This window comes from Salmo trutta, chromosome 8 (assembly GCF_901001165.1).
Source record: "Salmo trutta chromosome 8, fSalTru1.1, whole genome shotgun sequence".
Classification (NCBI taxonomy): domain Eukaryota; kingdom Metazoa; phylum Chordata; class Actinopteri; order Salmoniformes; family Salmonidae; genus Salmo; species Salmo trutta.
Window position 1 is genome coordinate 18,640,861 of NC_042964.1, and position 71,730 is coordinate 18,712,590.

Below are 71,730 nucleotides of genomic sequence, written 5' to 3' on the forward strand. Positions count from 1 at the left end.
GTTTGGGATTCACAGAAATGCGCTTATATGAAAATGAGACTACCCTTCGTGCTACAGGGGTAGAATCCCAAATGAAATGTGTAAAATGATAAAAACAAAATTTAGCTGGAGGTGCAAGACATTTTATGGATAAAAGGATAAGTAGTGTATCGTTAAAGACTTTTTTCCAATGGAGACTCTCCCAAGGAGCTATGACCTCTGCCATATTGGATTTTCATTCATTTTGGAAGTTTGAACCATAAAAATCTTCTTCTCATGAACCACGTCCGAGTCAGTCGAAACTCAGAAGTTAAGTACCCCCGTCTCTGAGTTTATGAAAAGCGAAGAATTAAGTGTCAATTTTGTAAAAACAAAACTACATGTTCACACCAAACCCAGCTTAACCCAAACAACTCAACTTCTCTTTGATCCATCCAACAACTTAGTACTGATTGAGTCCCATAGGGCGGCGCAGAGTTGGCCCAGAGTCGTCCAGGTTAAGGGAGGGTTTGGCCGGGATAAGCCGTCATTGTAAATAAGAATTTGTTCTTAACTGACTTGCCTCGTTAAATAAAGGTTAAATAAAAATACAAGAAAATTGAGGGGCTTAAGGACACTACAAGGAAGGTCTACTACAAAGCACAAGTCAGTATCTCCAAAAACAGAATGCAATTCAGTTGTTTACGTCAAACTGTTAACAAATCTTCTCAACTGCGAGTACGTTTCAGTAACAAAATTTGTAGTGGGGGGAAAAAAGTTATTGGTTAAAAAGCCTTTATTTTTGCGGCATTGTCACTCATTTATTTAACTGGGCAAGTCAGTTAATTAAGAACAAATTCTTATTTTCAATGACGGCTTAGGAACAGTGGGTTAACTGCCTTGTTCAGGGGCAGAATGGCAGATTTGTACCTTGGGGATTCAAACTTGCAACCTTTCGGTTACTAGTCCAACGCTCTAACCACTAGGCTACACTGCCGCACCTTATCCCGGCGGTATCAAAAACAAGTGGCAAAATGTCTTGCTCAAAAGGTTCACTAACAGAATGCTCTAATTAAAATTCAAGAAATATTGTGGCCAGGAGCTTTCGTGGCTGCTTGCAGCTATATTTTTCCTCCCGGTTTCTTCCTTTGAGGACATTATTAACATGCTTCAGCAGATGAGCCTTAACGAATGTTCTATCACAGACTGAGCAGTCATGTTGTTTAGCTCCTGGGTGAGTCTGAATATGTTCAGTTAGGTGTCTTTTCTGATAGAAGCTTTTTCCACAGTCCCCACGGCTACAATGATTTCACTCCTGTGTGAGTCAATAAATGCTTCTTTAGGGCCCCATTCTGACTGAATCTTTTCCCACAGTCTCCACAGTGAAATGGCTTCTCTCCGGTGTGAGTCAGTGTGTGCGTCTTTAGGGCCGACTTCTGCCTGAAGCTTTTCCCGCAGTCTCCACAGCTAAATGGTTTCTCACCTGTGTGAGTCAGTATATGCTTACCTAGGTCTCCCTTCAGATAGAAGCCTTTCCCGCAGTCTCCACATATAAATGGTTTCACACCTGTGTGAGTCTGTGTATGCATCTTTAGGGACCCCTTCAGAATGAAGCTCTTCCCACAGTCTCCACAGATAAATGATTTCACTCCTGTGTGAGTCAGTTTATGCGTATTTAAGGTCCCCTTCTGCCTGAAGCTTTTCCCACAGTCTCCACAGCTAAACGGTTTCTCTCCTGTGTGAGTCAGTGTATGGTTCCCCAGGTGTTCCTTCTGACTGAAGCTTTTCCCACAGTCACCACAGATAAATGGTTTCTCTCCTGTGTGAGTCTGTATGTGTCTGTTTAGAGTAATCTTGTGATAAAACCTTTTCCCACAGTCACCACAGATAAATGGTTTCTCTCCTGTGTGAGTCTGAATGTGTCGGTTTAGAGTAATCTTGTGATAAAACCTTTTCCCACAGTCACCACAGCTAAACGATTTCTCCCCAGTGTGAGTCCGTATATGCGCAGTTAGTTCCTGGCTCTGATAGAAGCTTTTTCCGCAGTCACCACAACTAAATGGTTTCTTTCCAGTGTGAGCCAGTTTGTGCACAGTTAGGTTCCCCTTGACAGTGAAGCTTTTCCCGCAGTCACCACAGCTAAACGGTTTCTCTCCTGTGTGAATGCGTATATGGTTCCCTAGGTGTTCCTTTTGACTGAAGCTTTTCCCACAGTCGCCACAGCTAAACGGTTTCTCTCCTGTGTGAGCCAGTTTGTGCACAATTAGATCCAATGGTGGGCTGCTGTTAAGTCCGACTTGGTCACTGCTTGTAGCTGAGCTGTGGCTGGAGGCATTGTTTTGACTATCTGGAGGGTCAAAGGGAAGGTCGAGACCCTTTAGGTGGGTCACAGTCCCGAAAGGTTTGAGATCCACTGGTTTGGAGTCACTCTCTCTGTTCTCCATAGTCTGTTCAGTCATGGACTGAAGTGGGTCCTCCTGATCACATTCATTTTTCACACAGGTAGGAGGGAATTTGAACTCTGTGATATCAGCCTCCAGCCCTTGAAGCCGCTCTTCCTCCTGACTGATCCGGAGTTCCTCCTGTTCCTCTTTGATCTGTGTGGGCTCTGGGTCCTCCTGCCCCAGACTGGAGCTCCACTCCTGCTGCTCAGGGGGAACCTCCTCTTCAGAGACAGCAAGAGAGAGCTGCAGGGAGTCTGGAGGGAAAGAGAGGAGGAGCAGAGGTTACATGTATAGTCTTTAGATATGCCTGAGTGCACAATGCCATTTCAAAATGCTTGTTGTGATACAGACAATTATTTAATCACATATATCAATTGTTTATAAGTTCTATTCATTTTGTAGGCTATACATTCGCAGTGGAAATTAGCTTTTGACTAAACCCGGCACATTTACATGGATGTTGTAATACTGATGTTGATTAATGTGCATTGTCCCCTATAAATAAATAAATCAGACCAGTGAATCTTGTTTCTCATGGTCTGAGAGTCTTTAGGTGCCTTTTGGCAAACTCTAAGTGGGCTGTTATGTGCCTTTTACTGAGGAGTGGCTTCCGTCTGGCCACTCTACCATAAAGGCCTGATTGGTGGAGTGCTACAGAGATGGTTGTCCTTCTGGAAGGTTCTCCCATCTCCACAGAGGACCTCTGGAGCTCTGTCAGAGTGACCATCGGTTTCTTGGTCACCTCCCTGACCAAGGCCCTTCTCCCCCGATTGCTCAGTTTGGCCGGGCGGCCAGTTCTAGGAAGAGTCTTGGTGGTTCCAAACTTCTTCCATTTAAGAATGAAGGAGGCCACTGTGTTCTTGGGGACCTTCAATGCTGCAGACATTTTTTGGTACCCTTCTCCAGATCTGTGCCTTGACACAATCCTGTCTCGGAGCTCTATGGACAATTCCTTGGTTTTTGCTCTGACATGCACTGTCAACTGTGGGACCTTATATACACAGGTGTGTACCTTTCCAAATCATTTCCAATCAATTTAAATGACCACAGTTGTAGGAACCTCTCAAGGGTGAGCAATGGAAACACGATGCACCTGAGCTCAATTTCCAGTCTCAAAGCAAAGGGCCTGAATATTTACGTAAATAAGGTATCTTTTTTTTTTTTTTTTAGGTAGTGTGTGTAGATTGAGGGAAAACATTTATTTAATCCATTTGTGGATTATGTCGAAAAAGGAAAGGGGTCTGAATACTTTCCGAATGGACCCCCGGGCCTGGGTCCTGCGGATGAAGCCCGAGCTGGAATGTGAATCTAACTGAAGCTGGTTAGCTTTAGAAAACCCTGAGTAGATCTAGCTTGCTTCGTATGATACCCCTCAGAGATACCTAGTAGGGCTGATGCGGTGACCTTATTACCACCACACCAGCAGTCATGATCCTAGTAAAATACCCACATGACCATTGAGTGACAATCTCCTTTAATACACTCTAGCAGCCTGGTCTCATAGACTAGACATAACATAGTAAATGTAAATCCAGAAACTAAAATTAGTTTGGTATGGTTACATAAGACAGATGGTTACGCAAACTTCTAGCAAGCAAATGGTTGCAAGTTCAAATCTCATCACGGAGAACTTTAGCATTTTACCTAATAAGCAACTTTTCAACTACTTACTACTTTTTAGGTACTTTGCATGTTACCTAACCCTTTTAGCTAACCTTAACCCTTTAACCTCACTCCTGACCCTAGCCTAGCTAACGTTAGCCAGCTAGCTAATATTATTAGCCACCTTTTATTTCAAAATCATTACATTTTGCAAATTCGGAACATAGCATACGAATTGTAATTTGTAACATATACTAAATGGAGTGTCTCAGATTTACATACAGAATAATATAAAATGCTCTGAGACCTGGTTGCAGCAACTCTGGACATGTGTTGGTAGTACCCAACTTGCTAACAACCATCAGGTCACTAATAGCCTATTACTCAGGGCTCTATTGTCCCTCTAACTGCTCTGACATCAATGCAGGGGTGCAACTTTCACTGGGAATATGACCCCCCCACATTCTAAAATTGCATTTTTGTCCCCCCCAGTTTTATAATCGCACTCTGATTTTTTTTAAAAACACAGCACCGGTGTGCTTTAGGACCATGTGGATGCCTCAGAGCGGTTGGGTAGGCTGTTTCCCAGTTTTAGTCAGCTGGATTTAGGACCGCATGGGACACCACAGAGCATGCGGACAGGCTGTGTGAAGGCAAAGCTTCTGAAAGGCTGGCGTATAGGACCAGCGCGGGAGAGATGATCAGGGGCAGCTGCTGTCTGTGTTGCGCTTTTTTTCTGAGTTGTAAAAGCAAACAGAGCAGAAACTGGCTACTCTTTAGTTGACTGATCTAGCTGGCAAGGTAACTGCTGCTTGACGGGAAAAAAATTGTATTTATTCCCAGTGCTGAGCTAGTAGTTTAACTGACATGTTACGTTAGCCAGTGTTTCATCCCTTCTCGAATGAACTAACGTTACTAGCAGCCAGTTCGGCTCTAGCTATCTGACAGGTAGCAGTATCTCAAAGCTGTGGTGAGTATTGAAATGTTTTGTAGCCTTTGTTTTGTCCTGTTTCAATAGAAGTACATTTTATGATGTACCATTAGCTAGAGCTAGCCAGAAGTTTGCTAACGTTAGCTAGCTAGCTTACCAACTTTAGCTATTATTTTTCCTCAAATCACTAGACCTGAATCAAACGATTTAAGCGGTCAAACGATTGAAGACCGATTGAAGACCGTTTCTTCAACGTAATGTGAGTTTTTATTAGTCAGTATAGCAGCGTAACGTTATTGATCTGTCAGGTTTCCCTAGCTAATTTCCTACTTTTCACACCGACACATTATAAACAGCTCTACAGGCTTCACTGTCATGGTGCACAGTCAGTACACAACACTATGCTCATCATGTCTTAGCAGGATCAGATGGTGACAGGTGTCCCAGCAGGGTCAGACAGCCAGGGAAGACCAGTCTACGGAGCTCAGGTGAATTCTGCATTATAACAATCAGTGAATGGATACAATGTCCCATCTTGTGTTGATGGGTAGGCAACATGCCTCCGATGAGGCATGACAAAGAATTACCTTGGTGTACATTTATACATTGTATTGTTTAAGAATAGAATCAATGGTTCATTAATTGAAATGACCATTATTCATCTGGGAATAATGGTCATTTCAATTATTGAACCACTGATTCTATTCTTAAACAATAGAATGTATAAATGTACACCAAGGTAATACTTTGTCATGCCTCACCGGAGAAGGAGCAGATGGTGACAGGGTTCTCATCAGGGTCAGGCAGCCGGGGAAGACCAGTCTGTGACAGGGTTCTCATCAGGGTCAGGCAGCCGGGGAAGACCAGTCTGTGACAGGGGTCTCATCAGGGTAAGGCAGCCGGGGAAGACCAGTCTGTGACAGGGTTCTCAGCAGGGTCAGGCAGCCGGGGAAGACCAGTCTGTGACAGGGGTCTCAGCAGGGTCAGGCAGCCGGGGAAGACCCGTCTGTGACAGGGTTCTCAGCAGGGTCAGGCAGCCGGGGAAGACCAGTCTGTGACAGGGGTCTCATCAGGGTCAGGCAGCCGGGGAAGACCAGTCTGTGACAGGGGTCTCATCAGGGTAAGGCAGCCGGGGAAGACCAGTCTGTGACAGGGTTCTCAGCAGGGTCAGGCAGCCGGGGAAGACCAGTCTGTGACAGGGGTCTCAGCAGGGTCAGGCAGCCGGGGAAGACCAGTCTGTGACAGGGTTCTCAGCAGGGTCAGGCAGCCGGGGAAGACCCGTCTGTGACAGGGTTCTCAGCAGGGTCAGGCAGCCGGGGAAGACCAGTCTGTGACAGGGTTCTCATCAGGGTCAGGCAGCCGGGGAAGACCAGTCTGTGACAGGGTTCTCAGCAGGGTCAGGCAGCCGGGGAAGACCCGTCTGTGACAGGGGTCTCAGCAGGGTCAGGCAGCCGGGGAAGACCAGTCTGTGACAGGGTTCTCATCAGGGTCAGGCAGCCGGGGAAGACCAGTCTGTGACAGGGTTCTCAGCAGAGTAAGGCAGCCGGGGAAGACCAGTCTGTGACAGGGGTCTCATCAGGGTCAGGCAGCCGGGGAAGACCAGTCTGTGACAGGGGTCTCAGCAGGGTCAGGCAGCCGGGGAAGACCAGTCTGTGACAGGGTTCTCATCAGGGTCAGGCAGCCGGGGAAGACCCGTCTGTGACAGGGTTCTCAGCAGGGTCAGGCAGCCGGGGAAGACCCGTCTGTGACAGGGGTCTCAGCAGGGTCAGGCAGCCGGGGAAGACCCGTCTGTGACGGCGCTGAGGTGAATTCTTGCAGATACAACACTTTATTCTCTCAGTGCAGCAAACACCGGACAAGCAAGACGCTTCAAAAGATGTAAACTATTTTAAGGCAGTCTGACAAACCTCTAAAGTTGATTTCCAAACTGTATCAAGGGTTGATAATGGCTTTCGCCGATGACACAAAACATGTAAAACAAAAAAAAATGTGACACACCTGAAACCAATAATGAATGTTTAACTAAGATCGTAAAGCTGAGTGGGGTGTGTTGGATTGTGAAAAGAGCTCTACAGTACTATTAGGCCTATGATGTGAATTATATGGAGGATGTACTGTTTCCGTGTGCTAATGTGTAGGAGGTGAATGTGTGTTTTTATTAAACTTTTGATTTCCAAACCTTTCCCTTGAGACCAAAAAAGGAAGTTGTGTTGGGGAGAGTGGAGTTATTGACTAGACTGCAGGGGCTTTGGCTGGCTGGGTGGTCTGGCTGAAATTTGATATAGAGGATGTCATAATAAATACAATCAAAAATTAAGTCTTTGTACTTTATAAGACTTGTTCATTTGTTAGGCTATTGGTTCAAGGTGCACACAATACTGATTATTTAATTATCATTAATCTAGTTAAGTATTATCAATCACTTAAACATATTTAATAACGGTCTCTTACATAGCTTGACGACTGTCGGCATTTTTGCTTACTACTTTTTGTTGTTCTACATAGAGACAGCTAGAAAGGCCATGGGTCATATTAGATTGTGTAGAAATTCAGGAAATGAGCTTTAGATACCCCAAAAAGTGGGATGACCCTCAGAACCCCCGCCAAGTTATGTCCCCACCACTTCTAAAACCAAAAGGTGCCCCCTGCATGCTGTATCAATGCAAATGCAATAGAGAATCACATCAAACACTTGTCCTCAAAACAGTATCGTAATTTTAAAACTCACCTCACTGTGATTATTCAAATTGAAGAAAGAGCTTTAACAACAGGTTGAAACGAAGTGGAAAACATGGTCGTTGTAGATGCTGTTTGATAGCCTAACACGAAATGCATAGCGCGTCCAATCTAAGCATCATATTGAAGGATTTTCATGATCTATCTTGCCTTTAACCCCGCGGTTATCGACTGTGCCACAAAAGCATGCACCAATGGCAGAGTCGACATCCGTGCTTATAAACCAGGATCGCTACAATAATACAAATTATTGTTTACAAAACAAACAAAACAAAAAACATACGAACCTATTCTACATAGTTGTATCTCTGGTGTGAACCGCAGCAGTCTCCGTAGCCGATCATTCTCCTCCTGGTACTCCGCTACCGCTTTCTCAACTGCTTCGAAAATCTCCACAGCAGCAGACTCCGTTAAACGCTCATTTAAAAATAAACGCAACAACTGTAGTTTAGACATTTTTCACTGGATCAGTTTGGGTAGCCTATTCCGTATGTAAATGATCTTTGGTTCAGTCAGTGTGTCTTTCTTTTGTCCACACAGGGAATGCGAAACAGTAAAAAAAGAAAAGTCACCTCGTAGTTCCGAGGAAGGGCTGTGTTCAGCGGGAAGTCTCGCGATAGTTCCGGTGACCGTAACATGGCGGTGTCTTGTGTTTACAAATTCGCAGCATTACTTCGTGACTGCTGCTAGCCCAGTCCAGTGTGCTGCTAGCCCAGTCCAGTGTGCTGCTACGTTGTTGTCATTCGAATACTCCATTTCGGTAAAGAAGAGTTTCGCCTTTGCCGTAGAGGCTGTGAAACCTAATAGAAAAACCGTAAGGCCGACCTAAGAGGTAGCTAACTAACATTGGTTAGCATCGCTAGTTGTCCATCTGTAACTAATGTTTTCTAGTAGCTAGTTAGCTAATTGCTAAACTAGCCGTAATTTAACCAACCCTCGAATTTAGTATCATTCTAACAACACTGATGGCGTAATTGTGTCGATATTGTGGTGTATGCTGAATGATTGGTGATATGTTTGTTAGCTAGCTAGATGGGTATTATTTGACGTGTATCAATGATGTAGTGTGTTCGCATTCAATTTCTCCCTGCCGACCCCTCTACCCCTCCAGTGTCCCGTGCAGTGGGTGCTGTGATGACCACAACCTCCCCCAGACATCCACAGTGCAGGAAGAAGCACCCAAGTAGCACCTACCACACTAACGTCTGACACAGGCAGACCACCAGGGAGCCAGGATATACAATTCAGCACTGTGACGCCGGGGGAAAGAAGATTTGAGAGGAAGCACCGAAGGATAGGACGAAAGAGTGAAGGATAGGACGAAAGAGTGATCGAGAGAGATGTCTGGTCCAGTAGAGGGGGGTGAAAGTGGGGATGTGGCAGAAGTTGGGCGGGAGGCAGAGGCGGAAAGCGAGCCTCCTCAATCAGCTCCACCTCTATCCCAGGGTGAGTGCTTGGAACTGGGGGAGAATAAAGAAGAGGCCCCTCCAGTGGCTAAGCAGCCCAGGCTCAGTGGAGAGGGGTTGGAGCTGAGTCTCAGCCTGGACCCCCCTGATACACATGGAGGACCCATAGAACAGGCAGGATTGGGGCAGGAAGACTTGGCTGTACTGACCCATAATGGAGGTAAAGTTGTTAAGTTGTATTTCAGGAAAAGCTTCCTTCAATGGTGTGCATCTCTCTAAATATTTTAAGTCAATGCTTATCATATGTGTGATTCACATTCCTTGTAAAAAAAAAAGTTTAAGGGACAGAAGATGGGGAACATAGCCTCTCGCCTCTTGACTTAATGGAATAATAGTATTTAACTCATAATGTTTAACCATATCTCTTACAGAGGCCAACCAGCCAAGTGTGATGGAAGGAGGAGAAGACGACATTGGAGCCAAAGAAGTAGAATGGCATGAGAATGGAGGTCCTTGTGAGGATCATGGCACAGGAGAGGAGAAGGTGGAAGAGGGGGAACAGGAAAGCTCAGCTGAAAGCACTAGCGAAGGACAAAAGTATGTGAAGAATTTTAGCATTATTCTAGGTAAATACTTTAGAAGCTAAAATATTAAGCACACAGAGATTTGGGGTTTGAAGAGCCATTTCAGCTGTGGAAATTGGGTGTCCAAACCTTGACATTATCCATCCACTGTTTTGCTTGTCCTCATCTATGTATTTCTCATGTACTGCGGCCTACTCTGATCCCCTCGCTCCTATCTGCAGCCTGGGTCTCGATTTCAGCCAGAACCCCCAGATGCTGACTGGTTCCTGGGCTGAGTACTCCAGCCTCCCTGAGAACTACCTCAAGGGCTGCAAATGGTAAGTCCCTCTTAAAATATTGTTCCTTGGTTGATTACGTGGCTTTAGGCTCCATTTTGCTTTACAGGCTATCTGAAGAAGTAACTGTTAATTCTCCAGGGCCCCAGATGGCTTGTGCATCCTGACCAACAGTGCAGACAATGTGCTGCGTGTCTACAACCTCCCCCCTGAGATCTACAGCTACAACTGGGACCTGCTCACTGAGATGGTGAGGCTCCAGAGATTTAATTCACTAGAAAGCCAACAAAACGGGGAGGGATCAACCTGAATTTGTCCAATAGAAACGCTTGTTTTCGTTGCAAATTGTTTTCTGTTGCAAAACTTATTGCTTAATGAATACGCCACAGGGTAACTGACTAAAACGGCTAGGTTCCCCTTGGAGATCAACACAGAATTTATCTCATGTCTCCCCTTCCCTGCAGAGTCCAGTGCTGAAGATGGCAGAGGGGGACACCATCTATGACTACTGCTGGTACCCCAAGATGAGCTCCCTGGACCCTGACTCTTGCTTGTGAGTTCAATCAATCGAAAGTTATTTCTAAAGCCATTTGTTTATGTCAACAGTTGTCACAAAGTACTTTAAAAATGGAATCCGCAGTAGGGGTAGCAGTTCCACTGTCTGTCCCACTTCTGTTTTGTTTTTTGCTGACGAAGCAGAGCTGGGGAACGTCACGCATCGCAGTCCCAAAACAAATCGGTCCCCAAAAAATCGGTACATATTCAGCTGTTCTATCACGCCTGCAATGATGTCAAAGGGGGGGTAAAAACATTGTTCTTTGTTTGAAATAACGTCTTTGTTCTAATATCGATAACGGACGTGACAGTTTCACTGCTATGGATTCCAGCTTTAATGATTCCAGTTTTAACCTCTCTTGGGGAGGTGGGACGCTATTCAATAGCCAGTGAAAAATCAGAGCGCCAAATTCAAAACCACAAAATGTCATAATTCAAAGTTCTCAAACATGCGACTATTTTACACCATTTTAAAGATGCACGTCTCCTTAATGTAACCACATTGTCCGATTTCAAAAAGGCTTTACGGCGAAAGCATAAAGTTAGATTATGTTAGGACAGTTCCAACACAAGAAAAACCACATCCATTTTCCTAGAAAGGACAGGCGTCACAAAAACCAGAAAACCAGCTAAAATTATGCACTAACCTTTGACGATCTTCATCAGATGACACTCCAAGGACATCATGTTACACAATACATGCATTTTTTGTTCGATCAAGTTGATATTTATATCCAAAAACAGCCTTTTACATTGGCGCATGATGTTCAGAAAATATTTTGCCTCCAATACTTCCGGTGAATCACCACAACAATTTACAAAAATACTAATTAACGTTGATAAAATATTAAACTGTTATTCAAAGAATTATAGATGAACATCTCCTTTATGCAACCGCTGTGACAGATTTCAAAAAAGCTTCACGGGGAAAGCACACTTTGCAATAATCTGAGAACTGCGCTCAGAAAAAGACATCAAGCAATACAGATACCCGCCATTTTGGAGTCATCTAAAATCATAAATGGCATTAGAAATATTCACTTACCTTTGATCTTCATCAGAAGGCACTTCCAGGAATCCCAGGTCCACAATAAATGTTTTGTTCGATAAAGTCCATAATTTATGTCCAAATACCTCCTTTTTGTTTGCGCGTTCAGTAAGCTACTCCAAGTGTAGGAAGCGCGGCCAAAATGTCACGACGAAAAGTCAAAAAAAGTTATATTTACGTTCGTTCAAACATGTCAAACGTTATATAGCATCAATCTTTAGGGCCTTTTTAATTTAGAACTTCAATAATATTCCAACCGGACGATTCCAATGTCTTGAAAAACGTTTTGGAACACAGCTACCCCTCACGTGAATATGCGCCAATGAACTCATGTGCTTTCCTGAGTCAACAACTTCCAACTTACTTTGTCCTCTCTCTGTTCACCATAGACGCCTCAAACAACTTTCTAAAGACTGTTGACATCTAGTGGAAGCCTTAGGAAGTGCAAAATGAACCCTAACTCTCCGTGTGTTCGATTGGCAATGACTTGAAAGGACTACAAGCACCAGAATTCTCACTTCCTGCTTAGATTTTTCTCAGGTTTTTGCCTGCCATATAAGTTCTGTTATACTCAGACATCATTCAAACAGTTTTCGAAACTTCAGAGTGTTTTCTATCCAAATCTACTAATAATACGCATATTCTAGTTCCTGGGCCCGAGTAGTAGGCCGTTTAATTTGGGTACGTTTTTCGTCCGGCCGTGAAAATACTGCCCCCTACCCAAGAGGGGTTAAAGGGAGACTTCAAAATTGTTAAACTTTGTATTAATCATCTCCAGCGCCACCTCTACATAAGTGAAAATGGTGCATTTCAATGTTTTATTGTTAACCTCTCTAGGGGAGGTAGGACGAAATCGTCCCACACTATTCAACAGCCAGTGAAAAATCAGAGGGACAGATTTAAAACCACAAAATGTCATAATTCAAATTTCTCAAACATAGGACTATTTTACACCATTTTATAGATGCACTTCTCCTGAATCGAACCACGTTGTCCGATTTCCAAAAGGCTTTACAGCGAAAGCAAAACATTAGATTGTTAGGAGAGTACATCGACACAATAACCACACAGCCATTTTCTAAGCAACTAGCATGCATCACAAATACCCAAAACACAGCTAAATGCAGCACTAACCTTTGACGATCTTCATCAGATGACACTCCTAGGACATTATGTTATACAATACATGCATTTTTTTGTTCGATGAAGTTCATATTTATATATAAAAACAGCATTTTACATTGGCGCGTGACGTTCAGATAATATTTTGCCTCCAATACTGCCGGTGAATCAGCACCACAATCTACAAGAATACTCGTCAAAAACATTGATGAAATATTAAACTGTCATTCAAAGAATTATAGATTAACATCTCCTGAATGCAACCGCATTGCCAGATTTCAAAATAACTTTACTGGGAAATCACACTTTGCAATAATCTGAGTACTGTGCTCAGAAAAAACACTGGGCGATACAGATAGCCGCCATGTTGGAGTCATCTAAATTAATAAATAGTATTAGAAATATTCACTTACCTTTGATGATCTTCATCAGAAGGCACTTCCAGGAATCCCAGGTACTCAACAAATGTTGTTTTGTTCGATAAAATCCATAATTTATGTGCAAATAGCTTATTGTTGTTTGCGCGTTCAGTTCAGCTACTCCAAATGTGCGCGCGGAAAATGTTACAACGAAAAGTAATAAAATGGTATTTACGTTCGTTCAAACATGTCAAACGTTGTAAAACGACAATCTTTAGGGCCTTTAGAACGTGAAGATTCAGTAATATTTCAACCGGACGGTTCCTGTGTCTTGAAAAAGGTTTTGGAACGGAGGATCCTCCCTCGTGAACGCGCCCCCAATGAAGTGATGTCATTCTCTGGCTGACCAAGTTCCCAGCCTTCTCATTCGGTCTCTGTTCATCGTAGACGCTTCAAACAACTTCCTAAAGACTGTTGACATCTAGTGGAAGCCTTAGGAAGCACCAGAATTCTCACTTCCTGCTTAGATTTTTCTCAGGTTTTTGCCTGCCATATGAGTTCTGTTATACTCAGACATCATTCAAACAGTTTTAGAAACTTCAGAGTGTTTTCTATCCAAATCTACTAATAATATGCATATTCTAATTCCTGGGCCTGAGTAGTAGGCCGTTTAATTTGGGTACGTTTTTCATCCGGCCGTGAAAATACTGCCCCCTACCCTAGAGAGGTTTTAATGATGTCATTGGAAACACTTGATCGTTCTTTTTTTACTACAAACATAGAAACGCGCCATTTTCACACATGTTGATGTTGGGGTGGTGCTGGAGAGTATGTATTTTTATTTCCCTTTAAGCTACAGTGCCTTCAGAAAGTATTCGTACCCATTGACTTATTCCACATTTTGTTGTTACAGCCTGAATTCAAAATGGATGAAGTAGATTTCTCACCCATCTACAAACAATACCCCAACATGTTTTTAGAAATGTATTGAAAATGAAATGCACAAGTATTCACACCCCTGAGTCAATACATGTTAGAATCAACTTTAGCAGCGATTACAGCAGTGAGTCTTTCTGGGTAAGTCTTTAAGAGGTTTGCACAACTGGATAGTACAATAATTGCACATTATTCTATAAAAAAGTCTTCAAGCTCTGTCAAGTTGGTTGTTGATCATTGCTAGACAGCTGTTTTCAAGTCTTGCCATAGATTTTCAAGCCAAAACTGTAACTAGGCCACTCAGGAACATTCAATGTCGTCTTGGTAAGCAACTCCAGTGTGCATTTGTCCTTGTGTTTTAGGTTATTGTCCTGCTATACGGTGAATTTGTCTCCCAATGTCTGTTGGAAAGCAGACTGAAACAGGTTTTCCTCTAGGATTTTGCCTGTGCTTAGCTCTATTCTGTTTATTTTTATCCTAAAAACCTCCCTAGTCCTTGCCGAGGAAAAGCATGCCCATAACATGATGCGGCTACCACTCGGGCTGTGGTGGTCATGAAATTTTGTCAACCGGTTATTGTCATGCAAAAGACTGCCGGTCTCACGGTAATTTAGCGTTAATTAACATAAACGCGTTTATCTCCAGGCCTCCACACATGCAAGCCGCTGATGCCGCTTTTGGAACATCTACATTTTTAAAGAAATTATAATAAATCAATTTAATATATGCCATCAAAATAAATCCATTATTTATTTTAGCCTTGTCTAAAGAAACATTATGATATGAAGAAAAAGTATTTGAGAAGAACACAGTAGGCCAACTCATATTCTCTTATCTGGCTATGCGCCAAACCGTAGGGCTTTTCATTTAGCAGACAAGATATGCTTATAAGTCGCCTGCCATTTATTTTACATTATATAATTTTATAGTAAGAAGAATATAATTGTACTTAGCTGAGTAAAATAGAAAGGATATTTTTCCCATTCCAGAGCGAGAGTACGCAAATGAAGTAGCTATGTTCAGCGTTAAAGTGATAATTTGAAATGGGTCCTATACACTAGATTTAGAGTTATTTGGCAACTTTAGTTGTGAATCATACAAACCTTGGAATGTCTTAGAAATCAAAAGATACATTGGCTACATTGTGCGACTACAGGCTATTGATGATTTGAGGAAGTTACAAAAAAAGCTTGCGCTCTGTTCTTTGCCTCAGGCTGCAGACGCTGTTATCATCAAGTGATCATATTTTCACCCATCAGACTGTCAATTTAATCTTGTAAATATGTAATGAAAAATAATAATTAGTTGCGAATTAGAAAGGCTCATTATCAAATGGGCAGGAACAGAGGCAAAATAAATGTAATTCACTTATGGCTACTCCAGTTATTTCGCCCCGTGACAGGTGATATTCCGCTCAAGCGCCGTATGCCATGGGCTTTCCAACCCTCTTCCTGCTGCTACCCAGTGCCTCATTTGGGGAAACCAAGTAAAATCTGTTCGGGGACATCGATAGTAACATGTTTTCCCAATAAAAAATATTTCATTAAACTTTTGACAGCCCCCCATCTCTGCATACTGGAGATAGGAATGAAGAAGAGAGGGGAGGAGATGGACACACACGGTGGCACCTCTAGCGCCAGGGTCAGCGCACTTTAATGTTTTTTTTTTCCTCCATCATTGTCAGCCTGCCACACACACTGTACAATACATTTATTAAACATAAGAATACAAAGTAAACCATTTTCACTGTAGTGTCCAAAACGTCTTTCAAGCAGGCGTTCCCTTGGCAGCATGAGCCTCTCAGGGAATGCTGCAGTGTACCCAAGTGGCATCGGGAGCAACTGCATAGCCCCGTTGGAAAATCTTTATGGGCTCTTTTGAAAATGTGAATCACATTTTTTTATTTGTCGTACCCCTGATGGCATTGCGCGAGTCCCATAGGGCAGCGCACAATTGTCCCAGCGTCGTCCGGGTTTGGCCAGGGTAGGTCGTCATTGTAAATAAGAATTTGTTCTTAACTGACTTGCCTAGTTAAGTAAAATAAATTCTGACCCTTTACTCAAATCAAATTGTATTTGTCACGTGCCGAATACAACAGTGAAATGCTAATTTACAAGCCCTTAACCAACAATGCAGTTTTAAGAAAATACCCCCCAAAAAGTAAGAAAAACAAATAATTAAAGAGCAGCAGTAAATAACAATAGCGGGCTATATACAGGGGGCACCGGTACAGAGTCAATGTGCGGGGGCACCGGTGTTGAGGTAATTGAAGTAATATGTACATGTAGGTAGAGTTATTGAAGTGACTATGCATAGATAACTCAGTACTTTGTTGAAGCACCTTTGGCAGCGATTACAGCCTTGAGTCTTCTTGGGTATGACGCTACAAGCTTGGCACATCTGTATTTGGGGAGTTTCTCCCATTCTTCTCTGCAGATCCTCTCAAGCTCTGTCAGGTTGGATGGGGAGCATCGCTGCACAGCTATTTTCAGGTCTCTCCAGAGATGTTCAAGTCCGGGCTCTGGCTGGGCCACTCAAGGACATTCAGAGACTTGTCCCGAAGCCATTCCTGCGTTGTCTTGGCTGTGGGCTTAGGGTTGTTGTCCTGTTGGATGGAGAACCTTCGCCCAAGTCTGAGGTCTTGAGACCTGTGGAGCAGGTTTTCGTCAAGTATCTCTCTGTACTTTGTTCCGTTCATCTTTCCCTCAATCCTGACTAGTCTCCCAGTCCCTGCCTCTGAAAACATCCCCACAGCATGATGCTGCAAACACCATGCTTTACCGTAGGGATGGTGCCAGGTTTCCTCCAGACGTGACGCTTCAAGCAAGTTCAATCTTGGTTTTCATAAGACCAGAGAATCTTGTTTCTCATTGTCTGAGAGTCCTTTAGGTGCCTTTTGGCAAACGCCAAGCGGGCTGTCATGTGCCTTTTATGGAGGAGCGGCTTCCGTCTGGCCACTCTACCATAAAGGCCTGATTGGTGGAATGCTGCAGAGATGGTTGTCCTTCTGGAAGGTTCTCCCATCTCCACAGAGGAACTCTGGAGCTCTGACCAAGGCCCTTCTCCCCCGATTGCTCAGGCGGCTAGCTCTAGGATGAGTCTTGGTGGTTCCAAACTTACACTTACATTTGACATTTTAGTCATTTAGCAGACGCTCTTATCCAGAGCGACTTACAGTAGTGAATACATACATTTCATGCATTTTTTTTTTTTTTTTTTTTTTTTTTTGTACTGGCCCCCCATGGGAATCAAACCCACAACCCTGGCGTTGAACACACTATGCTGGCATTGCAAACACCATGCTCTACCAACTGAGCCACAGGGAACTTCTTCCATTTAAGAATGATGGAGGCCACTGTGTTCTTGGGGACCTTTAAAGCTGCATACATTTTCTTGGTACCCTTCCCCAGATCTGTGCCTCGACGCAATCTAGCACTGAGATGCTGTGCCTTAGACCGCTGCGCCACTCAGGAGCCCGAGTGACTCATGACTGCCAGTGTGGTGGTAATAGTCACTACAACAGCCCTAGCCACCACCATCCTTCAATATATGAAGAGGGGTACTCAGTGTTGTTGGATTTGCTCCAAACATAATGCTTTGTATTCATGACATAAAGTTAATTTCTTTACCACATTTTTTTGCCATTTTAGTTTAGTGTGTCATTGCAAACAGGATGCATTCTGTATAGGCTTCCTTCTTTTCACTCTGTCATTTAGGTTAATTTTTTGGAAAAACTACAACGTTGTTGATCCATCCTTACTTTTTTTTCTTATAACTCTTAAAGTCACCATTGGCCTCATGGGGAAATCCCAGAAAAGTTTCCTTCCTCTTCAGCAACTGAGTTAGGAAAGATGCCTGTATCTTTGTAGTGACTGGGTGTATTGATACACCATCCAAAGTGTAATAAATAACTTCACCATGCTCAAAGGGATATTCAATGTATGCTTTTATTTTCACCCATCTACCAATACTGTAGGTGCCCCCCTTTACGAGGCATGGTTGAATAGTGTTTGAATACTTATTGGCTATTTGTTTGGAATCCCCAAAAAGTTACATATTGCAGCTTTAACAGAACTGTTTTTAAATGGCCTTTTTAAAGCACTGTAATTATTATGACTCCGTCTGTGCTGTGGCAAGCTGAGATCAATGTTGCCCAGCCGTTACCGTGGAGAATGCCATTGTCACGGATTGGTAAGGAGGCCGCTAACGAGGCCTCCTTACCAACAGTGCGCACCGCTTAACCCCCCCCCCCCCACCACCACCACTGCCTCCGATGGTTCCTCTCTGATCAGTGCCCAGCGTGGGTTTCCTCACCCCATGAAGTGAGGAAAGCAACATATCCTCTAGACTAGAAGCAGGGGGAATGAGGAAAAAGTACGAAGAAATGGAGGGAATGAGAAAAAAGGAAAGGGAGTTGAAGAGAGGGGGGGAGTGGATGATGAGAGCATGAATGACCCAAGGAGATGATTATCTGAGGGATGAACCCCCTGAGAGCAGGACCCTGAGAGGAGCCAGGGTAACAGGGACGAGGATGCTAGTCGGAGCTGACACACCATGTGAACTCCATCTGTGTGTGTATGTTCAGACAGCATGATGTTTTGTCTGGTGTTGTTGAGGGTTACGGAGTGGAGTCAGTCAGCTGGGATGACGTGGCCCTAACGTTTCCTAAACATTTGTTCGGGGAGTCAAATGAACCATGGAAATGTATGTTTAGAAGACATCATTGCGTCATGCTCACAGGTGGACAAGGCGTACTCATGTTTGGGTGTCTGGGGAATGTACTAACATCTGATTGGTAGATATAGTAAAAACATGACATCATTTACAAGCATGCGGTGAGGGTCTGTGAGGGGCAGTGGGATTCTTGGCTGTTTTTGTCATATTGGGAGTGCTACTGTTTAAATTATCCCTCCCTTTTCCCCACCCCATCTTTCTCCCTCTCTTTTTGTATCTTTCTCTCCAGCTTTCCCTCCCTCCTCCCTCTTTCCCGCTCTCTTTCCCTCCCTCTCTGCCAAAAGCCATGCGCTGTACCCTCCTGTAGAGTGTAGAATGGTCACTGGTGTTCCTCCTTTGAATTGCTTTCTGGGCCGGCGTCCAGGCTAGCTGTGGTGTACCATTATAATGAGGAGCTTCCCAACAGACAGAACAAAGACACAGTGCCATTAGAGCACTGTGCCGCCCAGGCTCATTTCCTCTTGGCTAATTGAGCCTCAGTTCAGACAGCGATATTTAAGCGTTTGTTGGGCTGTTAGGTTCCCCCTGCAGTTACGTTAGTTGAAAAGCCATACAGTATGTCTGTCTGATGGCTTGTTTTTTTTTATCCATTATAAAGCAACAAACTGTTACTGAATAGATAAGAGGGGCTGAATGAAATTCAAAGTGAAATAGTGACTGGGGAGTGAAGTACTGAAATGTCCTCTCTGATGGATCTGGCACAAAGCAGTGTCTGTTTTACAAGTGAGATGAAAAAATGACTCTTCCTTTGTCCTGTTGTGACCCACACTTGTTTCTTTTCTTCCTCCATCATTTCCCTCAACCTCTTCTCTCTCTCTCTCCACCCCTTTTTTTCTTCATCTCTCCATCCATCCTTAACTTCCCTCCATGTCCAATCTTTTCCTCTCCAACCATCCTTCTCCATCCCTTTTCCCTCTCTCCATCCATCCTTTCCTCCATCGCTCTCGCTTTCTCTCGCTTTCTCTCTCTCTCTCTCTCGCTTTCTCTCTCTCTATCTCGCTTTCTCTCTCTCTCTCGCTTTCTCTCTCTCTATCTCGCTTTCTCGCTTTCTCTCGCTTTCTCTTTCTCGCTTTCTCTCGCTTTCTCTTTCTCGCTTTCTCTCTCTCTCTCTCGCTTTCTCTCTCTCGCTTTCTCTCTCTCTCTCCTCTCTCTCTCTCGCTTCTCTCTCTCTCTCTCGCTTTCTCTCTCTCTCTCTCTCTCGCTTTCTCTCTCTCTCTCTCGCTCTCTCTCTCTCTCTCTCTCTCTCTCTCTCTCTCTCTCTCGCTTTCTCTCTCTCTCGCTTTCTCTCTCTCTCTCTCTCTCTCTCTCTCTCGCTTCTCTCTCGCTTTCTCTCTCTCTCGCTTTCTCTCTCTCTCTCTCTCTCTCTCGCTTTCTCTCTCTCGCTTTTCTCTCTCTCGCTTTCTCTCTCTCTCGCTTTCTCTCTCTCTCTCTCTCGCTTTCTCTCTCTCTCTCTCTCTCTCGCTTTCTCTCTCTCTCGCTTTCTCTCTCTCTCGCTTTCTCTCTCTCTCTCTCGCTTTCTCTCTCTCTCTCTCGCTTTCTCTCTCTCTCTCTCGCTTTCTCTCTCTCTCTCTCGCTTTCTCTCTCTCTCGCTTTCTCTCTCGCTTTCGCTTTCTCTCTCGCTTTCGCTTTCTCTCTCTCTCGCTTTCTCTCGCTTTCTCTCTCTCTCGCTTTCTCGCTTTCTCGCTTTCTCTCGCTTTCTCGCTTTCTCTCTCTCTCTCGCTTTCTCTCTCTCTCTCGCTTTCTCTCTCTCTCTCTCTCGCTTTCTCTCTCTCTCTCTCTCTCTCTCTCTCTCTCTGCATGCTGGGAATTTTTGGGAGTTTGAGTGTTTGGTGAGGACTCTGTCCTAACTAACTTTCTAGACTCTTGTCTTGATCTTTTCCTTACATTTTATTTTCTATGGTATACGGTTAATGCAATATTTGTTTTAGCGGTATCCACAGTTTTTTTCAGAGTTAGGGTGGAAGAGGACAGAGTAAGTTTTCTGGGGTTTGCAAGGCGTGGTATGCGCGATGGCTTCTCAGCCTAGCGCGGAGGAGATGCTGTCGATACGGCATGGATTCAGGTGTGTTCCTGAGAATGGAGTTAAGGTGGAGGAGGTTCTGCTCGCGGTCGGCGAACAGGTAGGAGCTGAATTTATACATTCTGCTTCTAGAATGAACAAAGCTGTGGTTGTGTTCATGAAAGAGAAAATTTGGTTGGTAGGCTAATTGCTAGCGGAATATTTGTAAGGGATGTGTTGGTGCCAGTTTTACCTCTTTCTACCCCTTCGACAAGAGTAGTCGTTGCAAATTTACCTCCGTTTATTACGGACGATCAGATCAGGAAAGAGCTGAGTCGTTTTGGTAAGTTTGCTAGCGGGTTTCGTGTACTGTCGGCAGGCTTTCAGGCAGCTGCTGTTAAGCACGTTGTTTCGTTCCGGAGGCAAGTGTTTATGTTTCTGAACAACAATGAGCAACAGCTAAATGTGCATTTTAAAGTGAGGCATGGGGAGGGGCTCTATGCAGGGTTTGCCAGCACAGACAGTCTACGGTGTTTTGAGTGTGGGGATTTGGGGCATAAGAGCTTTGCATGCCCACATAAAGGCCGTAGACAAAGTGAGGGTACAAGCGCTGGTGGGGGAAATCGAGATCAAAGTGCAGGGGGTAATGAGATGCAGACAGCAGAGGCTGGGCCTAGTCATACCAGGGATGGTGGGGTAGCTGAGGCTGGGTCTAGTCAGACTAGAGATGGTGGGGTAGTGGAGGCTGGGTCTAGTCAGACTAGAGATGGTGGTGTAGCGGAGGCTGGGTCTAGTCAGGCTAGAGATGGTGGGGTAGTGGAGGCTGGGCCTAGTCAGGCTAGAGATGGTGGGGTAGTGGAGGCTGAGCCTTGTCAGGCTAGAGATGGTGGGGTAGCTGAGGCTGGGTTTAGCTATGATATGGAGGGTGGTGTAGAGGATGCTAAGTCTAGTCAGGTTATGACAGTGGATGAAGAGAGTACAGTGGGGAAGTGTAAGAGACTAGGGGGGGAGGAGGAGGGTGCCAAGCGGAAAAGGAAAAAGGGTGTGGTTAAAGGCACAATGGAAACTTTGCCTGTTGCTGTGGGAGATGCCCTGACCAGAGAGGAAGGGCAGGTGGTCAGGGTGGGAGATAGAGATGAGGAGGAAAGTGAGTCTGAGGAAGAGGATGAGGAGTTATTTTTTTCAGACTCCTCTTCAATAGGCCCGGAGCTGACAGCCAGTCAAGCAGAGGGGTCTAAGTACACGGTGAGGGAACTGACAAGGTTCCTGAATGAGACCAAGGGGAAAAAAGTCAATCTTGAGGCTTTTTTCCCTGATTCAAGAAAGTTTGTACGATCAGTACAACATGCTGTGAGAAATGAGGGGCATGGTGTCCTCTCACCCAGGAAACGGTTTAGGTTGAGGAAGTGGGTCACAACAGTGCGTAAGGGTCTACCTTCGGACACTGTTTAGATGTATACTTTCTTTCTGACACTGGGGTTTTTGAGCTTTGCTATTGGTCTCTTTCTCTGCTGGCTTTTCTCCCACTTCTTATGGAGACTCTACGGGTAGGCTCGCTCAATATAAATGGCGCCAGAGATGCGGGAAAGAGGAGTGTGTTGGGTGAATATGTAAAACAAAAAAAAGTACAAGTGTTGTTTCTGCAGGAGACACATAGTGATGTATTGAATGAAGTCGATTGGGGGCTCTGGTGGAAAGGGGCAAGTGTGTTGAGCCATGGGACAAATCTTAGTGCAGGAGTGGCAGTCCTTTTTGCACCGGGTCTGTCTGTAAAAATTTGCTCCTCAAAGGAGGTGTGTAGGGGTAGGCTCCTTGTTGTTAAAGCAGAAATTAACAATATGGGGTTTGTCTTTATAAATGTGTATGCGCCTAACACAGGGAGAGAAAGAGGGGTTCTATTTGGGAGTCTTAGACAGGAACTCTCACAGGTAGCGCCTGAGGAGACACTGGTGGTTGGAGGGGACTGGAACTGCACAATAGATTTTACAAAAGACAGAAATGGGGAAGAGCCTCATTCAGTGTCAGTGGGAGTGTTAAGGGATATTATTAATCAGTTTGACCTAGTGGATGTTTGGAGAACTAAACATCCGAACACAAGACAGTATACATGGGTGAAGGTTTTTGGGGCTAGGGTGAGTGCAGCCCGACTTGATCGGTTTTATATGTCTAGGAATCGGAGCAATAGGCTGTTGGGCGCTACCATTCTCCCAGTGGGGTTTTCCGATCATCACATAACCATGGCTCGGCTGTCTATTTCACCAGGGCCCCGGCAGGCATCCTATTGGAAATTCAATGTAAAGCTCTTACAAGATGCCACTTTTTGCGCAGGTTTCCAGACCTTCTGGGAAAGGTGGAGGCAGCGAATAGAGGATTATGAGTCTCTGAGCCAATGGTGGGATGTGGGGAAAGTCCAAATTCGGCTTTTCTGTCAACAATACACAGCTCTCTCATCCTCAGAGGCTAGGAGAGTTTTGGGGGAACTAGAGAGGTGTATTAGTGAGATGGAGGTACAGATGGTGGGGCAAGGCAATGTAGGCCTCCAGGCTAATTTAGCTGAATTACGCAGGGACCTGGGCAGTTTTTTCCAGGTTAAAGCAAAGGGAGCACTTGTAAGAGCTAGATTCTCCATGCTCAAGGAGATGGATGCTCCCAGCTCCTTCTTCTTTGGTTTGGAAAGACAGAGCAGTGAAGCCAAGGGTATGCATTGTCTACGGCTGTCTGATGGGCGGGTGACCTCTGTGGTGGGTGAGATGCGGGAGCGGACTGTGGAGTTTTATACTGAATTGTATAGGGCAGAAGAGTGTGATCCTGTGTGTGCTCAGGTCTTGTTCACAGGACTCCCTAAACTCTCTCTGGCACAGAGGGATGATTTGGACGTTCCTCTGTTGTCCCATGAACTGGCAGAGGCCGTAACCCAGATGTCCACCGGTCGTGCACCGGGGGTTGATGGACTCCCAGTGGAGTTTTATAAAAAATTCTGGGGAATAGTTGGACGGGACTTCTTTTGCGTGTTGCGTGAATGCGTCGGGGTAGGGGAGTTGCCGATGAGCTGCCGTCGGGCGGCTCTGACTCTCCTGCCCAAAAAAGGAGACTTGTGTGAACTTAAGAACTGGAGGCCTGTGGCATTGCTCTGTGCGGACTACAAGATATTTGCCAAGGTCCTCTCTAACAGACTGAAGTCCCACTTGGACTCGATAGTACATAAGGACCAAACATATTGTGTACCGGGACGCTCAATCACGGACAACTTGTTCTTAATTAGGGACATGTTGGACTTGTCGAGAGGGTCTAATGTGAACTTCGGACTGGTCTCTTTAGATCAAGAGAAGGCTTTTGATAGAGTGGACCATGAGTATCTGTTTAATGTGATGTCTGTGTTTGGGTTTGGGAGGAGTTTTTTGACCTGTGTGAAGCTGTTGTATGCTGGGGCGTCATGCATGGTCAAGGTGGGAGGGGGGCTCAGTAGGCCAGTCTGGGTGAGACGGGGCATTAGACAAGGATGCCCTCTATCTGGGCAGTTATACACACTAGCCATTGAGCCTTTTTTAGGACTGCTACGCAGGAGACTGCAGGGAGTGTGCTGGACAGGCATGGATGTGTTGACAGGAATAGCAGTGTCAGCATATGCAGATGATGTTTCTGTGATGGTCAGGGATGGCCAAGATATGCAGGCACTGGAGACCAGTCTGAAGGTGTACGAGGGAGCTTCTTCAGCTAAGGTAAACTGGGGCAAGAGCAAAGCTCTGTTATGCGGGGCATGGGGGGATAGGGCTCCTCCTCTGCTTCCAGGGGGTTTGCAGTGGGGTTGTGAAGGGCTTAAAGTGTTGGGGGTGTACCTGGGCTCGGAGAGGTGGGTCAGGAAGAACTGGGAGGGGCTGTCACAGGCAGTGGTGTCAAGACTGGCCAGGTGGAGGTGGCTCCTGTCCCAAGTGTCATATAGAGGGAGGGTGCTGATAATTAACAACCTGGTGGCATCTTCCCTGTGGCATAAACTGGCTGTCCTCAACCCCCCCGCCGGTCTGCTCGCAGACCTGCAACGCAAGCTGGTGGACTTCTTCTGGTCGGGCCATCACTGGCTGAGGGCAGCAGTGTTGTATATGACCGTCCATGAAGGAGGACAGGGCCTGGTGGAACTGGAGAGCAGGATGGCTGCGTTCCGGCTAAAGGCGGTGCAGAGACTGCTGTACCATACTGACGTTGGCTGGAGGGAACCAGCATGCGCGCTGCTGAGGAGAGCTGGCGGATTAGGTTTGGATCGGCAGCTGTTCCTCATGAGGCTGGAGAGGCTGAGTACAGCAGGTCTCTCAGACTTTTACTCTGGGGTGCTGAGGGCCTGGCAGCTGCTAAGGCCCACACGAGAAGGGGGTGTGGAGCCTGGGCTGTGGGTGTGGGAGGAGCCTATCTTCCACAACCCAGCCATCCCTTTAAGATCGGTCCAGTCGGCCACCCTGCAGAGACAACTGATGGCAGGGGGTGTAAAAAGGCTGGGTGACTTGAGACTGCTGGGAGAGGAGGGGTGGAAAAGCCCGGAAGTCTTGGCACAGCAAACAGGGATAATGTCTCTTAGGCTGCTGGAGAGATTCCTGGAGGAGGTCCAGGAGGCACTGTCTGAGCCGGTAAGAGGGATGTTTGAGCAGCCAAAGGGAGAGGGGCCACCAAGCTTTCCGCCACTGCAGGTGAAGGCAGAGACTGGAGACTGGCAAGGGGGTCTGGAGGACTTGTTAGATCTTAACACTCCGAGCCTGGGTGAGTTTGAAGGGGTGGGAGGTAAAGCCCTCTACAACCTCTGTGTTAAGGTGAGGAACATTAGGAGCCTAACAGGAGTAAAGGCACATCAGTGGCAGGGGGTATGTGGGGAGGAGAGTATGGTGGGTTTTAGATGGAGGGGGCTCTACAAACCCCCAGCACCAAAGAGGTCAGGGGACCTCCAGTGGAGGGTTCTACATGGAGCCCTGGCCACTAACAGCTGGCTGGCACGGGTTGAACCGGGAGTTGGGCAGGAGTGTCCTTTCTGTAAAATGAAAGAAACAGTGCACCATGTGTTTTCTGTGTGCACCAGGTTAATTCCATTAATGTCTCTGTTGGAATGTCTGTGTGAGAGGTTGGGGGTGGTCTTTACTGTTGGGGTGTTCATAATGGGATACAGGTATTCAAATAAGGAGAAGGCCAAATGTGTTTTGTTGAATTTTCTGTTTGCTCAGGCGAAGTTGTCTATTTGGCTAACAAGGAGGAACAGGGTCAAAGGTGGGGGGATAACAGACCCTTTACTATTGTTTAATGGGATGGTCTCTGCGCGCCTTAGGGTTGAGTTTGAGTTCTATAAAATGATAAAAAGTGTGGAGATGTTTCAGGAGATATGGTGTGTTGGGGGGGCTGTCTGTATAGCTGGGGAAGATGTTTTGGATATACGGTTATAGGAGTGGGTATTGTTTTGAGTATTGTGATGTTGGTTTGTATCATGTGGTACATGTATGAATCACAGGATGTATTTTTGGTTTTATTTTTAAGGGGGGGGGGGGGGGGGTTGGGTGGTGAGTTTTAAATGAAATGAGAATGGTTCAATAAAGAAAGTCAAAAAGTCAAAAGTCTCTCGCTTTCTCTCTCTCTCTCGCTTTCTCTCTCGCTTTCTCTCTCGCTTTCTCTCTCGCTTTCTCTCTCGCTTTCTCTCTCTCTCTCCTCCAGTATAGCCAGCAGCAGTCGTGATAACCCGGTCCATATCTGGGATGCGTTTTACGGGGACCTGCGTGCCAGCTTCAGACCCTACAACCATCTGGACGAGCTGACCGCAGCCCACTCCCTCTGCTTCTCCCCAGACGGGTCACAGCTCTACTGCGGCTTCGACAAGACAGTCAGGGTGTTCTACACAGACAGGCCTGGACGAGATTGTGAGGAAAGGCCCACTGTAGGTTAGTAGAGTACATAAGGGTTTCCTAAACTCGGTCCTGGGCCGGGTGCACGTTTTGGTTTTTGCCCTATACATCTGATTTTAAAATAACCAAGTCATTATCAAGCTTTGATTATTTGAATTAGCTGTGTAGTGCTAGGGCAAAAAGCAGAACGTGCACCCGGGGGGGGGGGGAGTTTGGGAAACATCGGTGACGTACAGTACCAGTTACGAATTGGTAGTGGTGGTCATTGCGCAGTATTTTCATTTGGGTGCCCAAATGTTATTTGTTCAATCATTCTCTACAGTGTAGACGGAGTAATATCCGTTATAATTTGTAATATCAGCTATAAATTGGGCGGCAGGTAGCCTAGTGGTTAGAGCGTTGGGCCAGTAACCGAAAGGTTGCTAGATCGAATCCCCGAGCTGACAAGGTAAAACATCTGTCGTTCTACTCTTGAACAAGGCAATTAACCCACTCTTCCTAGGCCGTCATTGTAAATAAGAATGTGTTCTTAACTGACTTGCCTAGTTAAATTTTAAAAAAACGGGTGTCCTGACTCTCTGTGGTCACTAAAGATCCCATGGCACTTATTGTAAGAGTAGGGGTGTTAACCCTGGTGTTCTGGCTAAATTCCTAATCTGGCCCTTATACCATCACAGTCACCTAATCATCCTCAGCTTCCAACTGGCTCATTTATCTCCCCCCCCCCCCCCCCCCCCCCTTCTCTCCCCTGTAACTATTCCCCAGGTCATTGCTATAAATGAGAATGTGTTCTCAGTCAACTTACCTGGTAAAATAAAAACATATTTTCCTAGATTTATAACCCATTTAGTTATACCAGCAGCGCAAACCGAAACGGTCCTTAATATGTTGATCTGAGTGTGTGTGTGTTCCCTCTCCAGTGAAGAAGCAGGGTCAGGGTCAGACTGGCATCATCTCCTGCATGGCGTTCAGCCCGTGCCAGTCTGTGTACGCCTGTGGCTCGTACTCCCGCACCGCAGGCCTCTACTCCTGCCAGGACGGCTCTCAGCTGGCCCTGCTGCCGCCCAGGCACCACGGGGGCATCACACACCTCGCCTTCTCACCCGACGGACACTACCTGTACACTGGGGGTCGCAAGGTGACCGAACGCAAACACAACCTCGAAGGGAGACATGGGGCTTAAAACAGTTGTCCTTTTAAAACAGACCACTCAGAGATTTGGGTAGGAGGAGCACAGTGTCACAGTGGAGAACGTGGTGGTTCTCTAAAACACATACTGTATTTACACTCATACCCACATTCACTATCAGTGTTATTATTTCACTTGTACGTCTTGAGGTGTGTGTGTGTGTGTGTGTGTGTGTGTTTACTATTCTTGTGGGGACTTCTGGTCCCCACAAGAATAGTTAAACACACACACACTTCACCAACTGGGGACATTTTGTTGGTCCCCATAAGGTCAAATGCTATTTCTAGGGGGTTAGGGAAAGTAGGATTTTGAATGGGACTGAATTTTGTGTCCCCACAAGGTTAGCTGTACATGACTGTGTGTGTGTGTGTGTAGGACCCAGAGATTCTGTGCTGGGACCTGAGGGACCCGGGAAAGATTCTGTTCTCTCTGAAAAGGAATGTGGCCACCAACCAGCGGATCTACTTCGACCTGGACCCGTAAGTCCATACCCTGTATCTTGTCTTCCTGCTACTCTTACAGCTAACTGCAGCCCGCCAATGCCCCCTGTCCCGTTCCACCATTTGAGAAACCCTTGACTTAGTATCTAATACCCTTGCACCCTTAACTACTCTTCATATTATGCTCTTCATAACATAATTATGCTCTTCATAACTGCTCTTCATATTATACCATCTCTCGGTCTGTCTCTGTGTGTAGTTGTTAATGCTGACTGTGTGCGTGTAGATCTGGCCGGTACTTGTTGAGTGGTGATACAGAGGGGGTGGTGTCAGTGTGGGACACCCTCACAGCTCCCCCCGATGGTAACCAGGAGCTACTGCAGCCTCAGCTTCACTTCCAGGCCCATAGGGACTGCACCAATGGCATCAGGTAGGCTTTACCAACATTTTATTAACATTGTTTGACTGCTGAATCTATTTAATATACTAAATATATCGATTTTTAGAAGTGGTCTCTCACTTGCTGTTTGGGGGCGGCAATGTATTTGTCACTTCAATATCGCTCTTATTTTCTCTCAATGCCCCGTCTCTCGTCCCTCCATTCTCCCCCTAGTGTCCACCCCTTTATGCCGTTGCTGGTGTCATCCAGCGGGCAGCGCCAGTTCCTCTCCCCGGGGGACAGTAGCGATGGAGACTCCTCGGGCTCTGAGGGAGATGTCGTGATGTTATCACCTACCCCAGAGGTCAGACAGGACAACGCTCTGACTGTGTGGTGGGCCGGACCACTTAGCCCAGCCAGCGAGGGGGCGCAGGAGGAACCACCGCCAGTGGTAGTGATTGATTGATTGTGGATTAGTCCAGCTCAACCCCCCCCCCCCCCCCTGGACTGAACCAAATGTCAAACTGCCAATATGAGAAAATGTAGTAGTAGTACGTATTCTGTTTAAAAGTATGGCAATCAATATACTGAGTTGTCCCTTGGATCCAGCGAATTACAGTTTCCCCAGTCTCGAAGCCAAGGTACAAACTATTGTGAATGCTAACATGCTACTATGCTAGCAGGGAGCTTACCAATTCCAAACTAAATGTAATTGTAAAACCTCTCAGGTTCAGATGACCACCACAGCCAGACCAGGCCCTGTGTGTTGGATGAGCACAGTGTACATTGTGTTGAATGTACACCAATCTACCATCCAATCATATGTTGCTCTAGGGGAGTGTTCAGTTTACCTCGTGTTAGTCATTTTTTATTGTTGTAAGTGCCAAGCTGGTGCCATGGCGTCGCTATACATCAGTAAATGTATATTTTTGTAAAGCCATGATGAATATTGTAGTTTCTGAATGTATTAAAATCGGTAAGCAGTTAGCATAATTGCTGTAACCACAAACAGACGGATACGGCAAACGTCATTTTTTTGTATAGTGAACGAGATAACAGACCAACACAAACGTCGGCCTGTCCTTTTCTATTCCTTTTCCAGCGAGTCAACATGACACCTAGCAAGTGATCTACTGCGCACAGCCGATGTGGGACTAAGACTGCACGAACGAGTTCTGGTGGGGGGGGGGGTAAAATGATTAACAAGATTTGTATAGGAAGAACGGTTGTGTTGTAGCACAAGTGATATTGTTTGTAGAAGTAACCTACTAAATGCCTTTTTGCAAGTACTCCGTTGCTGGTTGCGGTGTAGTCTTGTCTGCAAATTCAGGGAAACCACTAGAGGGCAAACTGCTCCAGGTGGGTTGTCGGTTTCACACAAACGTCTAATTATTTGCCTTTCCTTGTGTCGGTGTTATGCTGAAGCTGAATGAATGTGTTGTACAAATTCTGTTCTATTTTGTCTCTATATTTAGTTATTGTAGAATAAGCTATTCTAAGAAGCCCAGGGGACTATATATATATATATATATTTGTTTTCTGAGACGGATCTGTCATCTACGTTTTCGAGCATACCCTCAAACAAATGCACACAGACGCACGTTGTAAAACCACGGGTATAAGTAGAGCTAAGTGCCAAGTTGGAGAGCGACACTGTTGTGTTGTGAAAGTTGCTAAGCGACCGTCTTAGAATAAGTGAAGGGCCTAGGGAGGGTGAAGTGGGGTACAAGACGGAGCGGATGAGAGAGCGTTCGTGCCGAATCGGTGGTGTGATCTTCACACAGACTAACAGCGAGGGGTTGCTTTATTTAACTAGCCGAGAGTCTTCTTTTAGGAGTCTGAGGGTATTTTTAGGAGTCAAACAGAATGGGGAGGGTGGAATCCTCATCTATCCAGCCTAGGCTCGTTAGTAAGATGGGTGTAGTCTTCTGTTACCAGTCTAGGGGTGTCTGTCCTCTGTTAGGGGTTGAGAGCATTTCTGACACGGGGCTTCTACAGAGGATGCTGAACCAGTCCAGCCTCTACACAGGCTCTTCCACACACATCCTGGGTTAGACTCAACAATGCAACACTCAAACCATGCTTTATGTACTCAACTTCCACTAACAATGGAATGTAGAATAAGGTCCAAGGTGACACGTTTTCTAACTCTCTTTATTTCTTCTTTATTCACTTCTAAACAGCCTCCATAAAAACTGCAAACAACATGAGACGTTTAGCTGTGTCGTAATTCTACCTTTGTTCCAAGACACCTTTTTAATGTTATTGTATTTTCTTGAGTGTTAGTTATTTACTTACTCTGTGCAATTGTATTTGGTTCCATTTCTGATGAATTGTTTCTCGCCCCCCTCTCTGCCTGCCTCCACGCTCCACAGTCAGTCAGAAATGCTTTTCCTCCAAGTGGGGAATACCAAGCAAGTAGCAATGTAAAATAATGGCATTTTGACGTTTTGAAAGACATTTGTATACAATTATTCAAATGACCGTCCGCTGTTAGAGCATTAATCCGAGGGAGAAAGCACTCAGAGAACAAACACACTGACATCAGTTTGACCAGGGGTAATTCAGCATGGAGAAAGAGGATGACATCTCTGGAGGCAGAATTGGAAATGTCTGTGTAAGCTGGTGTGTGGTGTTTCATGTTTCTCTGCTCTCTAGCTGCTCCACTCTTAAAGGAAGGAACATGTTTTCAGGGCACGGGAGGAGAGAAATGGAGCTTCTGCCACCGAGGGCTTGTGTCATCGATGTCACACTTAAGTTGTTTTCCTCAGAAGGAAAATATCCAAGTGTGGTTCAGTGGCAGGGGTGAGATAAAGGGTCCTATGGGGCGGCAATGTGCACAGGCTTAGTGTGCTAATGTCGGGCTGGAACAAAACCCTGCACTAATAACTGCACTCCAGGACCAGAGTTAGCCGTCCTTGTTCTGTGTTGGCTGTTTCTCTCTCCTTCTACCTCCACAAGCCCCAGGCAGGACCCAGGGCTGGCCTCTCTCTCCCCCCATTTGGAGCAGACTAAGGTGGGGTCCACAGAGGGAGCCCCCCCTCCCGGATGGAGGTATTTGTGCAGAAGGCGGAGGAGGATAAAGCAAAAGCCTTAAATCCAACAGGTGGTGGTAGATCACACACACCAAGAAGACAAATCATGGATGGAACATTTAAGTTAACACATTTAATAGCCCGTCAACTCATTATTCAGGCCTATAAGTTATTTCCTCTCTCTTCCCTTTTCCAAAGGCTTTAGAATTGATTGACAGACGCATTTCCTCTTGCTTACACTAGAGGTGAAGGTAATTGGCATGTTTGTTCTATATCCAGCTGCACACACATCAACTATGATCTCACCTCATTCAATCCAGATGTGTTGGACTTCCATGTGAAATACCGACCTTGATTAACGCACTGATAGACGTACAGTAGCATATCACTATAACCCATACATTAAACTATACATTATACACACTGAGACCAGGATCCTACCGCTGCAGATTTTACATTTCCAATATGTTCTCCTCCATAAGGAATATGTACTTTAGCACCCTTTGCTTCCTCTCTCTCCCTCTTTCCCTACCTCCTCCCTCTCTCTCTCCGTACCTCCTCTCTTGCTATTCCCTCTGGCGGTAGATATATAGTTATGATGAACACGCCGTATTGAAGTGGCAGTTGAGTCTCCTGGCAGATAGGATGTATTACGGCTGGGAGTTTAGAGGCCCTAGCTGGAATAATGGCTTCTATAATTGCACTCTAGGGAAAGGTACAGCAGCTAGCCCTAAGATTGTACTCTTCCTCACCAGCCCTGAGGCTTACTACCACAAACCACTGAGCACAGTGCCAATTCTAACCACCCATCATTCTCTCTTTCCCTCTCTCCATCCCTCCTGTTCCTTCTTCCTTTCATCTTTGCTTCCTTCTCTCCGTCTCTCCTTACCTCCCTTTGGACCTCCGTCACTTTCTTTCCCTCTCTCCATCCCTCCTGTTCCTTCTTCCTTTCATCTTTGCTTCCCTCTCTCCGTCTCTCCTTACCTCCCTTTGGACCTCTGTCACTTTCTTTCCCTCCCTCCCTCCCTCCCTCCCTCCCTCCCTCCCTCCCTCCCTCCCTCCCTTTCTGCTGGACAGGGAGAGGCTGGAGGCCGAGCAGAGACGGGGGGAGCGGGTAGAGCAGCAGGCCCAGTTTGAGGAGTGCTTTGTGGGGCTGCGGGAGGAGATTGAGAGGGGGATGAGAGTGGTGGTGGAGGAGGAAACATGCAGGAAGGATATGGGCTGAGATACAGAGAGAGGCGGTGGAGGAGCGACTGAGAGAAGCAAAGGCCATGGAGGCTAAAGCCTAGGTGGGACAGTCTAAACGTGTGTGTGTTCCACAGCTTGTACAGACCCCTGTCTGATTCCACGCTCACTTCACCCCTCCTCGCTCTCAATTCAGGGCTTTATTGGCATGGGAAACATATGTTTACACTGCCAAAGCAAGTGGAATACATAATAAATAAAAGTGAAATAAATAATCAGAAATGAACAGTAAACATTACACTCACAAAAGTTTCAAAAGAATAAAGACATTTCAAATGTTATATTATTGGTTATGTACATTGTTGTAATAATGTGCAAATAGTTGAAGTACGACTTCTACTCACACACACACACACACACTCAGGAGGACATGAAGAGGTGTGTTAGGGAGACAGAGGCACAGAATGACCTACAGACTCCCCAGGACAGACAGCATGGAATTCTCTCAAATGCAAAACGGGCAAGAATGTCTACACGCACAGACGCTCAGACATTTCTCCTCTTTTATCACGATCTCTCTGCTCTGCATTCCTCTCCCTCCTGTATACCTGCCTATATGAATACTTCTCTGTCATTCTGTATTGTGTAAAGGGAGAGTATAGAGGAGAATGGGTCATTTGAGCCAAAGGGGTAAGTTGAGCCACCCTTGTTTGTAAGAAATCATTCACAAAATGTATAATTTGACCAAATATTTAGGAAGAGGTTATTTCATGGAGTCTGTGAAGGAAGAAACCACATGGAAAAAGTGGTAAGCAAGTTAGGTCCAAAAAAAACGATTTTCACCAAGTCAAATTAATTTGTTTAATGGTTTCATGATTCTTGACTAAACTAAAGTACATCATTTTAAGATTGTTCTATACATCAGTTGGGGTCTCTATAAGCTTCTATATGAGGTACTAAACCTAGCACGAAAGTGCATCCTTGTAGCTGTGTGGGCTAATATAGTCAAAATGTTTGCCTTGGGGTAAGTTGAGCAAATGTAAGTGTTTTCTTCCCAGGCATAATACAAGGAATTATCGCTGTGATTTGAGGTAACAAAATGGTCTGGCCTATGTTAAAAGTGCAAATAAAAAATACAAAGTGTTTTAGGTAATGATTAAAAGAAAAAAGCGATTGTGTTTGGGAAATAAAGATTGACATGATTTTTAAAAGGTAGTGGTAATATTTCATTCGGTACAGAAATGTATAGGCTGCTTAACTTACCCTGTCCCGCAGCTCAACTTCCATACCTGGAGTAAGCTGTGCCAAGAGACCATTTTTTGGACAGGCTTTGATTTCAAAACTGTAATGTTTACATGAATTCTGGTTATATCCAGGGATACATGTAGATATCTTTGTTGGGAAGAAACTATATTACCCTTGACAGAGTGATGCTGAATGGTAAACTAGATGATGATAATTGTACATGAAGTACAATTGATGGGACTTGCTTTAACTCATTAAAAGTATATTTGTGGTAGTGAAGAACTACGTAGAATAGGATTGTATGTATACCTAGTGATAGCTAGCTGTAGTTCTATCTGGGAAATGAACTCTTTAGGCTCACCGTAATCACTGAAAATAACATTTCCTGAAGAAAATGTGGTGTGCTTAATAGCGTGTTTTAAAGTATGTATGGTTTTGAGATAAGTTATAGTGGTGGTAGTGTCTGCAGTAGTAATGGTGGTGACTGGTTATAGTTGAAAAAGTAGGTAGGTGAAGATTGGTTGATATGATAGGAAATGCCTGAACATGTGAAAGTTGGTTTGGGGTCTCTAGCTTGAACGGTTCAAGAGTTACAATTATTGTTGGTGGGTATTTCATGCTCATTTATGGACATTTGCGTAGTTATAATTTATAGTGCAGACCAGAGCTAGTGCGAACCAGAGCTAACTAGCTATGCCCACACTCTAAAATGAAAAGGTTCCAGGAGTATCCTCTAGGGGTTCTAACGATTCAAACTGTCGGGGAACCCTTATAAATTCTTCAAAGAACCCCTTTTAATGGATCCTTGAAGAACATTTTAAACCTTTTGGGGTTAATTTTTGAACTACCCCCCGCCTATTATTATTATTATTATTATTAATATTAATAATACGCATAAAAATAACACTATTTTAGTTCCCCGTGTTTATTATGATTTTAGTGGCAAAGCAGAAGTAAAAAAATCGAAATAAGGTAAACTCTCAGCAGAGCCCCAAGTCCAATGGACATATCCTCTGGCGTGTTGTTAATGTGTTGATGTTCTCCGTATCCACAGCCGGAAGGATTTTGCAGTGCACGGTGATCGAACAGGTTTCCTGTTATATTCATCAGAGGTGTAGGGAGGGTGAAGTCTGTGAATCCAAAAAATGTGTGATTATACAGATGATTAACAAAACATGCACAAGACAGAATTCATACCTTGGTTTTCGTGGTGAATGTGAATGAAAATAGTTTTCATTCACATACCTTGTCCATAATGTAGAGGCCTATGGGATATTCATTGACGAGGTAAGGGAGGAGGATGGTAAGTGTGATCAGAATAACATACCAATACAAATTGACATACCTTTGTATGCCTCCTCGTCTGTATACCTGCAGACACAAAAGTGAGCAGTTCAGTCATCTGCACGCTATACAGCTAGCCTTCATCATATTCTTACAGCCTACATACAGTATTCTTACCTCTTTGTTGATTGATATCCGTTGAATTGTGTCAATTTGCTGTTTTCGAAAGATTTTCACAAATATGAAAAGATAGATGGTATCATCATAAAACAATATCTATTTAGATCATACAAGGGACAAACCTTATGTTAAATTGAGGAGATCATAACATTTTTCAGTTAGATGCCTGCACCTGCTGTCCGTTCAAATCCAAATGTTTCAGTTAGGTTCCTGCGCATGCTGTCCTTTCAAATCCAAATGTTTCAGTTAGGTTCCTGCACATGCTGTCCTTTCAAATCCAAATGTTTCAGTTAGGTTCCTGCACATGCTGTCCTTTCAAATCCAAATGTTTCAGTTAGGTTCCTGCACATGCTGTCCTTTCAAATCCAAATGTTTCAGTTAGTTTCCTGTACCTGCTGTACCTGCTGAAGAACTTTGAGTATCTTAGAAGAACCCTTGTTGAACCCCTAATTTTCAGAGTGCAGGACCAGATCTAGAGCAGTAGCTGTGGTCAGTAGTTGTGTGGTCAGTAGCTGTGTGGTCAGTAGTTGTGTGGTCAGTAGCTGTGTGGTCAGTAGTTGTGTGGTCAGTAGCTGTGTGGTCAGTAGTTGTGTGGTCAGTAGTTGTGTGGTCAGTAGTTGTGTGGTCAGTAGCTGTGTGGTCAGTAGTTGTGTGGTCAGTAGTTGTGTGGTCAGTAGCTGTGTGGTCAGTAGCTGTGTGGTCAGTAGCTGTGTGGTCAGTAGCTGTGTGGTCAGTAGCTGTGTGGTCAGTAGTTGTGTGGTCAGTAGCTGTGTGGTCAGTAGTTGTGTGGTCAGTAGCTGTGTGGTCAGTAGCTGTGTGGTCAGTAGCTGTGTGGTTGTTGCAGGTTCTTTGGGCCCTACAGAATGGACATGGTCCGTAGTTGTGGCCAGTACTACTTTTGGTGAGAATTTTAAAAACTGTTCTCTACTACACTGTTCAACCAATCCAGTAAACGTGGAGTAGGAGTTAAAATGGAGTGTCACCTTGTTAATGTCCAAAAGTGGAAGTTGCATCACAGGCTGTATTCCTTTTGGTCTGTACTATCTGGGATCATTGGGACATCCCTACCCTAGCCCTTATGGTAACCTTAACCACAGCCCTTACCTAACCTTAACCCCAAACCATGATAAATGGCAACTTCAATTGGGTAGGGGCATCCCAAGGATCCCGGATAGCACACAGACCCTTTTGCATTTCCCCTGAAAACAGGAACATCCAGTTGTTGGGGACTCAGCAGAGGCTAGTAGTTGTGTGGTTGTGGTCAGTTGTGTGGTTGTGGTCTGCAGTTGTGGCCAGTGTCTAAACTACAGTTGATGCGTGTGAAAACTGAAATATGTGCGATGAGAAGTGATCGGGTGAAATATATGAAGCGAGTGACCGGAGAAGGCTTCGCTCTATCCAATCAGAGCAGTGGGATCAACGTACAGCCCGCTCTTCTCTTTACAGACAGGAAAATTAGCCAGTTGAGTTTAGAGCACGGGGCACGATCCTGAGAACTAGTACACTGTTGCCTTGGCTGCCTCCTTGTTCTAAATTCATTCACCCTCCTCATTATTTTTGCCTGCGCTGCCACATGTGCTTCTGCATGTGGGAGTATCCATAGCAACGGCTCCATTATGGCTGCTCAATGAGACGTGAGAGAGCTGTTAGCTGACGTTAGCTACAGTGACTTCAGAAAGTATTCACACCACTTTACTTTTTCCACAGCCACCACTATGCTTGAAAATATGGAGATTGGTACTGTTGTATTGTGTTGTATTGGATTTGCCCCAAATTTGCCCATTCAGGACAAAAAGTGAATTGCCGCATTTTTCAGTATTACTTAAGTGCCTTGTTGCAAACAGAATGCATGTTTTGGAATATTTTTACTCTGTCATTTAGCTTAGTATTGTGGAGTAACTACAATGTTGTTGATTCATCCTCAGTTTTCTCCTATCACAGCCATTAAACTCTGTAACTGTTTTAATGTCACCATTGGCCTCATGGTGAAATCCCTGAGAGGTTTCCCTCCTCTCCGGCAACTGAGTTAGGAAGAACGCTTATAGTTTTGTAGTGACTGGATGTATTGGTACACCATCCATAGTGTAATTAATAACTTCCCCATGCTTAAAGGGATATTCAATGGCTGCTTTTTTATTTTTACCCATCTACCAATAGGTGCCCTTCTTTGCGAGGTGATAACTGAGTAGAACAATCCTTCTACTCCAGACTGACACTTATTTAGGCTTGCCATAACTAAGGGGTTACTCGTTTCAGCTAGTACAGCCATGCCATCTGAACCAAAACATTGTCCAATACTCGCTCACCCTGCTGCCCAATATGGCTCCTTTCCCACATATGGAAAGCCGTTCAGCATGAATCACAATAATAATCATCAGAAATGTCATGATCCATTTCTTCCCCGTCATCTGAGTACTTTTTATTTAGATCTTGTAGCAACGCTAACGCAGCATGTGCATCTATTCACCTTGGTCCATTGTAAATTACATACGCTCTCACTGTGTGGCTGACTCCATGTAGGCCTAGAGTAGACTAATAAGACTGCTTGGATTCGGTGGACTGATATAGGGTACACTGTTTTGAGATTCTAATTACAATAGGTGATTACAATACAGTGGTCCGCCCTGTTCCTCATTCACAATTGGTGATTTACATAATTATGCATAGTTTGCTTCCCCTCACTCAACTTAACCATTGTCCCCCATCTTACTATACTTAATTTATTTAATTGGATATACACTATATATACAAAAGTATGTGGACACCCCTTCAAATGAGTGGATTCGGCTATTTCAGCCACACCCGTTGCTGACAGGTGTATAAAATTGAGCAAACAGCCATGCAATTTACACAGACAAATATTGGCAGTAAAATGGCTTTATAGTGATTTTCAACGTGTCACCATAGGATGCCACCTGCCCAACAAGTCAGTTCTTCAAATCTCTGCTCTGATAGAGCTGCTCCGGTCAACTGTAAGTGCTGTTATTGTGAAGTGGCAAGGTCGAGGAGCAACAACGGCTCAGTGTCGAAGTGGTAGGCCACACAAGCTCACAAAATGTGACCGCCGAGTGGTGAAGGGCGTAGCGCATAAAAATCGTCTGTCCTCAGTTGCAACATTCACAACTGAATTCCAAACTGCCTCTGGAAGCAACATCAGCACAAGAACTGTTCGTCGGGAGCTTCATGAAATGGGTTTCCATGGCCGAGCAGCCACACACAAGCCTAAGATCACCATGCGCAATGCCAACTGTCAACTGGAGTGGTGTAAAGCTCCCCGCTATTGGACTCTGGAACAGTGGAAATGCATTCTCTGGAGTGATGAACCACGCTTCACCATCTGGCAGGCCGACGGAAGAATCTGGATTTGGCGGATTCCATGAGAACGCTTTGGTGCAGAAGGAATAATTGTCTGAGGCTGTTATTCATGGTTCGGGCTAGGCCCGTTAGTTCCAATGAAGGGAAATTTTAACGCTACAGCATTCAATGACATTCTAGACCATTCTGTGCTTCCAACTTTGTGGCAACAGTTTGGGGAAGGCCCTTTCCAGTGTCAGCATGACAATACCCCCGTGCACAAAGCGAGGTCCATACAGAAATGGTTTGTTGAGATCGGTGTGGAACAACTTCACTGGCCTGCACAGAGCCCTGACCTCAACCCCATCGAACACCTTTGAGGATGAATTGGAACGGCGACTGCGAGCCAGGCCTAATCGCCCAACATCAGTGCCCGACCTCACTAATGCTCTTGTGTCTGAATGAAAGAAAGTCCCTGCAGCAATGTTCCAACATCGAGTGGAAAGCCTTCCCAGAAGAGTGGAGGCTGTTATAGCAGCAAAGAGGGGACAAACTCCATATTTGATGGCCATGATTTTAGAATAAGATGTTTGACGACTTTTGGCCATGTAGTGTCGTTTAGGTGTAGTTTGGACGGACTAACTGGGCGGGCAACTGTTGTCTTACCATGTAGAAAATGTTAGTATTTACAGTCTATGCGCTTCTGGATGAATTAGCATAATAAATGCATTAATTTAGCAATTCATTATTTATTATGGAATATTTATACAATTGCAATATCAAGGTCAGAACTACCTTCATGGCCATTCTAGTAGTTCTAGTAGGCTCTAAGTTTTAGACTTACCCATAAAGACTCACAGCTGTAATTGCTGCCAACGGTGATTCTAACATCTACTGACTCAGGAGTGTGAATACTTACGTAAATGAGATATTTCTGTATTTCATTTTCAATAAATTTGCACAAATTTCTAAAAACATGTTTTCACTTCATCTTTATGGGGTAAAGCTGTCACTTTTGATTGATATGAGATACTTTTGTTCCTACAGTGCCTTGCAAAAGTATTCATCCCTCTTGGTGTTTTACCTATTTTGTTACATTACAACCTGTAATTTAAATGGATTTTTATTTGGATTTCATGTAATGGACATACACAAAATAGTCGAAATTGGTGAAATTAAATGAAAAAAAATTACTTGTTTCAAAAAATTTGAAAAAATGTAAAACTGAAAAGTGGTGTGTGCATATGTATTCACCCCCGTTGCTATGAAGCCCCTAAATAAGGTCTGGTGCATCCAATTACTTTCAAAGGTCACATAATTTGTTAAATAAAGTCCACCTGTGTGCAATCTAAGTGTCACATGATCTGTCACATGATCTCAGTGTATATATACACCTGTTCTGAAAGGCTCCAGAGTCTGCAACACCACTAAGCAAGTGGCACCATGAAGACCAAGGAGCTACCCAAACAGGTCAGGGACAAAGTTGTGGAGAAGTACAGATCAGGGTTGGGTTCTAAAAAAATATGAGCACCATTAAATCCATTATTAAAAATGGAAAGAATATGGCACCACAACAAACCTTCCAAGAGAGGGCCGTCCACCAAAACTCATGGACCAGGCAAGGAGGGCATTAATCAGAGAGGCAACAAAGAGACCAAAGATAACCGTGAAAGAGCTGCAAAGCTCCACAGCGGAGATTGGAGTATCTGTCCATAGGACCACTTTAAGCCGTACACTCCACAGAGCTGGGCTTTACGGAAGAGTGGCCAGAAAAAAGCCATTGCTTAATGAAAAAAATAAGCAAACACGTTTGGTGTTCACCAAAAGGCATGTGGGAGATTCCCCAAACATATGGAAGAAAGTACTCTGGTCAGATGAGACTAAAATTGAGCTTTTTGGTCAGATGAGACTAAAATTGAGCTTTTTGACCATCAAGGAAAATGCTATGTCTGGCACAAACCCAACACCTTTCATCACCCTGAGAACACCATCCCCATGCTGTGGGGATGTTTTTCATCAGTAGGGACTGGGAAACTGGTCAGAATTGAAGGAATGATGGATGGCGCTTAATACAGGGAAATTCTTGAGGGAAACCTGTTTCAGTGATCCAGAGCTTTGAGACTGGGATGGAGGTTCCCCTTCCAGCAGGACAATGACCCTAAGCATACTGCTAAAGGAACACTCAAGTGGTTTAAGGGGAAACATTTAAATGTCTTGGAATGGCCTAGTCAAAGCCCAGACATCAATCCATTTGAGAATTACCCTTGTATGACTTAAAGATTGCTGTACACCAGCGGAACCCATCCAACTTGATGGAGCTGGAGCAGTTTTGCCTGGAAGAATGGGGAAAAAAATCCCAGTGGCTAGATGTGCCAAGCTTATAGAGACATACCCCAAGAGACTTGCATCTGTAATTGCTGCAAAAGGTGGCTCTACAAAGTATTGACTTTGGGGGGGGTGAATAGTTATGCACGCTCAAGTTTTCTGTTTTTTTGTCTTATTTCTTGTTTGTTTCACAATAAAAAATATTTAGCATCTTCAAAGTGGTAGGCATGTTGTGTAAATCAAATGATACAAACCCCCCCAAAAATAAATTTTAATTCCAGGTTGTAAGGCAACAAAATAGGAAAACTGCCAAGGGGGGGTGAATACTTTCGCAAGCCACTGTATTACAGATTTGAATAGCAGAGAAGTAGACAAAGTTATCGAAATTGTCACACCCATCTAACATTTTGTCTGACTTGTTGGGAAAGTGGTCAAAATGTCAGTTGTTTTTAAAAAGTTAGAGAAAATGTTGTTGATGCAGCTGTAACGTTTGATTAGTACAAAATAATTATATTCCGATTTCAGAATTAATAGCAGGAAGTAGACCAAAATGATATACCCTCTAACTTTTTGTCTAAGTTGTTGGCAAAGTGGTCAAAGGAATAGAATAAAAAGGCAGAAGTATGATGAATATTTAAAGTCTGGATTTTTGCTTTGCAAGTCCCACCTAAAAATGGCTCAACTTACCCTGCTCTCCCCTACTATGTCCTTTCTCTCCCTCTCCTCACGCATTGTGTGTTTCTCATGCCGTGTGTGTGTGTGTTTCTCATGCCGTGTGTGTGTGTGTGTGTGTGTGTGTAAGTGTGTGTCAATGGGGGGGGCGCATGCCCTTGTATGTCATGCCTTTCAGTGTGTGTCTGCGTCATGTTTTTGGCAATGTCTGTCTGTCTCTCTCTCGCTCGCTTTCTCTCGCTCTCTCTCTCTCTCTCTCGCTCTCTGTGTCTGTGTCTGTCTCTCTCTCTCTCTCTCTGTGTGTGTGTCTGTCTCTGTGCACTCCCTCTCATGTTTTTTGGCTGTGTGTCTCTGTCTCTGTGTGTGGTGTTAGGCAGTGGCAGCTGGAGCAGGGTCTGGCTAGAGTCACAGGGGAGAGGATGCAGTACGAGACAGAGTTTAAGGTCAGCACGCTTAATGAGGTCATGAATAAATGAACACCACTAAACTATGGCGCACACACACATCCATAACAGGCCCACGTGAGCTGGCTGTAGCCCTTTCCTCTTTCTATCTCTTTCTCTCGCTCCTCTCTCTCCATCCATAACAGGCCCACGTGAGTTGCAGCCTTCCTCCTGTCCCTCCCTCTCCCATCCCTCTCTCTGAGACAGCGGATAAGGTTCAACTTTCTGTTTCTTTCTTTTCTCTTTCCCTCCCCCCCTCTCACTCACTCACTCACTCACTCACTCACTCACTCACTCACTCACTCACTCACTCACTCAGAGACAGAGGTTACAGTGTAGCTACAGACAGTTTGAGGATCTGACCGAGTCCTCCCTCCACTCTGACTGCCTGTTGAAGCTCTGTGGTCTGGACCGTGAGCCTGTATACACAGAGGTGGGCGTCCAGACTGATGTCATCAACACGTGACACCTCACAGATGCACAGACGCCTCCCGGCTGCTCGGGGTACAGGTACTGAAATGCACAGATCTAAGATCAGCTCATTCTTCCCGATCTCGAGGAGGTAAAACGAAACACTGATCTTAGATCAGCATAATAGGAACTTCCTCATTCTACTTAGAATGCCTACCATTTGAGCTCACAGATGCATCTCTGCTCTGTCGTCATCTGGAATGTGTCCATATAGGGGATGAAACTCATGTCACGGTATAGAGCAATAAACCTGATTTATAAGTTGAATATGTTGTCTTATTTTATCATCTTAGTTTCATCTGCACTGAAAATATATAACGAAATTATTTCTGAACCAGGACATCAAGGTGACGTTTTTTTAAAGATATCAAAACATGTAATTACGCAGTAAAGACGTTCAGGCGATACGTTGCACTTCCATGGCTAACCACAGGGTGGAAGTGCAGGCAAGGTTTTGGTCTCTACTTGACAGTCAGGTGGCATTTGGCCCCGTCTGTTCTCTTGGCGAGAGCGGCTCCACTGTAAACAATAGTGTGTGGCCACCGAGGTGCTTGTCGTCCGCGATGCTCTGCACATCGTCACATCAAACGGCTCTTTCAACTGTTGGTATTGGAAGTTATTGCTTAGACTATACTTCCCAAACAATGTTGGGAGTCTGGGTAATGGCCAGGGCTATAGGCCTTGGGATGCATGTCAGAATTAGAATGCATTCATTCTGTCTTTATACAAGTTTCAGCATTGTCAAACAACCGTTATTATACGGTAGTAATGAGAGAGTAGAGACCTATCATTTTCTTTCCGAAAATCACAAATAAGTGGGCTACCACGTTTGTGAACATGAAGAAATACACACTGGGGGCGCTCGAGCCCTTTCACAAACTCTCTCACCCCCAAAAAATCGCAGCATTTGTCGTGCATGATAGTGTGAATGAGCGACTGTTTGGTGGAGTCTGCGAACAGATGAAGTAGAGGGAGGGAGAGGGCGGGTCGCTTGGCGTGTTTGAAAAGGACAGAGAAGACCGATAGCTATCATAACACCGTACATAGCCATAGTATGACATTTCAAATGTCTATTCCTTTGAAACTTGAGTGTAATGTTCCCTGTTCATTTTTGATTGATTATTTCACTTTTGTTTTATCTATTTCACTTGCTTTGTCATTGCAAACATATGTTTCCCATGCCAATAAATCCCATTGAATTGAGTTGACTAGAACCTGAGTTTACCCCACAGGTGGAGGAGGGGTTATATGTAAATTGAGAGAGGGCTAAAACCGACTCGACCAGAAGAAAAAAATAACTGAAAGAGAATTCCGATCTATTAGTGCGCCTGCCTGCCAGTCGGAAGATGGGGAATTTTTTCATTCGAACATACACCTCCCCTTTTCCCAAACAAGCAGTCAGTCTGTCAATGTGCTCCGAGCGTTAGGCAAGTCAAACGAGTGGGATTCTGAACTAGTGAGACGGGGGGACATATTGAATGGAAACCATTGGAAGCTATCCAGATTCCAAATGACTCGCCACATCAGACGGGCGAGTCTATAACATACGAATATGAGTTAAAGTTCGATTTATCATTCAAAGTTTTATTTTGCTCGTGTTCGTCTGGTAAGGACTGAAGTTGAAAAGGCTGGAGATCTTGTAGCCTCCAGTTCTCTTTCTAGTCCAGTGTTTTGATGTGTTATGTGATACATTGATTGCTGGATTTGTCAACACCACCTGAGTTCGTTTGTTTGAATTGCCAGTCTCATTTACAAATCGTTTGGGAAAGGATATTGATTTACTCACTGGAAGAGAAGAGAAAGAACACGCCGTGTGGACCAAACCGTGCAATGACAAATCCACCGACCAGCGAGCATCAACACGTCCTACTGATGGAGCTACTGTTCTAAACCGGGGGAAAAAAGCCTCTTCTATTTCTAAACACGGCATTTGCGCTTATGTCTCGAATCTTTTGAAACGACCATTTATTTATCGGAGTAAAAACTCTGAAGAAAATAAGAAGTAGAGAAAGGAATGGGAGAGAACCCGAAGAGAATCGGCGCAGAGAACAAGGGAACATTGTTTGGGAAAACACAATTATAGGAAACACCAACACCGCAACAGAAAATAGCTCTCCTCGAGTGCTTATCAAATCCGGATAGAAATCGATTCAACGGGGAGTTATTTTTTGTGTGGAAGAAGGGGAGTGGTGCTCAAGCCATTGAACACAGCTAGAGCAACTTTCTCTGCCGTAGTTGTCAATTACTACGTTGTGTGCTCTATTATTCGTTTTATATCCACGCGGTTGCCCAAGGCACGATATTTCCTCTTCCAGCATTGAGTGACTCACCTATAGCTTACACGGCTATAGCCTTTGTTTGGACAGCACCCCATCTACATCCTCATAGAAAATATAGCATTTATTTTTTTAAATGGGGTTAAATTATAGGGGTTGTGGAGTTGCAATGGCGTGTCGGAGAAGTGGGAGTAAAATGGGATTTGTGCTCATATTCTTACTGGATTTACTGGGAACGGCGGTGAGCAACATGGAGCCTATCTACTGGAATTCATTGAACAAAAGGTATGTCGGAAGTAAAGTTGTGCAGCCTATGGGATTGCTTTGCAGTCGTTTTGTAAACGATAATTATAGGCCTATCTTTATTATGTGGGGGAAGCTCTCAATGAAGTTTGGAGAGGGAGGGTGTGTAATAAGGACTTCAGCTCTCTCTCTCTCTCTCTCTATTGTCGAGTTATCCAAGGCTAAAGACGGTGTGGGCTTTTATGTGGCCCAGACTCGTAAATGCCGGTTTGTATTGTGTGTGTGTGTTGACGGATTTTAATAAGACAATATTTCGAAGAAAACGCGTTTTCCTTTCGATGCTTATCGAATGGCCTGCATTTTTCTCATCCCCAAATGTTTCTCCCATATAGCATGTCAATTGCAATCACCCATTGAAATCAATATTATTCAAAGTGACAATTTTCATCTAGTTGTTACATTGTAATGAATTTAGATGGGACTACATAAACGTTTGGCTAATTGTCATCCAAACCATTTCTGGGTAGGGTTGAGTTGAACCTATAGGCAGTATCAGGGTTCCCTAACTGGCGGTACGCCTGTTGTTGCATTGATTATATATTTTTGTTGTTATAAAAGACTTAAAAACACCAGGAAATAAGCTCCAAGTGATTAGAATTTTTGAAATGTGTTCAAGTATTCCCACGCATAATAGAGACACGTGATGTATGCAAACGTTAGCACGGTTTGAACATTTTATGTTTTAGTCAAATATTATGTCTGTTTGGGGTTCTTGCTGTCAATTTGCAGTCTACAAATGATTAGTAAATTATGTTCCTGCTCCCGACCATCCCCTAAGAAAAAATCGTCCCGTGGCTAAATCTATTTCAGGGATGGGCAACTTTGATTGGGGTAGGGGACACAACAAGTCTGAATTTATCATGAGGGGGCTCGAGTTGCTTCCAGTCTGCATACCCACCACATGTGCAGTTTTAAGAGCTCAATTCTACTCATTTCGCCATGGGTCATAGAGAAAATATTGCCGTTTTAAAGCAAGTTTGCTGTAATTCTACTCATTTTTCCATGGGCGGAGAGGAAAATGAAGTGTTTTTAATATGATATCTGAGTGATAAAATACTATTAATCTTAGTAGCCTAATCTAGACACTGTGTAGCCCAAGTTGACATTGATTAACAATAAATAGACTTCCTGCCCGGAACACATTCAACTCATTTGCAATTTCCCTCTAAAAAGGAAAGTCCATTGTAGGTGAGAAATGTAATTTAAAACACCTCCCATTATCCACTCTGACTAACGACCGAGACCACCTTACCTCCATTTCCTCACACCTCCACCAATTTCCATGCGTCTGAATTGACACCTGGTGGCGATGGTGTGTGTGATAGGTAGCCTACTCCAAACCTTGAGACTCCATAGCTGGTCTGGAACGGAATGTAGGTTATGCGCAGCAGTGCAGCTATTAGTCCGGGCTACAGATGCCGAGGGCTGTTTTAAGACGAATAGGCTTTTAATGCCTCCATGTGGTCGTCGGCTACTCCGGGGCCTATCTTCATTCGACAGATGCTGCAACAAGGGGATCTAATTCTGCGCGGCTCTGCCATTGTAGCTCTTGGCAAAAGCCCCTAATGAGGGGCTTGCGTCCCAAATAGCACCCTATTCCCTTTGTATAGGGAATAGGGTGCAATTTGAGACACACGGGGGTCTTTGTCAGTGGTGGGCGTAGTAATCTGATGGGTGCCTCTGCCTTGGACACGGGAGGGTAGTTTTCACTGAAGGAGTGTAGGCCGTGTACTTTGTGAGCGGGCCTAATGCTCTGTTGATAAGGTATCGTGTGATTTGATTCTAATTTAATAGACTTGCCACTTTACTTGTTAGTTCTGTTACCTCCATTTGTGAGGTAAATAGTCCAATGCCTCGGCCTAGAGGTAATGGATAACCGAGGTGACTTTCACACTAGTTACTGTTTCACACTTTCCCCTGTGCCCACTCAGGTCATGGAAAAAGACAATCTTAGGTGAAGTAGACACAAAGTGTTACTTTATCGCACAAAATAATTGCTTTGTAATTTTCCTCAGTTAAATCATGGAAGGCATGTTCTTACATGGTTGATACAATGTGATTTACACAAGTTGTTACAAGTTAACAAGTGTTTAAGGAAATAATCATCTCCCCACACACACATACGCGCACACTATATTTCTTGTATTCTGTCAAAATGATCACACCCTGTTATCTAAAGCCAGGACAAAGCAGTACATTCATGCTGAAGTGCATGCATGGTTCACATTTTGGGTTTGTAGCAAATGTACTGGCAACTATAGTGTAGTTAACCTTCAGACCATTCCTAATTTCACTGCTTTGAAGTTTAGGGTGTCCACCTGTACATTCTCCTTCCTCCCACTCTGCCCTTCTCTCCCTCTCTTCGCTTGTCAGTGTCTTCTTCAAGTTACATTTTTCTGTTGCTTCATGGGCGTTCTCGCTGCCTCATTCTCTCTCCCTCTCCCGTTGTACCTATCGCTCTCATTCTCTCTCATTTTCTGCCTCTCTTTTTCTTTCTTTAATAGCGCAGACACACCGATATGATTGTCAAACATACTGCTGACAGTACTTAGCACATCTGAACAGTGTTGGCAGTCAATTTCTTTTGTGTTCACACAGCAAAGACCTTGAAGTCGTGACCTACTCAGCCTTGTTAAATTAAAATACTCCAAACCAGAAGGTGGCAGTAGTGTTGTTTGGGCAATACATGTCCTTGTGTGTTTCTAAGTTTATGGCAGGGGTTGGAACTAAAATTATTTTCCAATCGTTTTGTTCTGAACAGAACCATTATTATTGTCTTTCCGTTCTGTTCCGACCAGGAAAATATTAGTTCTCAAGCGGTTCGAACCCCCAAAAAAGGTAAGGGTTTATTGTTCCTTTTTAAACCTCTGAAATATATATATTTTTACATTTAGCTCGACATTAAATGACTTCACCAATCAGTGTGGATAGAGAAGCTAGCTATGGAGCGGGAAAGCTATAGTTGTTTACATGCATTGGACAGACAAGTGTAGGGCGCGAGATGCGACTGAAATTTTGCTGGTGGGGAGAGGGCGAGCAAGTGCGGAGGAGGTAGAGGAGGCTTGGCTTGAAGCGCTGGGCGTCTTGTTATGACATGCCTTATCTGAATTATAGCTCGGAGGAGCGGCTTCTATGATGGAACTTTGAATGTGTTTGAACTTCGGAGAGTTGTCTTAACGTTGGACTAGAGATAGCTCGCTAACAAGCTTGAGGGCAGACCTACGCCAGAGTTACAATAAAAACACGGCTTGCCTTTATTTAGTTAATAAATCCAATGTGAAGTGTGATAACTATATTATCCTTAACTAGCACTGAAACGTTAATCCATTCTTATAAAATCTCTCTCCCTAATTTCTGAATCACGCTTGTAATGTCAGTAGGCTACAGGGTAGAGGTTGACGATTATGATTTTTCAACGCCGATACCGATTATTGGAGGACCCAAAAAAAAGCCGATACCGATTAATCGGCCAATTTTTTTATTAAAAAAAAAAGTTGTTGTAGTAATGACAATGACAACAATACTGAATGAACACTTATTTTAACTTAATATAATACATCAATAAAATCAATTTAGCCTCGAATAAATAATGAAATATGTTTAAATAATGCAAAAACAAAGTGTTGGAGAAGAAAGTAATAGTGCAATATGTGCCATGTAAAAAAGCTAACGTTTAAGTTCCTTGCTCAGAACATGAGAACATATGAAAGCTGGTGGTTCCTTTTAACATGAGTCTTCAATATTCCCAGGTAAGAAGTTTTAGGTTGTAGTTATTATAGGAATTATAGGACTATTTCTCTCTGTACGATTTGTATTTCATATACCTTTGACGATTGGATGTTCTTATAGGCACTTTAGTATTGCCAGTGTAACAGTATAGCTTTCGTCCCTCTCCTCACTCCTACCCGGGCTCGAACCAGCAACACATCGACAACAGCCACCCTCGAAGCAGCGTTACCCATGTAGAGCAAGGAGAACAACTACTCCAAGTCTCAGAGCGAGTGACGTTTGAAACGCTATTAGCGCGCACCCACTAACTAGCTAGCCATTTCACATCGGTTACACCAGCCTAATCTTGGGAGTTGACAGGCTTGAAGTCATAAACAGCGCAATGCTTGAAGCACAGCGAAGAGCTGCTGGCAAACGCACAAAAGTGCTGTTTGAATGAATGCTTACGAGCCTGCTGGTGCCTACCACCGCTCAGTCAGACTGCTCTATCAAATTATAGACTTAATTATAATATAATAAACACACAGATATATGAGCCTTAGGCCATTAATATGGTCGAATCCGGAAACTATCATCTCGAAAACAAAACGTTTTTCCTTTCAGTGAAATACGGAACCGTCCCGTATTTTATCTAACGGGTGGCATCCCTAAGTCTAAATATTCCTGTTACATTGCACAACCTTCAATGTTATGTCATAATTACGTAAAATTCTGGCAAATTAGTTTGCAACGAGCCAGGCGGCCCAAACTGTTACATATACCCTGACTCTGCGTGCAATGAACGCAAGAGAAGTGACACAATTTCATCTGGTTAATATTGCCTGCTAACCTGGATTTCTTTTAGCTAAATATGCAGGTTTAAAAATATATACTTCTGTGTATTGATTTTAAGAAAGGCATTGATGTTTATGGTTAGGTACAGTCGTGCAACGATTGTGCTTTTTTCGCAAATGCACTTTTGTTAAATCATCCCCCGTTTGGCGAAGTCGGCTGTCTTTGTTAGGAAGAAATAGTCTACACAGTTCGCAACGAGCCAGGCAGCCCAAACTGCTGCATATACCCTGACTCTGTTGTAAGAGAAGTGACACATTTTCCCTAGTTAAAAGGAATTCATGTTAGCAGGCAATTTTAACTAAATATGCAGGTTTAAAAATATATACTTGTGTATTGATTTTAAGAAAGGCATTGATGTTTATGGTTAGAGCAACGTGTACCTAAGCGATTATATGCAATGTAGGACAGGCTAGATAAACTAGTAATATCATCAACCATGTGTAGTTAACTAGTGATTATGATTGATTGATTTTTTATAAGATAAGTTTAATGCTAGCTAGCAACTTACCTTGGCTTCTTACTGCATTCGCGTAACAGGCAGGCTCCTCATGGAGTGCAATGTAAAGCAGGTGGTTAGAGCGTTGGACTAGTTAACGTTAAGGTTGCAAGATTGAATCCCCGAGCTGACAAGGTAAGAATCTGTCGTTCTGCCCCTGAACAAGGCAGTTAACCCACCGTTCCTAGGCCGTCATTGAAAATAAGAATGTGTTCTTAACTGACTTGCCTAGTTAAATAAAGGTTAAATATATATTTTTTAAATACAGTAGCCTATTCCTCAGAGAGGAAGGGGCAAAGATTTTCAGCTAACAGTAGTGCTGAGGGTTTAACCTGTTGGTTATTTTCCGTTTTTTAAACAACTCATTGACCAACGTCAGTTCAATTATTTTAATTCCATTTAGTTTTTGTTTCTTTCCCTGGGCTCAATGTGCACATTGTACAGTTCTCTAGAGATAAATCGGATCAAGCCCGAACTGTGCAATGTAATTGTTGTTTCCAACAGGCCAATATTCTACATAATTACTACATTTTCTGTGCTAAACTAACTACAATGACCATAATCCATTGCGTGCCTACTTGTCTGGTCTGTGTGTCACTTTTATGCCTGCTATGTAAGAGAGATAGAAGAATGTGCGATGTCGAGGGATAGAGAGAAGTTGCTTCACAAGGTATCTCTACCTGAAAATACATTATCTAAGTGATTGATAGTTTGTATTCAGCAGTCATAAAAGTATGCCTTATTTACTCTGAAGAACTACTAAAATAGTGATTTTGTCAGACCGCATAGGCAGCAGCTCTATAGAGATGAGATGACTTGGAATGAAATAATAAAGTCATCAAATAAATCAAATGAAATATTTTTGTAAAGTCATGTGAATACATTTTAGTCATTTAGCAGACGCTCTAATCAAGAGCAACTTACACTGGTGAGTGCATACATTTTCAAATCAAATCAAATTTGTTACATACACATGTTGAGCAGATGTTATTGCGGGTGTAGCGAAATGCTTGTGTTTCTAGCTCCAACAGTGCAGTAATATCTAACAAGTAATATCTAACAATAGGCACAATCAAAGTAAAGGAATGGAATATACAGTTGAAGTCGGAAGTTTACATACACCTTAGCCAAATACATTTAAAATCAGTTTTTCACAATTCCTGACATTTAATCCTCATAAAAATTCCCTGTTTTAGGTCAGTTAGAATCACCACTTTATTTTAAGAATGTGAAATGTCAGAATAATAGTAGAGAGAATTATTTCTTTCAGCTTTTATTTCTTTCAGATTCCCAGTGGGTCAGAAGTTGATATTCACTCAATTAGTATTTGGTAGCATTGCCCTTAAATTGTTTAACTTGGGTAAAACATTTTGGGTAGCCTTCCACAAGCTTCCCATAATAAGTTGGTTGAATTTTGGCCCATTCCTCCTGACAGAGCTGGTGTAACAGAGTTAGGTTTGTAGACCTCCTTGCTCGCACATGCTTTTTCAGTTCTGCCCACAAATTTTCTATAGGTTTGAGGCCAGGGCTTTGTGATGGCCACTCCAATACCTTGACTTTGTTGTCCTTAAGCCATTTTGCCACAACTTTGGAAGTATGCTTGGGGTCATTGTCCATTTGGAAGACCCATTCGCGACCAAGCTTTAACTTCCTGACTGATGTCTTGAGATGTTGCTTCAATATATCCACATAATTGTCCTGCCTCATGATGCCATCTATTTTGTGAAGCGCACAAGTCCCTCCTGCAGCAAGCACCCCCACAACATGATGCTGCAACCCCCGTGCTTCACGGTTGGGATGGTGTTCTTCGGCTTGCAAGCATCCCCCTTTTTCCTCTAAACATAACGATGGTCATTATGGCCAAACAGTTCTATTTTTGTTTCATCAGACCAGAGGACATTTCTAAAATAAGTGCGATCTTGTACCCATGTGCAGTTGCAAACCGTAGTCTGGCTTTTTTATGGCGGTTTTGGAGCTGTGGCTTCTTCCTTGCTGAGCGGCCTTTCAGGTTATGTCGATATAGGACTCATTTTACTGTAGATATAGATACTTTCATACCTGTTTCCTCCAGCATCTTCACAAGGTCCTTTGCTGTTGTTCTGGGATTGATTTGCACTTTTCACACCATAGTACGTTCATCTCTAGGAGACAGAACGCATCTCCTTCCTGAGTGGTATGACGGCTGCGTGGTCCCATGGTGTTTATACTTGTGTACTATTGTTTGTACAGATGAACGTGGTACCTTCAGGTGTTTGGAAATTGCTCCCAAGGATGAACCAGACTTGTGTATGTGTACACATTTTTTTTCTGAGGTCTTGGCTGATTTCTTTTGATTTTCCCATGATATCAAGCAAAGAGGCAGTGAGTTTGAAGGTAGGCTTTGAAGTACATCCACAGGTACACCTCCAATTGACTCAAATTATGTCAATTAGCCTATCAGAAGCTTCAAAAGCCATGACATAATTTTCTGGAATTTTCCAAGCTGTTTAAAGGCACAGTCAACTGAGTATATGTAAACTTCTGACCCACTAGAATTGTGATACAGTGAATTATAAGTGAAATAGTCTGTCTAAATAATTGTTGGAAAAATTGCTTGTGTCATGCACAATGTAGATGTCCTAACTGACTTGCCAAAACTATAGTTTGTTAACAAGAAATCTGTGGAGTGGTTGAAAAACAAGTTTTAATGACTCCAACCTATGTGTATGTAAACTTTCGACTTCAACTGTATAAATATTTGGACGAGCAATGTCAGAGCGGCATAGACTAAGATACCGTAGAATTGGATAGAATACAGATGAGTAATGAAAAATATGTAAACATTATTAAAGTGGCCAGTGATTTCAAGTCTATGTATATAGGGCAGCATCCTCCAATGTGCTAGTGATGGCTATTTAGCAGTCTGATGGCCCTGAGATAGAAGCTGTTTTTCAGTCTCTCGGTCCCAGCTTTGATGCACCTGTAGGGGGGCAGGTAGCTTGCCCCCAGTGATGCGTTGGGCAGACCGTACCACCCTCTGGAGAGCCCCGTGGTTGCGGGCAGTGCAGTTGCCGTACCAGGCGGTGATACAGCCCGACAGGCTTTTCATACTGGTCCCCCGTGGGAATAAAACCCACAACTCCTTTTGGCTCCCCACACGGGGGCTTGTGCTCTCTGATTGGCTCAAAGTCAAGTTGTTGGCCACTGATGAGCATTGCAATTCTACAAGTAGAAACGTCAGGTTTGTCACCACCGGTTAGGCACTCAACAGGTAGCGCGTTTGTTCTAGCAAGAGAAGGAGCGGCCTCCCACTGTGGTAAGTACATATCGGCAGACTATACTCTTAGAAAAAAAGTCCCCATAGGAGAACCCTTTTGGGTTCCATTTAGAACTCTTCTACAGAGGGACCCAAAAGGGTTTTTACCTGGAACCAAAAAGGGTTCTTCAAAGGGGTCCCCTATGGGGACAGCCGAAGAACCCTTTTAAATTCTAGATGTCACCTTTTTTTCTAAGAGTGTATTGGCAGTGAGATTCTCGGTGTGTTTCATGCTTTATGCTCATGTCTATATCCATCCTTAAGTCCATTCCTCTCTCATCTCTCTCCCTCCTACCCTCACACTTTCTCTCTCCAGGGCCATAACTACATATGAGGACACTGAGGTGGAGACCTCTGTATTTTTTCGGGAAATTGTTTATATTATTATTTTCATTCAATTTGGAAACTCAGTTGGGATCTCAACTTACTGCTGAGAGTTAGAATAGTAGAGTACACTAGGTGAAATTTAGACACTTGGTTGTGCATCAGCAGTTTTCGTCTTGCTATGTCACTCACTGACAGGTACAAAATTAGCCCATGTGTCAGTTAATATTTTTTAGATTGGTAAAATGAGTCTAGTTAGTCTAGCCAGCTATCTAAACTTGTACACTGCAAAAAAGTTCAATCTAACCAAGGCTAAATATCTAAAGGTATTGAGTGATAATTCACTTCAAATGTGTTTTTTCTTTTGTTACACAGCTAATTTATCAAACGTCATTGGCAGATAATTTGGCTTATTTTAACAAAAACAAAGCTTAATACAAGTCACTTCGTATTTCAAGATATTTGATCTTAACAACCCCCCCCCCCCCCCCCCAATACCGGACCTCACTAAAACTCTGGCCCTGGTTACGGCCCTGCTCCATCTCTTCCTGTCGTTTTCCATCGGCCCTCTTTCTTTGTCAGTCCTCTCAGAGCCCGGTGACCAGACGTGGCAAATTAAAAACGTGTCCCATTCAGACGCTGATTATACAGCTACACAGCAGGGGACACTGTGACTAAAGGTAGGTTAGAGAAAGGAGGGAGGAGAGACAGATGGAGGGGGGTGTAGAGAGGAGAGTGAGGTAAGGCTGGATGTATTAAAAGGGGTGGAATGGCTGGAACATAAGGAAATGTATGTGAAAAAAAGGAGGAAGGGAGAGAGTGAGTGAGGGAAGGCGAAGAGGGGTTGGATAGATGGGGAGAAAAAAAGTAAGGTGAGGTAGAGTGGGAGATAGTGAAGGAGAGAGGATGATGAAGTCTGGGAGGAGTAAGGGTGGAATCGATATGAGTTAAGACAAATGCCAATACACGTTATACTTAAAGGAACAGGAATTGAACCAGAACTGTCACGTCCTGACCAGTAAGGGTACATTTGTCATTGTAGTATGGTCAGGGGGTGTTTGTTTTGTGTGTTTTGGGTTTTTTTTGTTCTAGGGGATTTTGGTTCTAGTTTTCTATTTCTATGTTTCTTTTCCATGTTTGGCCGAGTATGGTTTCCAATCAGAGGCAGGTGTTTTTTGTTGTCTCTGATTGGAAGCCATACTTAGGCAGCCTGTTTTTTCCTTTGGGTTTGTGGGTGGTTGCTTTCTGTATAGTCTGTGAACCTTACAGAACTGTTGATTGTTGTTTGTTATTTTTGTCTAAGTGTTCACTCTCTTTAATAAATATACGAAGATGAGCACTATACCCACTGTGTTTTGGTCCCCTTTCATCGACGCTTATGACAAGAACAATCACCTTGGGAGAATCTCCCCGAGACATACAGGGCCTTCAGAATGTATTCATACCCCTCGACTTATTCCACATTTTGTTGTTACAGCCTGAATTCAAAATGGGTTATATATATATATATATTTCTCACCCATCTACACACAATACCCCATAATGACAAAGTGAAACTCATGTTTTTAGAAATTGGAGCACCCCTGAGTCAATACATTTTCGAATCAGCTTTGGCAGTGAATACAGCTGTGAGTCCTTCTGGGCAAGTCTAAGAGCTTTGCACACCTACGCTACATGACCAAAAGTATGTGGACACCTGCTTGTCAAACATTGCTTCCATTCAGCCACAAAAGCATTAGCGAGGTCGGGCACTTATGTTGGGCAGCTTTCCAATTCCCAAAGTGGTTGAATGGGGTTGAGGTTAGGTCTCTGTGCAGGCCAGTCAAGTTCTTCCACACCTATCTTGACAAACCATTTCTGTATGGACCTCGCTTTGTGCACGGGGGTTTTGTCATGCTGAAACAGGAAAGGGCCTTCCCCAAACTGTTGCCACAAAGTTGGAAACACGGAATTGTCTAGAATGTCATTGTATTCTGTAGCGTTAAGATTTCCCTTCACTGGAACTAAAGGGTCCGAACCATGAATACCAGCCCCATATCATCATTCATCGTCAATCAAACTTTACAGTTGGCACTATGCATTGGGGGAGATAGCGTTCTCCTGGCATCCACCAAACCCAAACTCGTCCGTCGGACAACCAGACGGTGAAGCGTGATTCGTCACTCCAGAGAACGCGTTTTCACACCTCCAGAGTCCAATGGCGGCGAGCTTTACACCACTCCAGCCGACACTTGGCATTGTGCATGGTGGTCTTAGGCTTGTGTGTAGCTGCTCGGCCATGGAAACCTATTTCATGAAGCTCCCAACGAACAGTTATTGTGCTGATGTTGCTTCCAGAGGTAGTTTGGAACTCGGTAGTGAGTGTAGCAGCTGAGGACAGATCATTTTGACGCGCTTCAGCACTCGGCAGTCCTGTTCTATGAGCTTGTGGGGCCTACCACTTCGCGGCTGAGCCGTTGTTTCTCGTAGGTGTTTCCCCTTCAAAATAACAGCACTTGCAGTCGACCGGGCCAGCTGTAGCAGGGCAGAAATTTGACGAACTGACTTGTTGGAATGGTGGAATCCTATAATGGTGCCAAGTTGAAGGTCACTGAGCTGTTCAGTAAGGCCATTCTACTGCCAATGTTTGTCTATGGAGAATTCATTACTGTGTGCTCGATTTTATACACCTGTCAGCAATGGGTGTGGCTGAACTAGCTGAATCCATTAAATTGAAGGGGTGTCCACAGACCCCGCAGCAATGTTCCAACATCTTGTGGAAAGCCTTCCCAGAAGAGTGGAGGCTGTTATAGCAGCTAAAGGGGGACCAACTCCATATTAATGCCCATGATATTGGAATGAGATGTTCAATGAGCCGTTGTCCACATACTTTTGGTCGTGTAGAGTGTGTTGTACAACATTTGTACATTTATTAGGGCTTCAAGTGGGGCGGCAGGTAGCATAGTGGTTAGAGCGTTGGACTAGTAACTGAAAGGTCGCAAGTTCAAATCCCTGAGCTGACAAGGTAAAAATCTGCCGTTCTGCCCCTGAACAAGGCAGTTAACCCACTGTTCCTAGGCTGTCATTGAAAATAAGAATTTCTTCTTAACCGACTTGCCTAGTTAAATAAAGGTAAAAGTAGTGAATGTGGTGAAACCCTATTGTATTTCTTCTGGTTCACTATCAGGATTCTTATTATACTGGTTTTTCAGACACGGATATTCGTACAGTAAAGAAACTTGGCACGCATGTTCCAAACACTGTCAAGACTCAACATATGCAGGCATATTCAGATCAACCACATTGCAGTGCTATAACGGTCACATGTTTATATATTTTGATCTAATAATGATAAGGGATATGAGTGAAGCTAATCTGTAAATTATGGTTCAGTTTGGCCACATGGGGGACGCTGTAGGACATAATCTTTCATGCAAGCTCATTGGCTTATTGCGGCCATATTGTTTGAGTACGACTTGAAGATGTACATCCATAAACGCTTTACACCAAATTTTGAGCCAATCGGACTAGCAGTTCTGGAGAAGACGTTTAATGTAGTCAACATCATTACAATTAGTCCAAAATATGCATATTGCATGATCTGTTTTATGTTGTAATATTTGGCAAGTGTGGTAAGGAGTACAGAAGTATCCCATGGCAGGATGTTGTGTCCTATTTGTCCTGATGGTGGAACAGTGGCCCCACAGCTTGAACCCTGGAATTGCTGCCAGCAGCAATATTATTTTATTTTTATTATTCAACCTTGGTCAAGTTGGTTGTTGATCATTGCTAGATAGCCATTTTGCTAGACAGATTGACCATCTTGGCGGTTCTAGTGCTAAGAGCTTTGCACACCTCGATTGTACAATATTTACACATGATTCTTTTTAAAATTCTTCAAGCTCATTAAACATTGCTAGACAGCCATTTTTAAGTCTTGACATAGATCTTCAAGCCGATTTTATCTCAAAACTGTAACTAGGCCACTCAGAAAAATTCAATGTTGTCTTGGTAAGCAACTCCAATGTATATTTGGCCTTGTGTTTTAGGTTGTTGTCCTGCTGAAAAATGTATTTGTCTTCCAGCGTCTGTTGGAAAGAAGACTGGAACAGGTGTTCCTGTAGGATTTTGCCTGTGCTTTGCTCTATTCCATTTATTTTTATCCACAAAAACTCCTTTGCCGATGATAAACATACCCATAACATGATGCAGCCACCACCATGCTTGAAAATGAGTAGTACTCAGTGATGTGTTGGATATTCCCCAAACATAACGCTTTGTATTCGGGACATGAAGTTAATTTCTTTGCCACATTTTTTGCACAGTAATTGCAAACAGGATGCACGTTTTGGAATATTTTTATTCTGTACAGGCTTCCTTCTTTTCATTTGGTAATTTAGGTTAGTATTGTGGAGTAACTACATTGTTCTTGATCCATCCTCAGTTTTTTCAGCCATTAAACACTGTAACTGTTTTAAAATCACCATTGGCCTCATGATGAAATCCCTGAGCGGTTTCCTTCCTCTACGGCAACTGAGTTAGGAAGGACGCCTCTATCTTTGTAGTGACTGGGTGTATTGATACACCATCCAATTAAGTGATAATGCCAGAGAAGCCAGTGTTAGGAGGATATATTGGCATGGGTGTTAGGCCCGAGATGAAGTCAAACCATTCCAATATATTCTCCAACCACTGGCTTTGGGGGCAATATCACTTTTATACAACAGGTTACCAACATATTGAAATAATGATCGACATATTTTCTTAAAAAACATTATTTTGACGCATTTATTCATACTATTTCATCCTTTCACAAGATATAGTCCCGACGCAAATCTAGAGTTGCTACCTAAGCCGGCGGGTCGTTCGTTCTATTGGATCAGTTGCCAGAGACGCGACCCAGTCGTTCAGTCTTTTTGTTCTGTATCTATGGACATTTGTCTTGAATGCCATACTGGCTGGCAATGTTCCTACCCTTTGCTTGCTAGCTAGCCAACTACGGCTAACTTACAGTCACGTCAAACAGTGCAGACAGAATAACAACAGTAGCTACATTTGTTTAAGCTGTTTTCTAGTGACATTTATTTGCATACGTCCATAACAATGAGCTGCGATTTTTTTTTTTTTCTGGCATAGAAAATGTTCTCTCTCGTCAGGACACTGTTGTTCAGAGGAGCTAGCCAACTACACAGCTAACGCAATCACTTCAAACTGAAGCTGGAAAGACTGCAAACTAGCTGCACTTTGTTTCCTTTGACCTTTTTTCAGTTGACATTTCTTTGTATATATTCATAAAAATGATGCAAGCAGATTCATGATTTCGACTGGCCGAGAAACGCTGCCTGCCTGCCTGCCTGTCTCATCCTGACTCCCGACCCCTAACATTCATTACTATGGGACAGCTGGAGATGGAATTTGAAAATTGGTGAAACAGTGTTGCAAATGTCAGCGAGACAGACAGCAAGGTTTATACGAATCTCCGCTGTTGAAAACTAAATGTTAGTTAGTCTAAAAGAAATGTGAGAATTTCTTGATGATTTTTATAATGGAGATCAAGTTTCTAACTTCCCTGGCTGGGTTGATGAGACAGTGGATTGCGCAGTCAGATGGAACAGAGTTAATAGGCATTTTAACGTCATAGATTTAGCTGGTGGTAACTTGTGGAATAGACACCGGCTGTAATGCGCTTTTAACCAATCAGCATTCAGGATTAGACCCACCCATTGTATAGAGTTAATGAATAACTTCACCACGCTGAAATGGATATTCAATGTCTGCTTTTTTATGTTTTACCCATCTACCAATAGGTGCCCTTCTTTGCAAGGCATTGAAAAACCTCTCTGGTCTTTGTGGTTGAATCTGTGTTTGAAATTCACTACTCGACTAAGAGACCTTATAGATAATTGTATGTGTGGGGTACAGAGATGACGTAGTCATTAAAAAAAAAAAATGTTAAACACTATTATTGCACACAGAGTGAGTCCATGCAACTTATTATGTGACTTGTGAAGCAAATGTTTACTCCTGAATTTATTTAAGCTTGCCATAGCAAAGGGGTTGAATACTTATTGACTCAAGACATTTTAGCTTTTCATTTTTAATTAATTTGTAAAAACATAATTCCACTTTGACATTATGGGGTATTGTGTGTAGGCCAGTGACATAAAATCTCAATTGAATTCATTTTAAATAATGTGTGAATACTTTCTGAAGGCACTATACATTATCCCTTATCCTAGAACACACACACATCCTTTATCCTTATCCCAGCATCTCCCATTATCAACTACACACTGGGCTAATGAAAGATCGAATCTGTTATTACTCTCTGTTAGGAGGCGAGTGGAAGGAACGCTGGTCGCTAATGCTGTTCCAACACGAAAACACACCAGGTAGATGGTGTTGGGTAACAGTGGCTGGGTCTCTGTACAGACAGTGCTCCACTCTTGGAGATACATGCATCTGCACACACACACCAACACACGCGGTACAAGATAAATGGCTTTATTAGATGTGATGGGATTTTAGCTTATGCTGGGGTTTTTGGATGCTCCGGTGTGTACAATCGGATTGGGAGTTGTTAAAGGGTTTGGGGCTGTTCGATCAGCCTAAATTGGTCATCTATCGCTCTCTCTCTCTCTCTCTCTCTCTCTCTCTCTCTCTCTCTCTCTCTCTCTCTCTCTCTCTCTCTCTCTCTCCATACTGTGGTAAATGACTGTAGATGATGGTAAACACCGGTGTGAGTGGGCGTCTCCCCTAAACTGCTCGCGGTGACTTGTACTACAACGATTCCCTCTCAAACACACATTAAAAATGTATCCCCCTTCCAGATTCTCAATAATTAATTAATCGTCTGCTAATTGGCGCGGGATAAAAGGCTGGTTAACTAGGCTAAGCGTTGCAAGTACAAAAAAATGGAACACAGCAGGGTCTCCGAATTAAAAAATAATCTATTTGGGAGGGGGAGGGAGAGGAGGAATGAAGAAGAGGAGGAGGAGAAAGTTACAAAAGGTCTTATGAAAACAGTATTATTTGTTTGTGTGGTGAATTAGCGCTTATTTAAATTGGTAGAATCAAACCCAGTCCCATCCATAAATCCACCCTTAGGTTTCCCTGTACATGGATGATGTATTTTCCATTATTTTCTGTTGTGTGGATAAGGGTGTATATGAGAAGCAGTAAGCTTAGTTACACAGATCCTTAGGCAAAATGATTAGAGAATATCTACTGTAAGTTTCAGGGTTATAAAAAAAGACAAGAGTAGGGGTTTTGGAGAGCACTGTACGGAAGAGGGAGATGGGTTGAGAGGGGGAGGAGTCGGTGTGAGATAGGGAGAAAATGAAGAACAGTGAGGAGAGAAAGAAAGCGGGCAGAATAGGGGAGCGAGAGTGAGTGTATGGGGATCTGCTAGTCTCCAAGCGGCATGTTAAAATATCTCTGGCAGCAGGCCCTTTTCTTTTTGCTCCTCTAACTGCCGTGCAGTTAAAAAAGCCAAGTTCTGTGTGAGAGAGAGAGAGTTTACGAGCTGAGAGCAACAGGAGCTGTGAAAAGAGCTTTCGGCTAATGTGGCAAAGAAGAACAGACTGGCCACGACACTACACAGCCGGCTCACTGAGAGGGAAACCAGTTAGGCAGCAGCCAGTCAGAGAGGGCAGGGATGGCGGACAGACAGGGCAGGCAGGCAGACAGGGCAGGGATGGCGGACAAACAGGGCAGGCAGGCAGACAGGGCAGGCAGGGAGTAGGCTTGGGCGGTATCCAGATTGTCATCCCTTCATACCGACCTTGTGTAATGCCGGGATATTTGGTAATATCGGAACTGAACACAAGGGGCGCTGTTTACAAACCCCACTGATACTCTGTAATGCAAAGGTTAGCAATGCTAACATGTAAATGTAAAATCCCCATAGAGAATGCTAAGGAGAGCATTGTAAACATTTTATACAGTTTCGTACCTAAACTATACAACTATACAAGTAACAAAAACATGCTACTCACAGTGTGCCAGAGATTTGTATTGGGTACTATTTAATGAAGCTGCCAGTTGAGGACTTGTGAGGTGTCTGTTTCTCAAACTAGACACTCTAATGTACTTGTCCTCTTGCTCAGTTGTGCACCGGAGCCTCCCACTCCTCTTTCTATTCTTGTTAGAGCCAGTTTGTGCTTTTCTGTGAAGGGAGTAGTACACAGCGTTGTACCAGATCTTCAGTTTCTTGGCAATTTCTCGCATGGAAAAGTCATAATTTCTCATAACAAAAATAGACTGACGAGTTTCAGAAGAAAGTTATTTGTTTCTGGCCATTTTGAGCCTGTAATCAAACCCACGAATGCTGATGCTCCAGGTACTCAACTAGTCTAAAGAAAGACAGTTTTATTGCTTCTTTAATCAGGACAGCAGTTTTCAGCTGTGCTAACATAATTGCAAAATGATCAATTAGCCTTTTAAAATGATAAACTTGGATTAGCTAACACAACGTGCCATTGGAACACAGGAGTGATGGTTGCTGATAATGATGATGATGACTCCTTGCTGTCCCCAGTCCACCTGGCCTTGCTGTCCCCAGTCCACCTGGCCATGCTGCTGCTCCAGTTTCAACTGTTCTGCCTGCGGCTACGGAACCCTGACCTGTTCACCGGACGTGCTTGTTGCACCCTCGACAATTACTATGATTATTATTATTTGACCATGCTGGTCATTTACGAACATTTTAACATCTTGACCATGTTCTGTTATAATATCCACCCGGCACAGCCAGAAGAGGACTGGCCACCCCTCATAGCCTGGTTCCTCTCTAGGTTTCTTCCTAGGTTTTTGGCCTTTCTCAGGAGTTTTTCCTAGGGAGTTTTTCCCAGCCACCGTGCTTCTTTCACATGCATTGCTTGCTGTTTGGGGTTTTAGGCTGGGTTTCTGTACAGCACTTTGAGATTTCAGCTGATGTACGAAGGGCTATATAAATAAATTTGATTTGATTTGATAATGGGCCTATGTAGATTTTCCATTTAAAAAATCTGCCGTTTCCAGCTGCAATAGTAATTTACAACATTAGCAATGTCTACACTGTATTTCTGATCAATTTGATGTTATTTTAATGGACAGAAAATGGGCTTTTCTTTCAAAAACAAGGACATTTCTAAGTGACCCCAAACTTTTGAACAGTAGTGTATTTATATGTATATATGTATGTGTATACCTTGGCGGCAGGTAGCCTAGTGGTTAAGAGCATTTGGCCAGTAACCGAAAGGTCGATGGTTTGAATCCCTGAGCCGAATAGGTGAAAAATCTGTCAGTGTGCCCTTAAGCAAGACACTCAACCCTAATTGCTCCTTTAAGTCGATCAGGATAACAGCGTCTGCTAAATGACTCACGTAAATCTGATCCCACTCCCATCTTTGCCCATATAAAACTCTTTTACAACTAAATAATCACTGTCACACCCTATAGGGTCCTGATTTATACCTGGTTAGGTTACCAGATTAGGAAAAACAATTTGCCCCACCACTCTGGGACCTGTGGTGTCACCTCTGCATCAGGGCATCATCGGTCCCAAAAATCGTGACATTCGGTTTCAAAGACTATGTGGGAGTGTGGGGGAAAAAGGGATTCAGTTTGTAAAACTTATGGCTCCAAAATCACTGACGCATTGCAATGAAATTGGCATAAAACACTTAACCATTGACTTGAGGACTCAAAACCCCAAATTAGGGACTTGTGACTTGACTCGACCTGAGCTGTGGAACTTAGGACTTTACTTGAGACTTGCCCATTCTTACTTGGGACTAGTCTCGAGACTCGAAGGTTAAGACTTGAGACTTGTTTAGAACTTGCAAAATGGTGAATGGTGATCTCTGCAGTTTGCTGCATACACAAAACAAATATTAGTCTCTCGTAGTTGTGTGCTTGTAAACAAACACCACGTGACTGGGGAATACCGTAAGCTTTATAATAATGTGACAGGTGAAATGAAGAACGCAAAGTTCTTTATCTCTTAACGTATTGCACAAGTTGACTGCGTGTATTTACTTAAAGTAGCTACAAATATTTAAATGTATTAACAAACTTTATTAAACAAGCAAAGAAATGGTTTCAACGGTATTGACGGTACTGGAAAAACCATCCCGTGGCTTTTTCAGAATACCCCGGTATTCAGTATATACGGTACGCTGCCCAAGCCTAGCAGTGAGGGCAGTGGTGGGTGTTGTTTCCTGACTCTGTTCCCAGGGGTATGAGGTCAAGCATACGGCCACACACGGATGCACACACACTCACCTATGCATGCATAGACGGACACACACGGAGATGATCTCTCTCGCGCGCACGCACACACACACACACACTGTAAATTACACAGAATCATCAGAAGACGTGACCTGCCCTACCTACCACTATGCTGCATGTGTGGGCTTCGTCACGGTGTTGTGTGTAAAGTCCAACACACTCCATCCTCAGACAGCATGTCAGAAGCCCAGACACACACAAACCACATGAGGTTTGAGGAATGAAAGGAAGTCAGATCCTTTTCGGTCCTTTAGGACCACCAGTTGTGTATGTTTCAGTCCCGGGGTATTTAAACTGAGCAAATGTCACAATATGAGAAGAGCCTCACCTGTAACACCAGATGTTAGGAACAGGCTGTCAGAGTGGCCTCTCTAAAGCTATAGTGCCCACGAACAGCCCCATGAGATCTGTGGTCCTCATCCTCCTGATCCACTGGTTAAACAGAGCTAATCAGCGTTGGCCTGGGGAGGGAGGGTGTGGGAGGGAGGCTGGGGGTGAGGAGAGGGGAGGGTTGGCGCCCCCAAATCCCCCAGGTCTCCTCTGATCTAGGATCAGCTCTCAGCACATGGCCCCTCCGGTCGACCCCCCCCCACCTCGTCCCGGTTGTCTCTTAAGCTAATGAGATGTCTCCCCGCGGCTGTGCTGGGATCGACCACACAGGACAATCCTCCTCCCTCCTCCCCTTACCTCCTCCCCCTACCTCCTCCCCCTACCTCCATGTGTTTGATGCCATTCCCTCCGTTCCAGCCATTATTATGAGCCGCCCTCCCCTCAGCAGCCTCCACTGCCTTGTGGGAACCCTGAAGTCCTCACAAGGATAGTAAAACGAGGAAAATTCAGACGAGTGGGGGGAAAAGGCTTTTTTTTAGCTTCAGGAGTTAGGTTTAGAATTGGAATTAGGTTTAAGAGGTCGGGTTTGGGGTTAAGGATTCGGTTAGGGAAAATAGGATTTTGAATGGGAATCAATTGTTTCATCCCCACAAGGATAGTAAAACAAACAGGTGTGTGTCTCAGAGAGAGGGATGGGAATGTTTATCCTGACCGAGCCAGCAGAATAATGTCACAGAAACACAGTAACTGTCCTAGTCCTGGCTGACTCTTTGAATGAGAGGAAGGAGGGAGGGAGGGAGGGAGGGAGGGAGGGAGGGAGAGAGAGAGGGAAGGAGGGAGTCAGGAAGGGAGTCAGGGAGGGAGAGAGAGAGAGAGAGGGAGCGGTGCGCTGACAGAGAGTGGGGGAAGGAGAGAGAGGAAGAACAAGCGAAAGGAGGGAGGAACCAGGACTGGGGAGGGAGTGGGAGGCACTAGGGGGTGAATGAGAGTAGGGAGGGATGAGCGAAAGTAGGAGTAGAGGAGAGAGAGTCAAGTCGTGACAGGGCTGTGGTCTGATGTGACGTGACCCAGATAGTGAGTGATGGCGAGTAGATCATCACCCTGAGAGGTTCTTCCTGTGAGCCATTAACACTGCTGCAGACACATTCCTCAGCAACAGATATGGACTATGCTAACCCCCTGTTTCTTTATTACCCTCTTAATAACCCCAATCAACCCTGATACTACCCAGACTCCTATAATTAGGCTGCCCCCCCCCCCCTCCCAGCATTCCTCTTTCACTCCCACCCATGACACCGATAGAGGAGTTGGCTATGACACGTAGAGTATAGGAAGATGCTATGATACTGCTTTGCCATAGTCCTCCAACCTTCTTCTTCTTCCTCCTACTTTTATTTCGTTTAACCTTTTATCCCACTTTTTGTTTTAACGCCGTAATATTACTATGACATTATTTTTCATCCTTCAAACCGCCACTTAACGACTTCTTCCTAACCTTCATGTTACTTATTCTCTAATACTTCATGCGTACTTAATACTACTTCGTTGTGCTCGGTGCGTATGTTGCTGGAGCCAACTGGCAGCCATACGAGCAGCCTGTATGAATTCAGTCCATCTGGCCAGTTCGTTAACCCACCTTTAAAGCAGGCGGACGGGAAACCATCACCTTGCCTAGCTATAGCTAGCCTATTTCTCAAAGCTCCGACTATACGAACTCCACTCAGCTCTAGTTTAGGGTTGTGTTCATCAGACGTCAATTGGACTGAAACAGGGAGGGACTACCTGTCCAGCAAGTAACTCTCGTTTTTGTTTTCCATTGCAAATGTTTTGATTCGGCGTGCACTAATGAATACGACCCTGGATACAAGTTATTGTAGGGAACGAGAAAGAAGAGGAAAGCCATGCATATACTGTTGTTGTTAGCTGAGACCTGTTAGTCGACTAAGAAGATAATGGATAGTTGCAGCCCTAGAGAGAAGGAAGGTGTGAAAGGGGGATGGAATGTCGAAAGGACAGGGGTCCTGTGTGGCTCATGTTGGTTGATCATGGCACTTGCAATGGCAGTGTTGTGGGTTCGATTCCCACTTGGTGCCAGTACAGGGGAAAGTAAAACAAAACAAAAACGTACTCACTACTACTGTAAATCGCTCTGGAGCGTCTGCTAAATGACAAAATTGTAAATGGTTCTCGACTCCGCATAGTACCTCTAGTAACCAGGATGTAAGGTTTCTGTGTACCACATCAGAATGGGAGAGAAACACATACAGTGGACACATTTTTTTGTTGTCCACAACAACTCCATAACAAGATCTGTCTTGTATAAAGGCTACGCTAACAACAGGATTAAATCTGATACACACACACACACGCAGACACACTCTCTGATGCACGCACGCACACACACATCTTACTATGCATGCCTTGAGGTATGGAATGTGCAGTTTTCTATTTTTTGCCATTTTCCCCAATCATTCTCTTTGTCCGCCTGTCTTGTGGTAAGCACTAACGTGCAGACACACACACATTTTTTTATTGCTCCCAGTGCTGGCCGAAGACCAACTGGAGGAGTTAAATTTCCTTCGAGGCGCACTCCCTCTCCTTCAGTAGCATATCGCTCACTACTTTCTCTCCCTCTCCCTCTCTCCTTTCTTCCCCCTCTCCTCCCCATGAACAAAAGAGCTCCCCTCACAGTGCCTTACTGAAAAGCCTCAAACACACGCTTGCTTACATACTTTGTCTCACTAACACACACATTCTTACCCCCCCCCCCCCCTGTCTGCAAAATGAGTCCACCTCTCCTTACTAACCCCCCCCAACTTCTCCTTCTTTCTCTCTCCTCCCTTCCTCCACCACACCAGGCCAGTGTAAATGTCCATCTTTCCATATCCTCCCCTCTATCACGTTACGCCGAGTTGGCAGCCGGCAAAGTTTATACGTTTAAAATTGCTCCGTTCATTTTTGCTTGTCTCTCGTTCTTTGTCTTCTCTCTCTTTCCCTCTTGCCCTTTGTGGGTGCTTTAACACTAGAACCGCCAACGGCCACTGACGTTTGGTTTTTGTCAATTAAAAAAATCTGCCTTCCAAAAAATGATATATACTGCTCCTTCCCTGACTTTTCCTAAATGTTTCTATTTTACACTGCTCATTTGTCAGAAGCAATAACAAACAGAAGAGTATTCCCAATTTAACCCGCCAAGACAATGCGCCAAGACAATGTGCTGCAGGACGTTGGTACCCAGCCAGGCGCTAATGCGTCTCGCTCCTCACTGAATGAATGACAAGTTAATGAATGGGTGATAATTGTGCACCTTACTTCACAATGTGATTTAAATTAGGCCTAACGGAATGATAAGGAGGGTGAAGAGGTTGATTTAATTTAGAAAGACAACAGTGTGATGATGAGTTTGTGTTATGGCTATTTTCAGAGGCGAATCATTTGACCGCGCGCCTTGGGGTTTGATACCGTTCTCTCTTACATTTTACTTGGTAGAAATGAGCTGTTATGGGACTGTTTTATTTACTATAACTCTATTACTAATAAAATGTGTTGTAAGGGAAAGGAAAACATGATGCTACATGTTGCAGTAGGCCTTTTGAATAACGCAAAAAAAAAAATATTTGTCTCTTATCCAACTTATTGAGCGATGCCAGTAAGCCTGCACATCCGGTCCATTGAAACGACTACGAATTTCACACATAATAAGAGTTAGCCAATGGACAAGAGTATGTGACACCTGTGGCAGGTGCACACGAAACAAGGCCCGTGAAAACGATGTGCAGTGCAACCGATTTGTTTGTGGGGCTTGCTCACACAAAGCCCCGAAGCTGTGTGCTGACTGTGGACCCCAAGCCTAAAGAGAAGACGATATTGATGAATGCGTAAAGGCGCGCGTATAAGGCCACAATCCATGTCCGATACAATCAACAAATGACCGTTTTTATATCCTGTCATGAATATATTTCCACAAATATTTATTTATGCGATTCATCCTTTACAATTGTTCATGCGCTGGAGCTTTTGTTTAGGAATATAGAAAATAATTCCACATGTGTACCTGGCTGGTTATATTCTTTTTTAGTTTCTACTTTGTCTAAATAAGCTGTAGCTGGACTTTATTAATTACTAGAACTCTATTACTAATCGGATCAACGAATAAAAATGATGAAATGGATTTGACTGTCGTGTTTTTATTGTAAGGGAAACGGAAATAGGCTATTAGGCTTACGCTTTTTCTAGGACTTGATATATTTCCACAAGTATTACCTTAATACAATGAATCCTTTCTAGTAGTTTATGCACTATTTATCAAGCGTTGGTGCTTATGTTTGCCGCACCATGCGGGTTGATATGCATCCGATGCGTTGCTAAAGGGGATGCCCGGCAACGTTGTCTGACGGGTATTTACAGGCTGAAGGCCAGGCAGTTCTAGTGTTAACTGGTTTTGTGCCAATCTCTCTCTTTTTTCCCACCACCCTCTGGTAAACAATTCAAATGTCAAAAGGCAGGATGAATAGTCATGATTGCCTATCAAAATGGTGTCAAAAGCAATTTAGGACTTCCTGTGAATGAGATCATAACCTGTCCTTTCTCTCGGGCTATGGGAAGCCACACACACACTCATACCGTCTTTACCTTTCCCCCCTTCTCCTCTCTCTCTCTCTCTCTCTCTCTCTCTCTCTACCCCACCTCACACTGTCTTTTGCTCCCTCTCTACCTTTCCATTTCTTTTCATCCCACCCCTCCCTCCTTCTCTCTCTCCACTGGAGCCCAGCTATAGTGCAGGAGCGCGTGGGAGAGAAAAAAAACAGATGGAGTGGTTTCTTTCTTTCTTTCTCTTTCTTTCGTTCCCTTCTTCTCCGCAAAGAAAAGAGGACCAGAAGAATGCTTGTCAGAGGGGCGAAGGAGGACAAAAGCCCCCCCTCCTGTACTTCTTCAACCGTGCAGCCCCTCCATCTCTGGAGCTTTTTGAGAACGTTCACTTGATGGATGTGCGTGCTCCTGTGCGTGTGGGATTGTGTGTGATGCATGTATATGGATCTTACAGTTATTGATTGCACACTGAAACCCCTCTTGATCTGTGGACTGTAATGTTGGTGCTGGTTCGTGCGTCCGTGCGCGTACACAGCTCAACAGTGCACATTCGTTCAGAGATCTAGAGTTGTGTGCTTATCGTGAATTCCAAATGTAATCTAATTTGATCTAAACTAGAAGTAACTCACTGACGAAGGCACTGACAACTGCAGTATTGTAAATATGTGCGGTAATTCAATTGGATTCATACTTTATCTCGTTGATACAAATCTTTAGTTTATATTCACATGAAATCCCTCACAATTCAATCACCCGTCATTCATGTGACAGAGTCCGCTGCATTTACAGTTGACACTGCAGGGTCACGGTACTGACACTGCAGGGTCACGGTACTGACACTGCAGGGTCACGGTACTGACACTGCAGGGCCACGGTACTGACACTGCAGGGTCACGGTACTGACACTGCAGGGCCACGGTACTGACACTGCAGGGTCACGGTACTGACACTGCAGGGTCACGGTACTGACACTGCAGGGCCACGGTACTGACACTGCAGGGCCACGGTACTGACACTGCAGGGCCACGGTACTGACACTGCAGGGTCACGGTACTGACACTGCAGGGCCACGGTACTGACACTGCAGGGCCACGGTACTGACAATAAAAACAACTGTTTCTCTTTTTTATTTTTCACAGTCTGAGTGCTGTGTTCTTTCTTTAGTTAAAGTCTCTCCCATCAGAAGGGGAAAATGGGGATCCTAATGTAATACTAAGTGTGTGTGTGTGTGTGTGTGTGTGTGTGTGTGTGTGTGTGTGTGTGTGTGTGTGTCTGTCATGCGTCCTTGCCTCCCTGCTTTCTGCCCAGATTTACCCATGCCATATTCAGCATTATTAGCAAAACAAGAAAAACAAGACAAAGAACATTTTCTCGGGGAGTGTGAAAGAGAGTTTAGAAAACAACAGAAAATAGCCTGTACCACATGACCTGGTCTGACCTCCTCCCTCTCTTTCCTTTTTTCTCTTCAGCTTTTATGTTCCTCTCTCTCTCTCTCTCGCTCTCCTCGCTCTCTCTTTCCTCTCTCTCTTTCCTCTCTTCCCCATCTTTCCTTTCTTCCTTTCCTCTCTCTCTTTCCTCTCTCTTTCCTCTCTCTTTCCTCTCTTTGTTTCATCTCTCTTTCCTCTCTTCCCCATCTTTCCTTTCTTCCTTTCCTCTCTTTCTTTCATCTCTCTTTCCTCTTTCTCTCTATATCTCTCTCTTTCCTCTTTCTCTCTGTCTCTCTATTCCCTCTTTCTCTATATCTCTCTTTCCTCTTTCTATCTCTTTCCTCTTTCTCTAGTTGTTTGTTTCTTGTAGCTTTCTCACCCATACTTTATATCTCCGTCTCCTCTCTCATATGTTTCTCGAGCTCTGATTCTTTACCCACTTAACTCTTCTTTCTCCCTCTCTTACTTTCCTACATTCTCTCCCCATCTTCTCTCCATCTTCTCCCCATCTTCTCTCCGTTCTCTATCGAAGTTCAGACTTTTCTTATCTTTTTCCTCTTGTTTTTGCTCTTCTGTCTCAGGAAAGCTCAGTTGTATCTCTCCCTCCCCATACCTCTTCCTTCCTGTTTAGCCCTCTGTCAGCCCTGTTTCCTCTTCCTTGTCTCTAAACCCTGCTCTCTCTCTCTCTATCTCTCCGTCCCACCCGTGTGATCTCTGCTTCCTGGAGGAGAGTCATAGTGTGTGTGTGTGTGTGTGTGTGTGTGTGTGTGTGTGTGTGTGTGTGTGTGTGTGTGTGTGTGTATTTTTGGCTCGTCCTGTCCCCCAGTGAGCGATGCCATGGCGCCAGTGACAGGTGTCAGACACTGTCACACTGAGAGAGAGCAGCCAAGACTTGTTCCTGTAGCACCCAGAGACATACATACATACATACATACATACATACATACATACATACATACATACATACATACATACATACATACATACATACATACATACATACAGCATATGTTAAACTGTCCTTGTGGGGACCTAAAATTGATTTCCATTCAAAATCCTGTTTTCCCTAACCTTAATTCCTAACCCTTAACCTAACCCCTAACCAAAATTCTAACCCTAACCTCTAAATCTAAAATAGCCTTTGTCCTCATGGGGACTTGGAAAATGTTCA

At 44.0% G+C, this 71,730-nt stretch overlaps 3 protein-coding genes across 3 annotated transcripts in view; 2 read left to right on the forward strand and 1 right to left on the reverse strand.

Moving 5' to 3' along the window:
- Positions 1-1,221: 1,221 nt before the first annotated feature.
- Positions 1,222-8,865, reverse strand: LOC115198371 (zinc finger protein OZF-like). Its single transcript, XM_029760273.1, has 3 exons — positions 8,783-8,865; positions 7,959-8,142; positions 1,222-2,656 (listed from the first exon to the last, which is right to left on the reverse strand). Exons 2-3 carry the CDS (start codon positions 8,125-8,127, stop codon positions 1,257-1,259), a joined length of 1,569 nt encoding a protein of 522 aa, XP_029616133.1. The 5' UTR covers positions 8,128-8,142; positions 8,783-8,865; the 3' UTR covers positions 1,222-1,256.
- Positions 8,866-8,943: 78 nt separating this feature from the next.
- On the forward strand, positions 8,944-29,856 carry LOC115198370 (telomerase Cajal body protein 1). Its single transcript, XM_029760272.1, has 10 exons — positions 8,944-9,297; positions 9,509-9,674; positions 9,883-9,978; positions 10,078-10,186; positions 10,401-10,489; positions 26,372-26,595; positions 27,480-27,697; positions 28,124-28,227; positions 28,475-28,618; positions 28,802-29,856. The coding sequence occupies exons 1-10, from the start codon at positions 9,012-9,014 to the stop codon at positions 29,031-29,033; spliced, it is 1,668 nt and encodes a 555-aa protein (XP_029616132.1). The 5' UTR covers positions 8,944-9,011; the 3' UTR covers positions 29,034-29,856.
- Positions 29,857-44,054: 14,198 nt separating this feature from the next.
- Positions 44,055-71,730, forward strand: part of LOC115198372 (ephrin-B3) — a gene marked incomplete in the record, with an annotated part of 73,482 nt that continues 45,806 nt past the window's right edge. Inside the window, 1 exon segment of the mRNA XM_029760274.1 lies at positions 44,055-45,262. Coding sequence (XP_029616134.1) covers positions 45,114-45,262 — 149 coding nt within the window.

Bases quoted from the DNA above. Each gene is read 5' to 3' on its own strand.
- LOC115198370 (XM_029760272.1), top strand. From the start codon at position 9,012: ATGTCTGGTCCAGTAGAGGGGGGTGAAAGTGGGGATGTGGCAGAAGTT. The intron at 9,298-9,508 runs GTAAAGTTGTTA...TATCTCTTACAG, and splicing joins TGTACTGACCCATAATGGAG to AGGCCAACCAGCCAAGTGTG. The intron at 28,619-28,801 runs GTAGGCTTTACC...TTCTCCCCCTAG, and splicing joins GACTGCACCAATGGCATCAG to TGTCCACCCCTTTATGCCGT.
- LOC115198371 (XM_029760273.1), bottom strand. From the start codon at position 8,127: ATGTCTAAACTACAGTTGTTGCGTTTATTTTTAAATGAGCGTTTAACG. The intron at 2,657-7,958 runs GTTCGTATGTTT...CTTTCCCTCCAG, and splicing joins GATACAACTATGTAGAATAG to ACTCCCTGCAGCTCTCTCTT.